The sequence below is a fragment of the Crotalus tigris genome, unplaced genomic scaffold (assembly GCF_016545835.1).
Source record: "Crotalus tigris isolate CLP2741 ecotype Arizona unplaced genomic scaffold, ASM1654583v1 scf7180000017589.2436309, whole genome shotgun sequence".
NCBI lineage: Eukaryota > Metazoa > Chordata > Lepidosauria > Squamata > Viperidae > Crotalus > Crotalus tigris.
Window position 1 is genome coordinate 2,096,425 of NW_024096495.1, and position 72,089 is coordinate 2,168,513.

The 72,089-nt window shown below is 36.2% G+C and overlaps 1 long non-coding RNA gene across 2 annotated transcripts; it reads right to left on the reverse strand.

The window, feature by feature from the left end:
• Positions 1-22,983: 22,983 nt before the first annotated feature.
• LOC120317017 lies at positions 22,984-38,521 on the reverse strand. Of its 2 annotated transcripts, none has more exons than XR_005559116.1 (4): positions 38,366-38,521; positions 35,732-36,095; positions 30,618-34,829; positions 22,984-26,323 (listed from the first exon to the last, which is right to left on the reverse strand). It is a non-coding gene; the product is annotated as an uncharacterized LOC120317017 (long non-coding RNA). The 2 variants fall into 2 exon arrangements; XR_005559119.1 differs by having other exon boundaries at positions 35,633-36,095.
• Positions 38,522-72,089: the final 33,568 nt, after the last annotated feature.

The window sequence follows — 72,089 nt, forward strand, 5'->3', positions numbered from 1 at the left end:
AGAAAGAGAAAGAGGAAGAAAGAAAGGGAGATGAAAGAAAGGGAGAGGGGGAGAGAGAGAGGAAAGAGAAAGGGAGGAAAGGGAGAAAGAGGAAAGGAAAGAGGAGAGAAAGGGAGAGGGGGAGAGAGGAAAGGAAAGAGGAAAGGAAAGAAAAAGGAAAGGAGAGAAAGGAAGAAAGGATAGAAAGGGAGAAAGAGGAAAGAAAGAAAGGGAGAGGGAGAGGAAAGGGGGAGAGAGGAAAGAGGAAAAGGGGAGAAAGAGAGGAAAGAGAAAGGGAGAAGAAAGAGGAAAGAGAAAGGGAGGTAGAGGAAAGGGAGAGAGGAAAGGGAGGGGAAAGAGAAAGAGGGAGGGGGAGAGAGGAAAGAAAGGAAAGAGGAAAGAAAGAAAGCGAGAAAGAGAAAAGAGAAAGGGAGATGAAAGAAAGGGAGAGGGGGGAGAGAGGAAAGAAATAGAAAGGGAGAAAGAGGAAAGGAAGAAAGGAAGAAAAGAGAAAGGGAAAGGAAAGAGAAAGGGGGAGGGGGAGAGAGAGGAAAGAGGAAAGGAAGGGAGAAAGAGAAAGGGAGATGAAAGAAGGTGAGGGAGAGGAAAGAAATAGAAAGGGAAACAGGAAAGAAAGGGAGAAAGGAAAAGAAGAAAGAGAAAAGAAAGGGAGAGGAAAGAAAGGGAGGGGAGAGAGGAAAAAGGAAAGAAAGGGAGAAAGAGAAAGGGAGATGAAAGAAAGGGAGAGGAGGAGAGGAAAGAAATAGAAAGGGGGAAAGAGGAAGAAAAGAAAGGGAAAGGAAAGAGGGAGAAAGAAAAGAAAGGGAGATGAAAGAAGGGGAGGGAGAGAGGGGGGAAAGAAATAGAAAGGGGGAAAGAGGGAGAAAGGAAAAAAGGGAGAGAGAGGAAAGAAAGGAAAGAGGAAAGAGGGAGAAAGGAAAGAGGAGAGAAAGGGAGAAAGAGAGGAAGGAAAGAAAGGGAGAGGGAGAGGAAAGGGGGAGAGAGTAAATAGAAAGAGGGAGAAAGAGTAAAGAGAAAAGGAGAAGAAAGAGGAAAGAGAAAGGGAGGGAGAGGAAAGAAAGGGAGAGAAGAAAGAGGGAGAGGAAAGAGAGAAAGGGGGGAAGCGCAAGTGCCCTCCCCTCTCTCTCTCACACACACACAGGGGGAAGAAGACTAGCAGACCAAGGGCAGAAAGAGGGAGGGGGAGAGGGGGAGAGAGAGAGAGATCCTTTTGACATCTAAAATGAAGATAAGACTGCATATATCCATATATATATGGATATATGCAGTCTTATCTTCATTTTAGATATCCAAAGGGTTTTGCGGCTCCCTGTGTTTTGTTTTCAGTGGGAAACGGGTCCAAGTGGCTCTTTGAGTATTTTGGGTTGCCTACCCCTGAGCTAAGCGTTTTGTTCTGGAGATGAGTGTCTTGGCTACAGAGTTGATCTGTGCTGGGTGGTGGTGGTGAGAGAGCGTGCAGATAGCGGTTTGTGTGTGTTTTCTTCTGGTAGATGGTGTGTCCTAGGGAGCCATTGGATTTCTTGTAGACTAAGACATCCAGGAAGGGAAGTTGGTTGTTAGCTTCTGTTTCCATGGTGAACTGTATTTTGGGGTGTAGGCTGTTGAGGTGTGTGAGGAAGTTGTCCAGTTTTTCTTTCCCATGTGGCCAGATTATGAAGGTGTCGTCTACGTATCTGAGCCAGAGTTTGGGTTTGTGATCCGATTTTTCTAGAGCTTGGGTTTCAAAGTGTTCCATGTAGAGGTTTGCAATGACAGGTGAGAGGGTGATCCCATGGGTGCTCCTTCTATTTGTTTGTATTTTTGTCCATTATAGATGAAGTATGTGTTGGATAGGCAGTGGTTGGTCAGATCTAAGATGTGTTTGGGGGGGGGTTATATTTGTTTTGAATAGCTGTCAAGGCTTCTTTGATAGGCACTTGGGTGAAGAGGGATATGACATCGAAGCTCACTAGTAGGTCGCTGGGCTGTAAGTTTTGTTTCTTTATGATCTCTATAAACTGGAATGAGTTTTTTACGTGTGAGGTGATGGATTCTGCATAGGGCTGTAGTTGTTTGGCGAGAAATTTGGCTAGGTTTTGTAGAGGTGAGCCTATGGAGCTGACTATAGGTCTGAGTGGGGTTCCTTCCTTGTGTATCTTGGGGAGACCATAGAGTTTGGGGCATCTGGATGATTTCTCTCTGGGAATGATTCTTTGCTGGATCTCTTCGCTAATGGGGGAGGCTTTTATTTTGGATCTGGTGGTTTTTTCCAGGTAGGTGGTGGGATCTGTATTTAGGGGTTTGTATGTGGAGTCTTGGAGTAGGTTGGTTAATTTGGTTTGGTAGTCAGATGTGTTCATAACCACCGTGGCGTTGCCCTACACCTCTGCACAGCAAGCCACCCAAAAGCAACTTACCCAAAGAGGAACAGACAGCACTACGTAACCTGAAAGAAGACACCAGCATAATAATCCTACCAGCAGACAAGGTCTTTGGTTGTTCGGGTTTTCTCCCGCGTAAAATTGGAAGTGTCTTGGCGACGTTTCGACGAAGTCCCATTCGTCATCTTCAGGCTGGTGTTTTCAGCTTTGTGCTTCGAGCAGCAATGTCTAGGGTCTGCACCTCGGGACGTTTCTCTCCTCCACTTCTCTGGCACACATCGTATTTCATGCCGGGGATTCCGTCTCGGTTCTCATTTTTTAGCGCTTTCAATCCTGTCACTCCTCCAACCCCCCCCACTGTGTCGCATCCTCCGTGCTTCTCCTTTGTGCCATTCGGTGCAACTCTCAATCCAGTTGCCTCTCTTTCAGTCTTCTGTAACGCCGCTCTCCGGGAGCGCGTGACCACCCCCATAACGGGGCGGCTGTAAGATCAATACTTACCAGATTGAGAGTTGCACGGATGGCACGAAGGAATGTCCTGAGGAACACAGGAAGAAGAACCAACTCAATAGCGCAGAGGACCCTTTAACTTTGGGAAACATGGGTGGTTGTGTGGATGTAAGTAAGAGCTATAAGAAAGAATCACTGAAGGCTGTAAGTGAAGTAAGGATTAGTCGGCTTGGACCTGTTACAAGGTCCATGCGTAGAGTTTAGGTGTGGCTATGCTTATAAGCAGGTTTCCTCACTAGCTAGCTTGTATCCTGACAATGATGGCAGATGCTAGCCATCGAAAGCTTGATTTTATTTATTAAAACCTTGGTGTTTTATTTCCTGGTAATCACTTCCTTTTTTACTGTAATGTATGTACTGTAATGTACATACTGTATATTACTGTAATGTAATCGCTTCCTTTTTTACTGTAATGTATGTACCCAGGAATCGCTATTCCTCAATTTTTAATGTAATTTTACTTAAAACCAAATAAATAAACATTAGCACCAGGGAATGCTATAAAATTTTAATAAAATGCCTAGCTTTCGTCGGCGGCTGCTGACATCATAAGGGCTTAAAATGCCAGTCAGTAGGAGAGTCTCTTTTATAGGTTGACTAGGGTCTGCACCCGGCTCTTAAACCTCATTACCAGGCCTGATGAAGTAGACTGTCTTCCGGTTGCCGGTTTCTTATTAGCAGTTATTCCTTTCTTGCATTTCCTGTCTATGTAAATGGCATCAGGTGTTTTTTCTTCGCTGGATTCGGGGTCTGGTGGGGTATTTCCCCCCTTTTTTGTTTCATTACACCTCCCACTTTGTTCAATTGTATATTTTCATCATCCCCTCCCCTGCCCCATTCAGACTGTTCCGATGTAAAATGCTGTCACCTTTCTTCTTTGCACCTCCCACCCCCACAACCATGGTCCCCGTGGGTACTATCCTGTCTGATTTTTATCACCCCCCCTTTTTGACATTTTTTACCCATATATTGTCATCCGGGGGGTTCTTTTGTATTGTCCGTTGGTACGGACAGGTTGGCATTACAAGGTGAGGTGGACGGACTATCTCCGCGAAACCCATTGGTGAGGTTATTTCCCCCCTTCTTGAACATGATCAGGTGGTTGTTGCTCCAAGTCGTCTCCTCCCATTGTCTCCGATCCTCACATGTTCCATCCCAGCTCCGGTTAAATCACTTCGGATATTCTCTGTGTGGCAATCAGAAGCACTAGCCCTCGTTGTTCTCCTTCCTCCATTCCTGGTGCTCCCCACCCATGCATCATCGCGGTAACCATCCCACACTTCCCATTGGTTCACCCAGGCCGGGGCTACCAAGTGAGGTGATCGAGTTGTCACCATCGGCCAGATTGGGGAGGCTACTCTCTCCCCTCCCAAGTGCAGCGGGGGGTTTAAAGTTTCAGCTGGTGGTGTCCATCGGTTTAATCTGAGTGCTGGTCTCCCATTAGGTGATGCCCATCCCTCCGGATGTCTTGGGGGTGTGTGTACAGGTTCTTAATGTGCGGGTTATCACCCCTGCATCTCCTGACGCTCCTTTGAGTTTTCGAGGGCGCTTGTCTGCTCTGGGAGGAGGAGGGACTCTCAATCGCTGTTCACATTTCATCAGGATGCTTACAAGTTGCTGGTGGTGAGGGGAGGAGGAAGCCTTCTCTGTAACCCTCTCTGTTGGTGCATTTGATATTTTTTCAGATCATCTCCAGCGGGGTGGAGGATTATCCATACTCCAAGCTCTTAACGTTAGATGTGCCGGGCAAAGATCAATATGCCGGTTGATTAAGTCCTTATTAGACAGCCATGCCTCCTTGAGTAGGTGGCCCCCTTTCGTATTGTCACTGGCCAGAACACATACTTTTTCAAAATCAAATCGATGGCCGGATTCTGCCATATGTGCCCAAATCTGAGAATATTGTTCGCCCCTTTTCACTGCTAATTTGTGTTCATGGACCCTAGTTCTTATCCTCTTAGAGGTCTCTCCAACATAGTTACTAGGGCAGTTCCTACAGTCAATTCTGTACACGACTGCCGATTTCTCCATGTTGGGGAGTGGGTCTTTGGGGCATATTATTGTGGCATGTAGCGTCTGGTTGGGTCTATGGGCTACCTTTACATTGTGTGGTGCTAGTAATCTAGCAGTTGCCTCAGAGACGTTACAGATATAGGGGAGGGTAACAAGCGTCGTCTGTGGTGTCAGTTCATCTATACATGGATTCCTTCGAGGTTCAGGTGGTATACTATGACGTCTAATGAACCTTGTTGGATATCCATTGTGCTTACATATACGAAAGAGATGGTTTCTTTTTTCTATTTTTGCTCTGATTGTACTACAGTGGGAATCCACCCATTTAAACAGGGTTCTAATACAGCTAACTTTATGTAATTATGAATAATGTAATTATACTAAAGGTAGCAATGCTCTCTTTACATTTAAAAGTTCTCAAGCTGAATTTTAATAACACTCACAATATATTATTTTTAACCATCCTTTCTCTGATTCAGAATCCTTGCTTTCATTCTAACTACTTCAATAACTGACATTTATTTTTAGCAAGAAAATGTTTTCCAGCTGAAGCCTCTTAAGATGAATATCAGCATTTAATGTGCTCATCAAATTGTGAAAGTCCAAGCAATTAAGCTACACATACTATTCAAAGTATCCAAGCAGGAGAGGTCAATATTCAGATCACTTTTCAGCTATATAGTCACCAAGACGTGATTTTCTTTAATTGGATTTCAAGCTCATTTTGACCTCACAATTTGAAGTGATGATCCAAGCCACTAATTAGCTGGTATAGTAGTTCTCTTAGTAATACTGTATCTTTTGAGAAATTCAAAGATCTGCAAAGATGTTCCCAACATCAGAACATAGTTCGTATCTTCATTCCAAAGTATAATTGGACATATAATTACTATTCTGTGACATTTTGTTTCTACAACCTGTCCTGAATGATCTCATTTGCTTATGAAGTTCCAGTGACTATATCTTTAGTGTTCAGTTCATTAAAGAATTTTCCATTTGAATAATTTCTTCTAAACCTGAGCCAGGATTCAATGTCTTACTGAGCCATCAGCAACAAATGAAGATTGCATTAATGTCTTCCAAGTATTCATGTATTGTCTCCTTATTCATGTAGCATCATATTTTAAGAGTAGAATGTTATTTTTAATGTTGGTATTTAATAGGTAGTCTTGATAATAGATATGAGTTTGATCTACTTAGATGTATAGTTTCACTAACTTGGCCAGCATTAGTATCACTGGACATTGTTACCTGAGATAAAGAAAAAGCTAGTATCATTATCCATTCCACCTAAAGCAGTATTTGAAGTAGAAAATTTCACTTATTTTAATTCTGAGACATCTTCTACCTTGGTATAATCAGACTAGTTTAATAGGCAGGATAACAAAATAGAATGACAGGCTGCTGCCTTATCCATAGCAACTATCATTTGCTGCTAGAGGCAGTTCTGTCATGCTGCCTAATGCCAGGTCAGCAAAGGCCCACCAAAAGCCCATAGATGGTAAACAAGACATTTTGGACCTATTGCTATTTTTTTTATATTCTCATTTTATGCAACCTTATTCCAGTGACAGAAGCAGCAAGAATTGAAATACGGGGGTGGGGAACTAATTTCTATGCAGAAAGAAATCCACCTTGTTCTCTTCCTCCTAGAACTGATCTATATGAGTAGCTTTTCCAACCATGAATATGGGCCACTAATCATTTTTTGAGGGTAAAACACACAACATGAAGTGTGGCCTCCACCTATGTTTCTATTAATGTGACATTTGACTTGTGACAGCTCAAGCAGTGTTGTCTAGTTTGCCTACTGTGCTTCACTTCATTATAGATAACACCATCATTTCACTGAAGTTCATTGATGGAATATGGAATAATGGTTTTGTATTAATCAGGGGTAAGTAATTCACTATAGCTATTTGACTTTCACCTTTTAGCTGAAGTGCATTTTTTCTTCCCATTTTTTTTCAGTCCAGCAGAGGAAACAAGCTATTCAGCAATCAGAGACTATGATATTCATGACCCAGAAATATCATCCTGCCATTTCTATAGGTAAAGAAAAAGCTGAAATCTGGAAACAGATTTCTAAAACTAATTTAATTTCCAGTCAGTTTATGCATGGAGTTCTATTAGTTTAAGACTTCAGTATAGAAAAGATGTAAATTGTTACTCTTACTCAGGGACCCAGAGATCTCTGTTCTAAAGCTGTAGTTAGTAACCTTAACCCCAGTTCCTGCCCATCTAGCAGTTTGAAAGCATGCAAATTCGACTGGATAAATAGTTACCACTTCAATCAGAATAGAGCTGGAACGGACCTTGGAAGTCTTCTAGTCCAGCTCCCTGCTCAAGCAGGAGACCTATACCATTTCAGACAGGTGGCTGTCCAGTCTTTTCTTAAAAACCTCCAGTGATGAAGCACTTGCAACTTCTGAAGGCAAGCTGTTCCACTGGTTAATTGTTCTCATTGTTAGGAAGTTCCTCATTAATTCCAGGTTACATCCCTTCTTTTTTTTTTCCAAATTTTATTTATAATACAGTTAAAAACAAACAAACATTGGATTTGACGTGACATTCCAGTATATACATTCTTATCAGATTATTCCACTTTTTACAATCAATTCTTCATCTCTACATATACATCTAAGTTTTATGTACAATACTTGTTCTAAAATAACATGTATTTCTATCTTAACATTCATCTTTAATCCTGACCGTCCTCTTCAAATTCCTCCAGCAGTAAAATTTATCCCAGGTTTCATAATAAATTGATCCATATTTGTCTTTTTTTAAATATTTTTTTTTTATTTTCCATTTATTCATACAAAATACAATTCACAAGATAAAATAAATTCATAACCATTGGTACCACCTGCCCATTCCCCCCAGGCCGCATCCACCCTCTCTGGTACCTTCCCTACTTCCCTCCTCTTTCTCTCCTCCCCTCCTACTCTCTTCCCCTCCCCTTCTCCTCTTAGCATCCTACTTCCTCCCTGCACCTTCCTCCCCTCTCATCCCTCTCAAACACATGAACGCAGCATAGGGGAAATGTCCAAGCAGCACGTCTCTCATAAACTACCATATCTATATAATCCTTACCCACCCACTCACCCACCCACCCACCCTCAACCTTCCCCCCTCACTTCCCAGAGCAGAGTACAGGGTTATTAATGAGAAAGTTAACAATAAAAAAAAGAAAAGAAAAAAGAAAAGGAAAGGAAAGGAAAGAAAAAATATCATACTTAGCCTTTAACTCCCCTTAAATTAAATCTTCATAAACAAATCTCTACAACATTTGCTATAAAATTTACTCATAAAATAAATGAAACTTTGTAGTCCCATACTTTTTCTTAATATAATCTATCCATCTTCTCTATACAATAATATATCTTTCTTGTGTATGATCCTTCAAATAAGCAGAAATTGTTGTCATTTCTGCAAAATTAGAAACTTTAAATATCCCTTTATATTGTCACTTGAGTATAGTTTTGTATAAAAATCTAAAAAACTCTTTTTAATCAAACTTTGCTGAAAAACCTCGGTACCTTTATATTTTACTTTCTCTATAATCCTAGCCTTCTGTTTCTTTCATAACTGAGAAGCCAACCACCTCCAAGGCTTATTCGCATTACAAAAAGTATTATGTCTCATGTAACACAGATTGGTAGCCACCTGATCTGCCATCAACATATTAAATTGTTCCCTAAGCATCTTTATAGAAACCTTTAAGTTATTATTAGTTGAGTTAAGAGCAAGCGCTTCTTCTTTTAGTTTAATCTCATCTTCTATTTCCCTACGTCTTTGTAACCTTTTATCCCTAAAAACTTTATTTAAATGAATCAAAATTCCCCTCATATACGCCTTACTGGCGTCCCAGACAACGGGCATCGATGTACCCTTATTCATATTTAAAGCAAAAAACTCCTTTAAATGCTCTTTACATTTTTGTACAAACTGTTCCTGAGTAAACAAATTCTCATTCAGTCTCCAGGGTCTTCTGTTTCCATCTTCCAAATGTAGCTCCATCCACTCTGGACTATGGTCTGACAAAGTCCTGGGAAAGATTTTTACCTTCCTCACCCTAGAAAGAAAATCACTAGTAATCAAAAAGAAGTCAATCCTTGAAAATGACTGATGTCTATCCGAATAAAAGGTGAAATCTCTATCACTTGTATTCCTTTCTCGCCAAATGTCAATAAGTTCCAACTCTTCTTTCAAGTCAAAAAAAGTTTTGGGTAATTTAGTTTGAATGAAATTTTTAGAAGAACTCTTTTTATCTATGGTTATATCCAAAACTCCATTCCAGTCACCCATCAAAATTACAGATTTATAATCCAACTGAGATATCTTCCCATGCAAAAGTTTATAAAATTGCTTCTGTTGTTGATTAGGGGCATATAATCCAACAATAAGAACTTTCTTGTCTTGTAGCAATAATTCCACAAAGACATATCTTCCTTCAGAATCAACCTCAATTAATTTAGCTGATAAATTTTTCTTTACATAAATTACAACACCCCCTTTTTTCCCTGGAGCTGGAGCTATAAAATGTGATCCCAGACGAGAATTTGTCAGATATTTTGAGTCCTTTAAAGTTATATGGGTCTCTTGCAAACATATCAAATCATTGTTATGTTGTTTCAAATAGTGGAAGACCTTTCTCCGTTTCTGTGATGAATTTAAGCCATTAACATTCCAGGTCAAGAACTTGGCCATCTCCACCGGCCTGAAGCCTCTGAAGCATAGCCTGAAGATCAACTGTTGAAGATCTTTTAGGTCTTGCTCCTCCCACAGGCTCTGTAGTAACTGTTCCTTCTACTTTATCACCACTCTTCTGCTGCTGCTCTTTTTCATTATGTTTGTGGGCAGCTCGTGTCATCCTTTGATCTTTTATCTCAAGATTCTGTACAGGCAACACCGCTTGTTCCATGACCATCAATGAGGAGGCTCCTACCATAACAGGCTCTTTAATTATCCTTGTTTGTGGAGGTGAAGATGGTATTGCCTTTAAAATAGAGTGATTAAAATCACTTTGAAACTGTAATTAATCTGTAACGTGTTCCATCATAATTCACTACTATTCCTCTTGGAATCTCCCATCTAAACTGAATTTGACGTCGTTTTAACTCATCAGACAGAAAGGTAAAATCTTTTCTACCTCTTAAGATTTTTGGAGGTATTTCTTTTAAAATTATCACATCTTGAGCTGCAATTTGAAACCTCTGTTTATAAAAAGCCTGTATAATTTCATTGCGAATAGATCTTCTGGAAAAGTAAATAACCACGTCTCTTGGTAGTTTTCTCTGTCTGGCAACCCGTGAATTAACTCTGAAGATTTTTTTCTATCTCATTCCCAACTACTTCTGGTCTCCATCCAAGGTTAAAAGCAATATCTTTAACAATAAGCATCTTTAAATCTTCCTGGGAATTTTCTTTCAGTCCCCTGATATGCAGTGCAAACTCCATTTCTCTGTATTGTGAGATAGTTTGTTCATCCTGTGTAATTTCTATCTTATTCTCCACTTCCTCCATTCTAAATTCCAGTCTTGCTGCATTTTCAGTAATCTCCTCCATTTTATCATCAATCCTTTCAATATGCAGAGCAAGACCTTGAAACACAAATAGTATATCATCTCTGACCTGCTTATTTTTTTTCTCCAATAGTTTTTCTCTAATAGCCATCTCTGCAATTATAAGATCTTTTACCTCCTCTTTAATATCCAAAGCATTCATTTTTAAAGCCTCTTGTAAGTCTTTATGAGAAATTGCAGGAGGAGGGGAGGGTGGGGTGATTTTGGTTTAGGCTGAGAAGCAGGTTGAATCATTGGGGAGGAGATAGAAGCTTTAGGGACAGAGACCAAACATTTTGAAGCCATTCTGTTAAATTCAAAGGAGCAAAATTCTTGCCTCTATAATATCACAGTTCTTTAAATAGTAATAAAAAGAAAAAAAGAAAAAGAAAAAAAGGGAACAAAATTCTTGCCTCTATATTTAAAACATGAACTGTATCCAACTTTTAACTTTGTTGCAAAATCAAACAAGAAAGACAGTCACCATTTTGCCTTTCACTTTCCCTTTCTTCAAAAGGGAAAGTAAACAATAAAAGGGGGAGAAGACGTTTGTAGGAGTTAAAGTCACAATCAATCTTAAATCCACTTTCTCCTGGTCTGCTCCGTCTGCATTTAAGTACTCACAAGCCTCCAAAAAAAAGCAGATGTGGGAGCAGCGCCTTGCTTCATCCCAGCACTTCGGGACAAAGACGTCCTGGAGTGCGGAGTTGGCTCAGGCTCCGAGGGAGCTCTACCCTCCGATTCCCAAAATTATAGGGATCCAGGGGAGCTCTTTCCTCTACCTGAGCAGCTCTTCTCTTCCCTTTCTCCCAGGGAGGAGATTCAAGCCGCGGGACAGCTGATTGTCAAAGTCCCGCCGTCTTTTACACAATCCAGGAACGGGCAGCTTTGTGAAAAGCTGCCATCGTCGCTGCTTGATCCACCGGAAGTTTCCACATTTGTCCAGGTTGTGCTCTATCTTGTCTAATGTCTTGCTGAAGTCGAAGTATACTATGTCCACAGCATTTTGCTGGTCTACTAATTTAGTCATTTTGTCAAAGAATGAATTAAGATTGGTTTGGCATGATCTGTTTTTAACATATCTAGGCTGGCCTCTAGTTATAATTTTATTTGTTTCTAGATGTTCTCAGATCTTTTATTATTATTATTATTATTATTATTATTATTACTATTATTATTATTATTATTATTATTGATCATCGCACAGTCAGCCAGATGTTCAGACTGGATTGGGCATTTTGTCTACCTATCGAGTCCTTACCCAGGACCTGGGATAGGCAGATGTGGATGTTTGATGGTATTACAGATATCGTCGCAGGATGGAAGCAGTTCCTAGTAAGGCCGCCTTTTGCAATTGACTAATAGCGAATTTGTCAATGCCAATGGTGTTCAAGTGGTGCTCCAGTTGTTTTGGGATTGCACCCAAGGCGCCTATGACTATTGGTACTACCCTTGCTTGCTTTTGCCACAGTCTTTCTATTTCTATTTGTAGGTCTTTGTATTTTGTTATCTTCTCCAGCTCTTTCTCTTCTATTCTGCTGTCTCCAGGCACTGCCACATCCACTATTCAGACTTTTTTGTCTTTTTTATCGACAATTGTTAAGTTTGGGGTGTTATGTTGCAGATGCTTGTCTGTTTGAATTCTGAAGTCCCAGAGCAGTTTAATTTTATCATTTTCTATGACTTTCTCTATTTTATGATGCCACCAGTTTTTGCTTACAGGCAAATGATATTTTTTGCAGATCTTCCAATGCACCATTGTTGCTACTTTGTCATGCCGCTGCTTATAGTCAGTCTGTGCAATCTTCTTGCAACAGCTTACCAGGTAGTCCACTGTTTCTTCAACTTCTTTGCCTAGGCGGCATTACTGTCTGTTGCTGTCTTCTCAATTTTGACTTTATATGCATTTGTCCTTAAGGCTTGGTCTTGTGCAGCCAGAATTAGTCCCTCAGTATAATAATAATAATAATAATAATAATAATAATAATAATAATAATAATAATAATAATAATAATAATAATCCCCCAGTGAGGCACTACCTTGACGTGGTTGTGGGGCTTGTGTACTCTGAGGAAGATGAGAGCTATGCCAGAGGTTCAACCATACTGGACAGGTCTCATCAGAGGAGTCAGACAAAGAGTGTCTCTCCCATAAAAAATATGGTGAGACGTAAATTTCAGAATGCCATACCGGCTCGGACGTCGCCCGGGTTAACAAGGTCCGCACTAGATATTGGAGTTCCTGGATATCTGGTGAAAAATGGGTTACAGGACTCAGGACTGTTGGCTGAGCAACCAGGGCTAGCAGCTGCAGAACTACTGGAAGAAAAGGTGTTTACCCGTCGCAGGTACACAGTGATGGAAAACAAAGAAATAATGATCTGTTACTACAGATCAAGTCCAACAAGACGAGGATATCTAAAACGAATGCACCAATTCTGGAAAGAACAACATCCAGAATCAGAAATAACAGAACAGAGACTAGCAGATCAACGCCGATTTATAACACGAAATAAAGTATTCACAGAAACAGAATTGGACGAACTGCAAAGGTTTACCCAGGGCAAAGAAATCAAAGCCTTACCAGAAGTAATTCAGAATGTAGAGGCAAACCAGGGGGAGTTGGCAGTGAAGGAATCCAGCAGAGATATACAACTGTTCTCATTTGGAAACCAGGCACCTCTTCCTCAGGAAGAACAAAACCCTCTAACTAAAGAAATAAAAGAATTGAAACAAAGAATAACTGAGCATCTAGAACAGCACAAAAACAACAGAATAAGGCTGCCTGCATTGAAGCTTGTTCCAAAGAAACAGCTAGCACAAGCATTAAAAGATGCAAATACTGCAATATCAAGTATAAGCACCAATTCACTGCAAGAAACAAACCAACTAATGTACAGCACAGCTGCAGTTATAACAGAATACCTGGGATGCAAAATCAACAAAGAAGAAAAACAAACAAACAGTGCACCAGAAAAATGGAAGGTTAGACTAGAAAATAAGATCAGCAAGTTAAGATCACATGCAAGCAAGCTAGAACAGATGAAAGAAAAGAAGCTGAAGAACAAGAAGACCAAAGAATACCTAATCAAGAAATACCACTTAGAAACAAGGAAGATCAAGGAAGCACTGGAAATAATAAAGCAACAAATAACAGCTATAGCCAGGAAAATCAGTAGATATGAAGCTCGAATTGCAAACTATAGGCAGAACCTCCAATTTCAATCCAATCAGAAACGTTTCTACCAATCCATCAATGGAGAAACTGCAAGGAATCAGTCAGTACCTGACAAGGAAGAAACAGTGCAGTTCTGGAAGCAGATATGGGATAACCCAAAGAAATACAACAAGGATGCGGCTTGGTTAAAAGAGGTGGATGCAAATAAAACAGAAGTTGAAATGAAAGAACTAGTAATAACAACAAAAATGGTAGAAAAAAGAGCAAAGAAAATCAAAAATTGGTCAGCACCAGGTGAAGATGAACTGCATGGGTTTTGGTTGAAACATCTAACTGTTATACACCCACTCATTGCCAAGCAATTCAACAATATACTACAAGGAGGAGAAATTGAAAAGTGGCTAACAACTGGGAAAACCTACCTAATAATGAAAAATCCAGCAAAAGGGGCAACACCAGGTAACTACAGGCCAATTACCTGCTTACCAACAACTTTCAAATTACTAACTGGTGTGGTAGCTGATGCAGTACAACAGCATCTAGTTGAAAACAATCTCTTTCCACCTGAGCAGAAAGGAAACCGCCCCAATAGCAGAGGAACAAAAGATCAACTCCTAATAGACAAAATGATCTTGGAAAACTGCAAGAGAAGGAAGACCAACCTGAATGTGGCATGGATTGACTACAAAAAGGCATTTGACTCTCTGCCACATGATTGGATAATCAAGTGCCTAGAAATAACAGGAGTAAGTAGAAACATCAGAAAATTTGTGCAAAGATCGATGGCACAATGGAAGACACAGTTGCAGATCAATGGTGAGAAGCTGGGAGAGGTTAATATCAAGAGAGGAATATTTCAAGGAGATTCATTATCACCATTACTATTTGTTATTGCACTGTTTCCTCTGTCAACAATACTGAATAACTCAGGACATGGTTATCAAACATCAAAAACATCTGCTAGACTATCCCACCTCCTTTACATGGATGATCTGAAGCTGTATGGAAAAACATCATCTGAAATAGAATCGCTGCTCAACACTGTCCGTATATATAGCCAAGATATTGTAATGGAGTTTGGCTTGGACAAATGTGCCACACTTACTATCAAACAAGGAAAAATAGTGAAAACTGAAGGAATCAAGATGCCCCACGAAAATAACATTAAGAGTCTGGATGAGGAAGAGTACTACAAATACTTGGGTATCCTTCAAGCTGACAACATCAAGCACACTGAAGTCAAGAAAAAGATTAGAGGTGAATACATCAAGAGAGTGAAGAAGATCTTAAAATCCAAACTCAATGGAGGAAATACCATAAAGGCAATCAACACCTGGGCAATCCCAGTCATTAGGTACACAGCTGGAATAGTGGACTGGACTCAAGCAGAACTAAAAGCAATGGATAGGCAGACCAGAAAAATAATGACAATGAATCATGCCCTTCATCCACGCAGTGACATTGATAGACTTTATCTACCAAGGCAAATAGGTGGGCGTGGAATGCTACAAGTACATCAGATGGTTGAAGAAGAAAAAATGGCTTTGGAAGAATATCTGAAGAACAATGATGAAGATGCACTGAAATTAGTATATCAGGAAGGCTTACTAACTACTGGAGAGACCAAACTGGCCTACAAGAAAGACCAAATGAAGAACAGAATAGAGGCATGGGAAGACAAAGCACTACATGGCCAATACATGAAAAAAATAGCTGGGAAAGCAGATAATAACAAAACCTGGCAATGGCTAAGAGCAGGAAAATTGAAGAAAGAAACCGAGGGACTAATTCTGGCTGCACAAGACCAAGCCTTAAGGACAAATGCATACAAAGTCAAAATTGAGAAGACAGCAACAGACAGTAAGTGCCGCCTATGCAAAGAAGCTGAAGAAACAGTGGACCACTTGGTAAGCTGTTGCAAGAAGATTGCACAGACTGATTACAAGCAGCGGCATGACAAAGTAGCAACAATGGTTTGGAAGCAAATATCATTTGCCTGTAAGCAAAAACTGGTGGGATCATAAAATAGAGAAAGTCATAGAAAATGATAAAATTAAACTGCTCTGGGACTCAGAATTCAAACAGACAAGCACCTGCAACATAACACCCCAGACTTAACAATTGTCGATAAGAAAGACAAAAAGTCTGGTAGTGGACGTGGCAGTGCATGGAGACAGCAATAGATGAGAAGAACTGGAGAAGATAACAAAATACAAAGACCTACAAATAGAAATAGAAAGACTGTGGCAAAAGCAAGCAAGGGTAGTACCAATAGTCATAGGCTCCTTGGGTGCAATCCCAAAACAACTGGAGCACCACTTGAACACCATTGGCATTGACAAATTCGCTATTAGTCAATTGCAAAAGGCGGCCTTATTAGGAACTGCTTCCATCCTGCGACGATACCTATAATACCATCAAACATCTACTTCTGCCTATCCCAGGTCCTGGGTAAGGACTCGATAGGTAGACAAAATGCCAAATCCAGTCTGAACATCTGGCTGACTGTGCGATGATTGATAATAATAATAATAATAATAATAATAATCTTTTCCAGAATCTTCCCAGGCATTGATGTTAGGCTGATTTGTCTGTAGTTTCCTGGGTCTGTCCCCCCCCCACTTTTTTTTTTGAAGATAGGTACTGCATCAGCTCTTCTCCAAATCCTCTGGTAATAGGCTTTTGAAAGATAAGGTAGAAGGGTTTTGAGGTAACATCTGCCAGCTCCTTCAGAACTCTGGGATGAAGTTCAATAGGAAGGAACAGCATTCTGTATGCCTTGGCAGATAGTCATGCTGGCCACATGCCCATGGAAGTGTTTTGGACAATGCTGGCTCCCTAAGAAATTGAGAGGAGCACCATTCCCTAGAGTTGGACAAGATTGAACAGGGGAAACCTTTACTTTTAGATAGACATTCTCTTAGAATGTGTTTTTAAAGTTAAATTAGTGTCATGCATTCTGTTTTTCCATATGAAATTAGGCAGAATTTCTACTTTTTTTCTATTAAGATTATGTGTGTACAGTTGTCATAATCTCCCATTTGCCTTTAATTGCTGCATGACAAGCAAAGTTTAGCTGGCAAGGCAGCTCTATACCATTTGTTGAATTTCTGCTTTTCTTGCGGCTCTTCAGGACACGGCTCTTGATACAGTATGCAGGACATTTGCAGGACATATGTAAAACAGTTTGAACTGCCATAGAATCAAACTTGATGAATATTAACCACAACAGTTTTCCTGGATTAAATTCAAATCTAAATACATTTCTTTATGTACAAGATGCACACTAACCACAAGATGCAGAATACAGTACAGATGCAGAATATAATACAATAGAATACCAATTCTAGTCATTTTTCTTGACATTTTTAAATTGTTTATGTTTGGAAGATTGCAAGAGAATTAAAGGGAAAGCAAAACTGAAATAGGGAACAGCAGTCATCTCAGGAATTGGACCTGGGCTGCATGAAAGATGATTGTGCTGCACTATTGTAAATAAGTGCACTCTGAAGACTTTAATTTTCTTTCTTTTTCCTTTCTATTAATTTTTTTATTGCTTTGCTTTATAGAAAGAAGGGAAAATGGGAAAAATAGAAAAAAAACAGAAAAAAATAGAAAACAGAAAAAAACAAGATATGAATTAGAAATCATTCAGCCCAATTTTAGATACATTATCTGATCATGCAGAATAATATTGATCAGGTTTTTTTCATTGCATCAATAAAAAGGCAACTCATTAACAGAAGACAAACAATATTGGCAATATTGTTAATTTGGATCAGCACTATGTTTCCATTATTGATCAGCAATACTTTTTCAATCCTCCATGCTTGAGTAATCCATAATTCTTGATCTAAAATTCCAAAACTCTAGCAGATAATTCAAGAGTACGTCCCCATCTTAATAAACAAACAACACTTCAAACTGTGTTCATCTTCGTAATAACAGAGTAACAGCTGTAAGGGTATTAAACCAAAATGAGTTAATAGTGGAAAATGCTACATCACATGAAAGCATCCCCTCAATAAATGTATACTTCTGATAATCCTATGAAAAGAATATCTGGGGTGTCCAATAAGCATGCAATACATTTCTAATTAATGTTAAGACCACGATAAACTTATGTAATCTGTTAAAGATACTTTTAAAAATATACATTTGCTAATATGGGAATTATTATTTCAATTTTTCTAAAGTTCTTGTAATGATTAATACTCATCTTTCTTATTGATAGAATTTAAATGTTTATTAAAAAATTCTAAATTAGAACAAAATAACAGACATTCCAATACTGATAACAGAGTTTTAGATACTGTTGGTGCAAATGAGCCAAATTGTGAAATCGAGAGATGTTACAACTGAATATATAACGATTTCACAGTTTCAGCAAATCTAAATTCTTCTTCCAATAACTAAAACGTTACATATTTCATTAGCCAGAAGATGATCTAAAATACAAATGAGTTGAAATTATATTTTACTCTAACACCTTTTAAATGTGCATTCAAACAATTAATTTATGAAATAAAATAGTTCTTTTCTAAACAAAATGAAGAAAAAGAAAAAGCGCACATATATATGTATATATGTATGTACGTCTTTGGTTATTTGGGTTTTCTCCCACATCAACTGGAAGTGTCTTGGCGACGTTTCGACGAAGTCCCATTCGTCATCTTCAGGCTGGTGTTTTTGGCTTTGTGCTTCTAGGAGCAATGTGTGATCATAGCTGTTTCTTCCTTTTAACTGCCAGTGGGGGTATGACCTGATTGGATGGCATCTTGGCTGTGTTCTGATTGGGTGAAAGTGTGTTCTGGTTGGTTAGGGGCTTGGCTGTGCTCTGATTGGCTGGGGGAGTGTTCTGTTTGGATGGGGGCTTTGTTGTTTAGGGTTAGTCTGAGTTGCAGGGAGAGGTGCATTGCTGTTGTTTGGCTTCGCGTTCGTAGTCGTGCCTCATCTTCATGGTGGGTGTCAGTTTGCTTCATGTATGGATTGGAGGAGTTTAAAGTGGCTAATGATGCAGCTGTGGTCTGGCTTCTGGTTTGTGGTCATGCTTCATCATCGGTGTGGGTTTGGGTTTGCTTTTTGCGTGGATGTATGGTGGTGACATCTGTGTGGTTTTTGTGAGTGTGGGTCTAGTGTAATCCTTTGTGTTAGGGACTCATTTGTCAATAAGGGCGGGTTTCCAAATGGCTGGTAGGCGAGAGGTATCATCTTGTTTATTCATGCTGTGTGGGCATTTTTCTATCTCGATGGCTTCTCTTATTATTCTGTTATTAAAGTGTTCAGTTTTCGCTATAGTTCTGGTCTTTTTAAAGTCAATTTTATGTCCTGTGGCTTTAAGGTTTTGGACCAGGGAAGAAGTTGGTTCCTCTTTTTTGATGGAGTTCTATGTTCTTCAATGTGTGCACTTATTCTTCTGTTGGTTTGTCCGATGTATGTGGTGGGACAAGCGGTGCATGGGATTTCATATACTCCTTGGTTTTCTAACTCAATTTTGTCTTTGGGGTTTCTTAGGATGGTAGATATTTTTTCTGTTTGTGCAGAATGCTGTCTTGATGTTGTGTCTGTGGAGGATCTTGCTGATTCTGTCTGTGATGCCTTTTATGTATGGGAGGAGGGCTTTGCCGTTTTCTTGTTCTCTGTCTTGGATTTTAGTGGGGGTTTCTTTTTGGATTAGGTTTGTAATCTTATTTCTTTGGAAACCATTGGATGTTAGTACATTAGTGAGAGTGTGTAGTTCAGTTTTTAGGTGTTGTTCATCAGCTAAGCATTTTGTTCTGGAGATATATATGTATATTATATGTATGTATGTATATGTGTGTGTGTTTGTGTATCACATGAATATACACTATAGGTTGTCCTCGTTTAGTAACTGCTATGTTTAGAAACCATTTGTGATTACGATGGTGATGAAAAAGTTACTTTGTAACCATTTCTCGCATTTATATCCTTCACAAATCTGTACAGCAAAGGAAAGCTGGCAGTCTCAGTTTCGCTTACCGACTGCTTCAGTGAATTGGCACTAAGTTGCAGGTCCCAATTCTGGTTGCTATATAAGGACTATCTATATATCAAAATCCTTCATACATCCAACAAGACTACCCCCTACTCCCAAATTTCAATTGGATATCCAGAATTCAATTAACAATCTATTATCATGTGTTTAATAACCTTTTATGAAACCTGTTTGTACAGGTTGGAAAACTGGAGGTAATGCCATCTAAATGCCTAACAAGCTGTCACTATTTTTCCGCTAAAGTTTAGCAAGAACATGCATGATTGCTTGCACAATCAGGAGGAACTTTGTGGCTGTTATTATTGATCAGTCACTCAATTATTTAGAAGTTTCCTTCATCTGAAATATATTTCACCGTGGAATTACCACTAACTGCTTGAATTCTTGCCAGCTCATGCTTGTGTCAACAGTTATATTATCTAGCCACAATAATTTCTGTTCACTGTTTATAAAAATTGTGTTCAGTTTTATCAAGCATTTTAGCTCCTTTATTAGTACCTCCACTGAGCAATCTAGTTTTACTTCTAATATTGAATTATTTGTTTTCTTGCAGTCCAGGGCAATCTTAGCATTTTTTTTTCAGTATCACAATTCAAAAATATCAACTTTTCTTTATTCAGCTTTTTATCTGATGGTCCAATTTTCACAGCTATATATTATAACTAGGAAAACATGGCCTTAATAAATATACTTTTGTTAGTATATTTTGTTAGTGTGATGTCTCATCACTTTAACATTTTCTCTGGTTCTGTCAGTCTTTTGCCCAGGTAGTAGATATTTCACAGTTCTAGTCATTATCCCTGTGAATTTCTCAGCTGAGAAAGATAAAGTCTGATGATATTTCTTCTCCACTAATTTTTCCCTAGATCGACATTCTTTTGATTTTTTTTAGTTCTTATTATTGAATAGCACACTAATTTTTGTATTCTTTTTTCATCCTTAGTAAAATGAAGAAAGAAAGCAAAGCATATTCTTTGCTTTCAGCTGCAAGAAGTGGTGTTATCAGCATATTTAATGTTGATAATTTTTTCAGAATATTTTTCATATATACGCTTTTTTGTTTTAGTGAAGTATTCCTCAAACCACATTCTGCATGCAAGTTAAATAAAAAGGTGATAGCATACAACCTTGGTATACTCTTTTTACATTTGTGACCTCTAACCAAACACATTATTTAATAGACAGATAAAATGGCCTAATATATCCATGTTTTTAAGGAAATCTAAATTGGGTAGCATACTAAATAAATAAATAAAAATAAGTAAAGATTACTCTTTGACATTTTTATCAGACATTTACTGATAACTATTCATTAATTATGATGGTATGAAGAAATTCATCTTTTGTTTCATGTTAAAACTGCAGAAAAAAGAATATGCATTAACAGTTTATTACTGTTGTCAATCATCTTGATTTTACTGTAAAATTTTAGTTTTACTGTAACATTGATTCTTTAATGAATATATAGAACAATGGGCAACCATGAACTCATAAATGGCACAACAAATGCTATTATGTTTATTCCTTAATCACCAAGGAAGGAATCTATTATTTCCTTCTATTTTCTATGAACATAGAATGAACATTTTCTAAATATATTTCTAATATACTTAATTCCTTAGAGATGCTTAGTTCTAATTTGAAAATGATATTGATAATAAAGCACTAATGTTTCAATGGATTGTTTAAAATTATAGATGTCAATCCATTATCTATCACTATACTTTTGTTTTATTGTTCCTGATTTTCATCTAATTCAATTGTTTCCACATTTTTACCTGATGCAAATTATTGTAGCAGCTTCAAACTTCCTTGTTTAGACATTACTCAACTTCTTTTGATATTACTTACTTACTTACTTACTTAGTTACTTACTTACTTACTTACTTATTTAATTTGTATAGCTGCTAATTTCAAACTAGTGCTCTCATAATCATAAAAACAATTAAAACATTTAAACAATACAAAAATAAGTTAAATACAAATAGCAGTCAAGAGACATAATCTGTTGGTGTCAGTAGTCCTTCATGCACCAGGGGTTCAAGGATAAAATACTCTATGTGGTTAGCACTCTATCTGTAAATCATTATGCGGCTTGTTTTGAAGCTAATTTGTGATTATCAGCTTAAAGCAATTTTGTTTAGTAAGACATTCCAGTTGTGATTCTTATCCTTTCTTGTTTTATAACCATGGATATCCTCACATTTTACTGTTTATTTGAATCATGTTTAAGCAATACACTCTATATAAAACTGAATGGAAATTTAAAATGTCTTATTGCATGAAAATACTGCATGCATATAAAGAAAGGCCAGTGTCTAATTAATCACCAGAGTAAATTTAGCATTACAATATCAAAGTTATGAAAGGGACGGGAGATGAATCAACAGACAGGATAAGGTAAGAAGAATGAAAATGCAGCTCCTTAGCTTTCAGGCTCTCAAATATGGCATTGATTCATGCTGCAGACAGATATGAAAAATGAATTAATATATGGCATACTAGCAGCATTCCAAGGCTAAAAGTAAACCCTTCCCTACTCACATTCAGTAGATATTTTCCCTTTATCCGAAACTGAAACTTTTGGGAGCTTAAAACAGAACAGTTTGGAAATAATACATTATAAATGGTTTTCAGAGCTGAATGGCACAGAGATTTTCATAACTACGAGGCATTCCAAAATAAAAATTAGTTAATAGTTAATCTCAGCTCCACATGTTTAAAGATGTCATGATGCCATAGATGAATCCGACTACAGTTTTGTAATTTGCCAGCAACATCAGTTGTCATTGTGCTAGGGTCAGTTTACAGCTTCTTGGAATCTTATCACCCTGTTTCTAAATATGGATATTGGAAATGATTCCTTATAATTGTTGAGTCTTATTTCTCCAAATTAGTATAAGTACAACTTTTTTTTATTTTCAGAAAGGCACACCTAATTTTAGATAACATTTATTTGTAACACTCTGAAATGGGGTCAGAGATGGGGGGATGATAGATAAGCAGTACTTAATAGAAGACAAAAGGAAAATGGCATACCTTTGCTAGTAAGAAATAAAAAGCAAGAAACAGAAGTTAGCTTTGATATGTGTAGGATGTGAGGTCTGTGACCTTTTTTCCTGTGTAGTTGAAAACTCCCCCCCCCCACTCTTTTTACTTTTGTTGATTTGGCCTCTGTTGCATCTGCTGTACTTATTTCCTCTTACATTATTTCAGTAGCTACTACAGCTGATTCAAAATGCTGTTAACCATAAGACGTTTATCACTTAGAGCCACAGCAATTAGTTCAATAAGGGATAAAAACTTATTTCTTATGAAATAAGAAAACAATGACAATTCAAAGAATTAAAGTTTTTTTTTTCAAATTTGGCAAGTCAACATGAATATTTGAAGGAGGAGAAGCAGATAAATAGTGACTCAAGCATTGTTACAGCTAAATGCAAATGATGTGACATAACATATTTCCATTAATGATCACAAATACACAATCCTAGCATTTGCCCAATGATGCCATAACATAAAGGACATCAGTTTGACATCACTGTGAATTGTTATAAATACTGTTTGCAAGATGGCTACAAAAGTTATAATAACAGTTTCAAAAGAACAATATTAATCTATTAAATATATATTACTAAAACTCCAGTTGCCATAACCTTTACCTGGGTGAAATGGTGCATCATAAGGCAACATTTTTTAAACCAAGATGCCTTAAATTGGCTAACTTATAGAATGGGTCCGAAATCTGGGACCTATAACTCCTGAGAAAATGAAATTTGGGAAAGTTTGATTGCTTAAGTGCTTCTGATAAGGAGAACATTTGTATCTTATGATTAAAATATGGCTGAATATCATAGATGGGGTTTCTATTCCATAATACGAGGAATACCAAAGGAAAATATATGCTTCTGTGGCCTCCAAACATGGCAATCTTTAATTTATTCATCTATTCACCCTGGGCAGCTCAAGAAGACATATAAAGAGTCTATTCTACTAGATCTTATTTTCTCTCCTACTCTGCTGACTGAAACTGTCTCTTCAGAAAAGAGGAGAACCACTGAAAAATATTGCTTCCTACTCTTAATCCTCAGAGAGGCCTCAGAAGGTCATTGGGATGAGGATGGTTCCAATATCTCTAGCCAAGTTAAGCATGGTCAGTGTTACCCATGCTATATATGGTAACTGAATTGAAATGGGTCCAGACAATTCATTTCTTTCAGGGTCCATTGGACCTGCAGCTTAATCAATTTGTGTTCCTGTAAATGAGCATTTAAAAAAAAGAAGGGGGGGGGCAAAGTGATGTTTTTCCAAATTACATTCCAAATGTAATGACAACTTTACAAAATAGGTCAGCATCTCAGTTAAAATACATGATTATCTAAGTATGCCAATGGAACAAATTGGTTCATATTTCTTCTGCCAGTGTAATTTCTCAGTATTTGCATAACAGAGATACATTATGTAAGATGATGGGATACTAAGGTCATTTGTTTATGGCAGGCCTAATGTACAGCTTAATGTACAATCCATATTTTAGGTGAAAAAATACACACTTCATTTTCATAGATGCCATGGTTTGGCCAGGTTAATATTTCATCCCCTTTGATAAATTGTTGCATAAGTCTTTGAAGGCATGAGACATGCCAAGAACAATAATGTAAAGTTAATTTATCTGTTCTTCATATAGGTACTGTATGCTAGAAGCATAGGCCATTCATAATGCTTCATTCTCAAATGATAACTCTCAAATGTACTTTCTAAAGTGAGAGGAGCCAGCATTAAAGAATTGCAAGCTTGAATCAAACTGTCAATTTGTTAATTCCATGGGTAAAAAGGATGGTAGCGTTTTCTGAAGTCGTAATGTTTCCAAGCCTAATTGAGTACATGTATTGAAAGCTTTGTATATTTTTACAAAAACCTAAGTGCATTAGTTGTGCAATTAAGAACCTAGAGAAGATAATAAAATTCATAATTCAAATTACTAAGAAGCCATGATCTCATGCTTTGGAAAGCACTAGCAAAATTGATCTTTTCATCTGCTCTGTCAATAGAAATTTTGAGTCACCATTACAGCATAGTCCAGATGCACAACAGTTCTTTGGGGAGGGACGGGGTCTCAGCACCTGGCAAGAGCTGTTGAATAAACTGGGGAGGAGGAAAGTTTCTTAAACAATGTTTGGAAAAGTGAGTCAATCACTTTCTCTTATGCATAAAAGGGATAGAGAAATCCCTCATGCATGGCACTTTGCATGCAAATAAGAACTTTTATTGTGCTCATCAGGATCTCCGAAACGTATACAGTAAAGTACAGAGTAAGTGTGCTAATGGGAGACAGAAACTCACTATTCCCTATTTTGAATAGATCACTTTAAATGGTGGTTTCAGACAAATTATACCTGCCATGAGGAGATTTTTTTTTTAAATCTTGTTCATCTGTCACCTAATGACACAATATTTTCATCCACAAATATTATTCTTATTCTTAAAAATATATTGGTAATAACAACTGACCAAAGGCCAAACATTATAATGATTGAAAATGGAGGAGGAGGATATAAAGGTAGGATATAAAAAACAACAACCCATAAATAAATAAATAAATAAAATTATCCTTTTCTAAACAAACAACTCAATTTTTCTATCTCTGCTAATTCTGTCATCTTCAACAGACATTCCTCCATTGTAGGTATTTTATTCTTTCCATTTTTGTGCATACAATAATTGTAGCAGTGACCTTATACAAAGCAGTCTTCCACAACTGTTTTCTATTTATCTATCAATTAGTTCCAACAAGAATATTTACTATTTCAATTACATGTTTAAAATTCTTTGTTTGATTGTATTTGAACCCAACGTTTTTTGGCTTTTTTGTATCCACCAGTCATGATCGAAACAGCCTTCCTAGTTTCCATATTTCCTATATACATTTGAAATAACTTTATAATTCTAGATAATTTTTCTGGAGGCATGTACCAACAGTTTATCATTTTATAAAAGTTTATTTTTAAATCACAACATCACATAAATTTCAGTGAGTTCAGCTACATATTTTCCCATTCTTCCACCAATATCCAACACTATCTTTCTAAGGAAGCTGTGTGATGCAGCATGCAAAGTTTGTTAAGTATCTTAACTCAACACCCTTCTCCTTATCCCAGAAGTTCCTTTAGAGCAGTGTTTCTCAACCTTGACAATTTTACGGCATGTGGACTTCAACTCCCAGAATTCCACAGCCAGCATTGCTGGCTGTGGAATTCTGGGAGTTGAAGTCCACGTGCCTTAAAATTGTCAAGGTTGAGAAACACTGCTTTAGAGTTTAGAAGCTAAGTAGGGTCTGCTAGCCCCTCTCCTTTGCCTTTCATCTCTGGCTGGTTTCTCTCTCTTGTACAAAAAAGCCCACCCACTTTCTGAAGGGAGCAAGTTCAATCATACAAGCATGAACCTTAAAGCTGAAGCTAAAGATTCTATTCCATTTCTCCCAAGCACAGATGTTTCATATATTTTGTGCAAATGATTCAGCTAGTTTTGACAGAACTGATATCATAACAGGTGCCTTTTGCTAACTGTTATGGAACACATCTATAAAGGGGAAGATGATGTGATGAACTGCAGTAGATTTCCAGGGAAGAGGAAGCATGTTCCAATGGAGTGGGGGAGATAAGAGACAACACAGTCTGGAGCTATGAGAAAGAGGAAGAAATTAAGGTTAGTTTATTTCTAGAATCTTCCAGAGTATATCCATTATGTTAAGGCAATATAGGTTTAGTCTGGCAAGGCTGATATCAGGACTAGCCCAAGAAAGACATAAAGCAATCCAGACAAAATTAAATTCATTATTTGCATATACCATATAAATCATGGGTGTCAAACTTGCCGTGTCACGTGACGTGTCACGTGACGTGTCACAACGTATCGTGACTTTTTTTGCATTGCTGGAGCTGGGATGGGTGCGGCCTCTGCATGATGCAACCAAACCGCAGGCCCTGATATAGACAGAATCTTGAGGGGTCCTTGTTATTCTCTGAGCTTGGTTGTTTTCTTGCAGATTTTTCATTACCCAAACTAGGTAACACACTGATGATATTACCTATTTAACGTAGTGAAATATCTGTAAGAAAACAACTAAGCTCAGGGAGCACCAAGAATCCCTTATTTCAACCCTGAGCTACAAATATTCTCCTTTATTAGTAGACAGAACCTTGCCAGAGATTACATTACCTCTTAATATGCAAAAACACCCACAAATTGTATTGTAAAAATAGCATTTGAACTACCTGATTTTTAAAATATAAAATGTAATGAAAGCTTAAAGATCTGTCATAGCTAGGACCTGCTTATTCTGTGCATGTTCACTTTATTTTGAAAGCTACCTGTAATTCAGGAAATGAACATTTTGTTCTGAAGTATTCCATGAACAGACTGTGTTTAAAAAGAAAAGCATTTAAAATTGATGAATTGTAGTTTATTTAGCTCAGTTTTCTTGGTATGTAATTAATCCAATGTTCTACCAGGTTTTTGTCTAAATGATAGAAGTAGGAACAATATTAATTAAGCCCTTTTATTGAAACTTAAATTTAGCCTTTGGAGCTGAAAGAACTCCAGAGCGGCATATTTTACAATACAATATTTCTATTAATATTTCTTCAAATATTTTTATCCAGCTGAGCAATTCTTCCATGCTAATATTTTCAAAAGATGCTGATGATCTTGAGTCTTTTTTGTGCTTGGAAATTATATAAAGCATGACTGTTTATTTTCTCCTTTTTTGAATTAAATAACCTGAAAATACTATCCACCTTTTTACTCATGTGACTTATTAATATAGGGCAGATATAATAGGGATGGAGATCACAATGCAAGCTCTGCCTTTTGAACTTCCATTCTGAAGATGTTATGAAATTTCATCACTTCCTTCTCTCGCCCCATGTGGACATATATAATAGGTATCTGTTATCCTCTTGATGTGCTAAATTACAAGTCTCATCAGTTCCAGCCAGTTAAAGAGTCCCCATTTGGAAGGCAACACATTTCTCATCCCTGATTATTTATTTATTTATATTTATTTGCAAACTTCTCTTCCATTCAATACATATAGAGAGAATAAAAGAGAAGTTTACTAATCAATGAAAGAGATCTGAAAATTAGGAAAACTCTGGTCATTTCCATACATTCCTTTGATCTTGGCATTTCCCCCCTTTCATCCATAATAATAAGAGCAAATTGGTCTGAGAGAAAAGTGCCCAAGTCCCAATCTTTTACATGCTTATTTGAGAATAAACCATCAAAGAGCTCAAGAGCTGGGAAAAAATATATGGCAAAGCAAATGCTTTCTAAGGTAAATAAATGTATTACCTGTGAAATGAAGGCAAGTAAGAAAATGTATTTCTATATAGATGTACATCTATAAGGAAAATTTTAATTTTTTCCTTATACAGTAGATGAATAAGCCTTCTGTGATTCAATGGCAGTCACCAGCATTGGTCTATCACTAGCTTTCAGACCAAGCTGAGAAAGAAAACTAACTGATTTATCTGACATTAGTCTCTTAGTCTCTAGGTTCAATTATAATAATTAAACACAATCTAACTGTACTCCATATCCAACATCTATGTTAATAAGAAAACTAAAATTTAATATATGTAATTGAGCAATGCAACTTCTGTTGAAATTGGTATTACTACACTGTTAAAATCTGTAGTGGTTGGCCACCTTCACTTTGTTTCTTAATTTGTAAAGAGACTGAACTATCCCCTGTTGTTGTACTTACTGATCACAGCCTCCTGCTTATATCTGTAGAATAAGTGCCAAACAGATATCTGTCTTAATGAGATAATCATGAGCTTTCTGAGGTGTAGAAATCATATCATAAATAATACTTTGATTTACTAACTACTTAATAAAAATTACCAAGGTTGAATTATAGCTCAAGCACTAGTTTATGTGAATTATTATTCTATGATTTATTTCATTTACACTTTGCTGCGTATTTAAAGGAAAAAATGTAAAGAATGAACAGTAAAATGTTACAAATATAGCTTTCTGAATTAAAATTTCTTACCAAGAGTTTATAGGTTAAGTTGATAATTAATTTTGCAACTGTTAATATGGTCATTTCAACCTTAGTATAAATTATAATAAGGAAACATATATTAGATAACATTTTAAATTTAGAATGGTATAATTAATTTTAAAGTCCAAATGTTTTTTTTTAGATAATTTGTTTTCCTTCAGATTAGTGTTTACAGCATAGGGAGATCAGATTGGTAATTATTAAAAAAAATGTTTGGAATCTCAGAATCATATTACTTGTATATATCAGTAATTCAACCCATAATGTTATGTAATCAAAATACATTAGTTTATACTGAAATACTGAGTTGTCAGACTGAGATTTGTGAGATGTTTTTATGAGATAGGCAATACAATTTGACTAAAGATAATATTTAGTCTAAAGTAATGAAGTGAGCTTCTATATTATAGGGGGTCTTGAACCCAGATTTTGAAATCCCTGCCTGCAGGAGAATTCAATTGCCAGCAAGTCTTCTGGGTTAGACAGAACTCTGGCAATTTCTATAAGCATAACCATTTTTTATTTTTAAGCAAAGCCTTAGCAATTAATTCTATTTCCACTGAAGAAAGCTTCTTGTAGTTGAAGAGTCTTGTCTAATTTAGCTGTGATAGCACTGACTTTGAGAGTATAGCAGGGTCTCATGGTTAATGAATCCTTATTCCCAGGCTGATAAGCCCTTGAGGTTTTATGTGCGCTAAAGGAAATTAATCATCACTATTTTTCTATAAGAACTCCTAGACAGACTCCCTAAAAAATAATGAAAAATAATGAAATGCATGCATACACACATACATATATACATACATACATACAGTTACAAGGCTATACAGTTCTTCATGTAAAGTTCTATCACAAAATGGCTTAGGAACAGAAATGACTTTCAAAGACAGTCTCATTTAATTCAGATACATGGTTTAATAACACCTCTTTGATTAAAAAAACCTTACTTAATGGCTCTAGTGCTGAAGCCTTGGTGAAATATATTACTAAAACTTCCTTTTTGATTTATGGGCTGATCTGGTTTCAATTTCTTAATGGAATCATCTTTATTTAAAAAAAAAATTCTCCCAAATAAATTATAAAATAAATGTATGAAAACAAAACTTGTGAATTAGTTCTGGTGCACAACTCCATTTGTAAGTAATACATGTTTTTAGTATAACTATAATACTCTTAAGTGGTTTAAAACTGGATGTTTATTCTTTCAATAGGCTATGCTCTCTATTTATATGTATCATTTTTCTTTTATTTGTAAGCTGCCTAATGTCACAATTGGCTTATGTAAATAATAAAACATTTGTTTACTTGATTTTACATTTTACTAACCAAAAACAATTCAAAGAAAGTCATTAAACTTAAAAATATTATAATTTCTATGGCTTTTGTGTAGGATTCATTATTACATACATTGAGTCAAAATGTAGTCTGTATACTTCATCATACAAGAAAATCTTGCATGTGAAAGAATAACTATGCATATAGTAAGTATATCTTACACTGTGGGGAAAAAATAATGCAGACGATTGCCAATAGGTCAACAAAGGTGAAAAAATGTTTGAAACTATAGCAGATGTTAATGTAATAGATGAATTTCCAAGATAATTATCTCACAAAGCAGGACTGAAACTAGAAGTACATAATAAAATTGTAATAACTTTGATTGCCTAGATGACAGGTTTTATTTGGTCATGCTCCCCAAAATAAAAATCAATAATTGCCATGGAATAAATATTTATTTCTCCATATGATTAAAAGTACAATGTGGCTTTATACCAAGAAGTATCTTCAATCTGCAATGTACATACTGTGTTTTCCCCAAAATAAGACTTGATCTTTTATTTTTTATTTTTTGCCTTCAAAAGAGGCACCAAGTCTTATTTTCAAGGGATGTCTTTTTCACTCACCTCACAGCAGCAACACTGACAGCCCCGTCCAGCCGGTCCACTTCTTCTGCAGCTGAAGGAGCAGCATTCTGCAGCTGACAATGAAGTTCTGGCCTGCATTTCACTGTCGGAGGTCTTTCTGGAAGGTCTCTACAGCCGAGAACCAAGCTATGGATTCAATCTGGACAGGAATGCATATACTTGTACTACCGTACTACTATCATAGCTTGGTTTTCGACTGCAGAGGTCTTCCAAAAAGACTTCTGACAGTGAAATGCAGGCCAGAGCTCCATTGTCAGCTGCAGAATGAAGCTGCTCTTTTGGCTGCAGAAGAAGTGGGTCAGCAAGGTGAGGCAAATGTCGAGTCATGGGAGGCCTGGCTGCAATGGTAAACTTCACCCCCCACCCCCACCCAAGCTTGATTTTTAGGTATGTGCCCACCTCCCAAAATCAAGGTAGGGCTTATTTTGGGGGTAGGTCCTACTTTTGAGAAACACGGTAGTACAAGTTTATGTATTCCTGTCCAGATCTTGTTGATTGTTTTAAAAAGTGCATAAATATTGGAAATAGCCAGGTAATTCCAGGGCTACAAATCTGACTGGAAAGTGAAACCTTTACAGGAAGAAAAAAAATAGCAAGTCTCCGAGAAAAAAACTATTGGTTGTAACTAGAGGGTGTTTCCTTATCGTGCATCTTAATTATCCTATCTTTTTGAGTCCATCTGTTTAATTTTTAACCCCTGTGACTAAGAAGTATTTTCTCTCTCTCTCTCTCTCTCTCTCTCTCTCTCTGTATATAAGAACGAGAGAACTATTTCCTGAGAGACAGGCCCAGATACTCTTTTTGGAGCTGTTCATAGTAGCTATTATTATACAGTGACAGCAACCATTAATTCAACCAACCTATTTACCTTATAGCTACTTATGGCCCTAGCAACCAATATATTTGATAATAAGGGAAGAAGCAAAAAAAAAAATCAAGAATAAATGAGGACGTATGAGAGTGAACAACAGAAACATAGTTGTTGTATGGAAACAGAGTCTTCAAATAATACCACTGTATGTGCAAGCCTTAATACATCATAGTGGTGATGTCACTGAATATCTAGTCTCCATGGAATCAGTACCTGAAACAGGCTCCTCCTTTTTTACAAAAGGATATAATGAACATGATTGTTACCTTTTACTTTGTTTTTTTATTCTTCTTTTATAATATCTATAACATTTTGTAATATTTTACTTCTTTTTGTATATATTCTCCTGTATCCAAAACAATGAATAAAAATGAATAAAAAATTACATGTGTGTGCATATATATATGTTTAGAATTGTATGGCTCTTATTGGAACATATACGCACCACATATGTATATTTTATATCAATAAGATTCACACAATTATTACAGCAGAATTATAATTGCATTTGAATACTCAGAAAAATAAAAGAATATTTATTAGACACCAACATTTAGTCTTTCAAAGGCAGGGCTTCTCTAAGATACCACGTATTGAAGAACTTAATGTACACATAGGTACAAATGGTGAAAAGGAGACAATAATAGAATTATGTAGTATTTAAAATATTTTAGAGTATGCAAGATCTCTATGATGATATGAGCATCTATCTGTCTGTCTGTCTATCTGTCTACCTACTTACATACCTACCTACCTACCTAGGCTTGAAAACAGATCAGGTAATGACACAAATTAAGTGTAATAAGATCATAACATTCAATTTTTCCAATAGTAAAATCACTTCATTCTACATTGCTGTATTTCCAAATTTACCACAAGATGTACCCAAATAATGAAAATGTAGTCTTTTAGACAACTGCAACTCTTGAGTAAGACAATTTAGGCTGAACAATTACGTGTTTATTGATTAGGTTTGCCTAGTTCATTTTGCATTGGTTCCTCTGAATAAGCCATAACAATGTGTGTCACACATAATGCTAAATTGGTTCAACTTTGCTTGGAAACATGATTAACTGGCTTCATAAGACAAAAATTAATCAAATCATATTAATGTTTAAATCATTGTATAGACTCAGCTTATTGGCTCACTTCTAGTTTTTTTTACTATGACCAGGCATTAAGTTTGCACTTCCAGATGTTCTCCTCAATTTGATCTATACAAAAAAAGCAATTAATGAATTTAGTAGTAATTCCTCTGCTGTTTAAAATGTTGAAACAAGAGTATATTTTAAAATTCAGTGAGTGGGAGAAGAAAAATAGATTCAAAGTTACAGAATCTGCCATTGCTAAATTAATATTCAAGGATATAATACCTGCTTAAAAGGAGAGAGAAAGAAGAGATGGAACATCCATAAATATAAGGAGGTTTATAGCTGCTTAACTCCTAAAACTGCAAAAAGAAGGAATCTGAATAATCCTGCAGCTGTGTATTGCACTTGTCATCTGTTGAAGAGTTGGGAGTGGGCTGAGAAAACCAAAAATATCCAGGACCTATTGTTCATCTTTAATCACCATAATCACCATTAATCATTGCTTCTCAGTGATGAGCACAGATTTTCTTCTCTTTTGGGCTCTTGGTAGAATTCTACGAAATGCATCATCATGGTTCTGAAAAGAACACTTCTTCAAGGGACCATAAATAGGACAGATAATCTCCTTTTGCTTTGTCTTTTAAACTACCTATACATTGATTTATCAATACTTTTAAAGAGCAAAAAAAAATGTTTCATAGTTTAAATATCACCCAGGGTCTTGGAGATTCTGTTTCAAATTTTATTCTGGGATGGGGAGAAGAATGATATTACAGCAATGTTCTTTTTTATTTAATTGGTTTGATGTGTGATTGCTATAATAGGTAATCTTGTCATTCTGGATGAAAGTGGAATATGAAATAATTATAATAATAACCAGTGGTGGAAATACCATCCTGGCAAATAATACCTTGCCAATTCCAATATTTAGGTTAGAATAGACTGGACTCAATTAGAGCTAAAAGCCCTGAATAGGAAGACCAGAAAAATAATGACAATAACATAAATCATGTTTTTCATCCATGCAGTGAAGTAGACACACTCTTTTTATACCAAAGAACGTAAGTGGTATGGAATGTTGCAAGTACACAACAAAGTTGAAAAAGTATAAAGAACATTGGAAGAATTTCCAAGGACAGTGAAGATGATACAGTAAAACTAGTACACTATGAAGATTTAATGAATACCAAAGAGACCAAGCTGGCCTATAAAGACCAAAAGAAGAATAGAAAAGAAACATGGCAAGGCAAAGTATTACATGACCAATATATTAAAAAAATATCAACTATTAGGCAAAATAGATAGCAAAAAGACCTGGCAATGACTAAGAGCAGGAAAGTAGAAGAAAGAGACAAAGGCTAATTCTGGCTGCAGAAGAACAGGCCTTACGAGAAAATGCATATAAAACCATTATTGAGAATACAACAAACAGCAAATGCCATCTCTGCAAACAAACTGAAGAAATGGGGTGTTGTCTTACCTGAACGCCTTTTCTCAGCATGATGATGGAGAATCCACTAGTGGGTTGTCTTAATCTTCCTGCTCCAATCAGACTAAGTCAGAGTTAAAGTTATGCCTCCCTTTGTCCCCATGCCCAGTTTGAGACTGAGTCAATGTACAGACGTTAGTCCACGCACCTGCGTTTCTCTCATTGGAATCAGGACCAACTGACTTTATCTGGGGTGGGGGTGGATTCTTCATCATCATGCTGAGAAAAGGTGTTCAGGTAAGATAACGCCCCTTCTTCAGCATGATTGGATGGAGAATCCACTAGTGGGACCTACCAAAGCCCTGTGTCCCTAAGGGAGGGCCGTTTCATTCCTTTTGACCTCAGCCTTAAGAGCTTTGGCTATGTCCCCTGGGATATCATTGTTGGGAAACAGAGACATCAGAAGCTCATCAACCTGATGGACCTCCAAAAAGGAGCGAGGGAGGGGGTCACACTGAACAAGTTGTTCTCTGTAGATCCCAGACTGGGAAGAGAACCCAGGTTATCCCACTGTTTCTGCACTGTGTTGAGGAAGAACGGGGGGCAAGGGACATGTGACGTGGCCATGGTGCAGGCCTTGAGGAGCAAGGAGTTGAAAAGGGAATGGTCAAGGAGCCCGTGCTGGGGTACCTTATCATCTGATAGGATCAGGCGAGAAGAATTGTAGTGGTCCGATCCCAACTCCGATGAGACGTCCTCTGTGAGGCCTGGCGAGTCAGGACGAGGTGGAGACTGTGGTGCTGCGGTTTGAGAGAGATGTTAAGGGCAGAAGTGGCCCTGAATTGGGCCAGGGCCTGAGCTATCATGTCCTGAACCTGCTCTAGTCCTGATGGTTGGGGCTCAGGAGGACAAGTCCTGCTGCAGTGGGTGTAAGGTGGCTGAAGGGCTAGATATGCCCTGGACAGCAGGTCCCTGCGCTCCTAAGTCCACTGCTGAGCTATTAGGGTCATCTGTCCCACTTCCCTAGGGGGAGACCAGGCCCCTGGGGCAGAATTGCAGTGGGCAGAGAGGGGCTCAATATGGACCTTCCAAAGGAATGTTGTCCATAGGCCCTGGGATAATTGATCCTGCCCTGGATGAGTCCTGCTCCCAAGATTGCTGAGGGGCAGAATTCCCTCTGCCATCTGCTTTAGGCCTCCTGGGGGACCTTGCCCTGGGCTTGGGTGCCCCTGAGGATGAGGGGTAGAAGTTATCTGCCATAATTCCTGGGAAAAAAACCTACATTGTAATCTTACAAAAAAACTTGCTGCTATTGTTATCAACTGGTCAATTACTGAGGTAACAAGCCTCTGGAGGATCGATTCAGTGGTGAAGTGCCCCCCCCTCGAGCGTTGTAATCAGCCACTGAAGACCCAAAAATTGATGAAACATTGCACCCAGGTGAGGGGGGTGAGGGGGTCAGATAAAGGCATGCGTCCTTGTAGGGATGAGCTTGCCCTCCCCAGGCCGAACTGTCGGTGGCGAAACAAGGCCAGAAATTCAAATAGAAACTGTAAACAAAATGACGGCCATAAGAAGTGTGCCAAATGCACGGCCAGTTTACCTCAGAGACTGTGAAACAGCTCAGGTGAGGCCTCTAGGGGCGAGCCCTGCTCCAGTTGGAAGCTCCTGGCTCCTACAATGATCAAGATAAAGATCTGACCTGTCTGGGTCCTCCGATGCAGCCTGCAATCCTCTGATGATCAGCTGGCTACTGGATTGCTCAGCAGCTCAAACGGCCTTGCAGGGAGCTTGCGGTAAAGCTAGGGAGGCCTCCAACACTCAGGTGCCTCTACCTATGCTGCGCAGCTCGGCCGTTCGCTTAGGGAGGTTTCCGACAATCCAGAATGCCTCCGACGATCAGCTTCTGCTTGGGGAGGCCTCCGACGATCAGCTGAAGCCTCCAACGATCGGCGACTGTTCTGGAAGGCCTCCAGTGATCAGCAGACTCCTGGGGAGGCCTCCGACGATTGGAGAGTGCTCCGACTCTCCGATGCCTTTGCCGACGCTGTTTTTAAATCAGCTGGCTGTTGGAAGCAAAAAAAACGGTTTGCGAAGGCCAGCTGAGCTTTGGTGCCCTGTCTCCCTGAGCCGATGAAACTGGGAAGCTTTGTTGACTCGCGAGGAGCCCAAGATAAGTCAGCTGGGAAGCAAGCCTGTAGGCTGCAGGGCAGTCTAGATCTCTGAAGAAATTGAGGAAATGGAGGTACAGCAAGTTGCAGGGAAGACCAGGTAAGACCTTCGCAGCAAATGGAGGGAGAAAAAGGGGAAAAATTAATTTCTGAGGTGTCTAGAATTTAAGATATTTGAAATATATCTGAGGAGCAAGAAACTAAGTCGAAAAAGGGGCATGGGGACAAAGGGAGGCGTAACTTTAACTCTGACTTAGTCTGATTGGAGCAGGAAGATTAAGACAACCCACTAGTGGATTCTCCATCCAATCATGCTGGAGAAAGTGAACCACAGTTGTTACATGATCTCATAGACTAGTTACAAACAACAGTATGACAAAAAAGCAAAACTGGAGTATTGCAACATCTGCAAGAAATACCACTAGTCTGCAAACAAGAACTACAAGAACAAGAACTATTTTGGAATTACAAAATAGACAAAGTAATAAAAAAATGAAGAAGTTAAAGTGCTCTGCAACTTTAGAATTCAAATAGACAAGTATCTGTCACACAACAACCCAGACTTAACAACTATTGATAACAACAACAAAAAAGTCTGGATAGCATTGCAATATCTGAAAACAGCAGAAGAGAAGAAAAAGGACTAGAGAAAATCTCAAAATATAAAGACCTGCACATAGAAATAGAACAACTGTAATAAAGGAAAGCAAAAAAGAAATAGTAATAAGTGATTTGGATGTAATTCCAAAATATCTAGAGAGCCACTTGAACACCATCAGCATTGACAAATTCACAGTCAGTTGCAAAAGGCAACTTTGCTTGAAAGTGCTTATATCTGGTGATAATACTTACAATATTATTAAAGAATATCTGCCTATCCTAGGTCCTTGGGAAGCACTTGATAGATTGACAAAAATGCTGCATCAAGCTAACTGTGCGACCAATGATAATAATAACATATTTTTCTCCCTCTCTCTCTATGCCAAACAAAATGAGTAACATTGGCTGCTCTGCCCAAATATGCAAATATTTCATAATAATAAGTAAATAATGTTCGTACAGATCAGAATACTTATGGTGATCCCAAATTTATATACTGTAAGATATCTAAAAGGATTTGGAATATTCATGTTTGTGATGAATCCTGTTGGAATATTAACACAGTTTGTATTCTGTGATTTCACTATAAAATTGAAAATTTCTTGGAATTATTTACAAATTGTTTCTTCCTTGTAAAGTTTAGCAAATCAAAATGGATTTATCAATCCAGTCATATAAATTCTGTGTAAAAAAAATAATCTCCCTTTGTCCTAGCAGGGCATTGATCTTAAGTGACAGGATGTTGGTGATGTTTTTAAACTTTGAAATGTTGATGGTAATAACAGTGCATTAGCATCCTTATAACAAATATGACTGAGAATACAATGAAATTCACTTAGTGGAAAGATTGGAAATTATGGTTATCCTGATAATACTCCACTACAATTCCAACAATATCATTCATTAAATATTCTAGTTGACAGGTAGGAATTAGAGCTGAGTAGTATTTGGCAGGCCATACCTTCCTTATCACCGAGAAAACAATTTATGTAGAGTTAATATGTCACGTTGGGGATTTATTTTAACATTTTTGTATAGTTGCATGAAATTGCTCAGAAAAGTAGTTTCTAAGATAGTTGGTAATAAAAAAATAGCATTCAAATTTAGGCAATAAATAAAATATAGAAAATAATTATCATAATAAAAATACCGACAAAACAATAATTACAATACAGCAATGCAGATATCAGAAAAAGTATGAAAGAACAAAAAAGTATTCACTTAGATTAAAATTCTATAAATGGAACAGAACTCCTGAAAATATTTACTTGGTTTAATGTATTTGCTTTGAGATATATGAAGAAGCATCAAGACATGTGCTGCTTTGAACCCTAGGTCTTTGAATTCACATGGAGAGGTTAAAATTAAGCATTAGTCGATTTTTAAAAAAGGATTGATATCAGCATGATATAGCTCCAATGCTAGTAAATAGTGTATAATTTCAAGCACTTTGCTTGATTTCTAAAGTTATTTTATTTGAGAAAACAATTTGTTTTTCCTATGGAAGAAATAGAAACAGGGATAGGGATAAAGTTAGATATTTATTTCAGAGCCTGCAGACCTACCCTTTCCTGAAAGATGTATTCACCACTACTTGGTTCCCGTCTTGTGTTGTCTCTCAGAGAGCCTTATCGAGCTAGGAGAGACATGCATGCAATACAGGTAGCTGCTCTTAAAGCCTTGAAGATCTTGTCCACTGCCTTTCCCCAGGACTAATAGACTCAAAGTCTTAACATTTAACCAAGCTAAACCGTGCCACAGACAATTCCAAAGGAACTTCATGGCCAGAATCCAACTCAGATTAGACCCAAGTGACTTTATCTGGCCCTGCAGATTATTCCTTGGACACTTTTGTAACTAGGAGAGAGAAGACAGAGTCACTAGGCAACTACATGCAAGTGCAAGAATGATGGAAAAATAGCTGCCCTACTTGCTACAAAGTAACCTTTAATAAAATATTTTACTCATATTTGGTCAGAATGCATTGGGCTCTTTCCTTGTTTTTAAAAGTGAAGACCATCCTGTAACAGACTTACCATTGGCCTGATTAGCCTCTAAGCAGAACATACCACCTTTGAGTATGCATCCATTTTTCAAGACAGCCACACAATGTATCGTTCAGAAATCATGTTTTATTCAACTGTTTTTTTCAAGGTAACATTCAGAGATGATAGAACAGTCAGCATCAATAATTTATACCACATGCCGTGGAATGTCATCTGCTTTTCTGATATAGGCTTGTTTTGTCATTATCAAAGTATTTCTTAAAAGCCAGTAATTCAAAGGCATTTAACAGGAAATACCTTTGAGTGCTTCAGGTGGAATATGTGTAAGAAACCAGTAGCCATTGATTTCCAACAGTCTGGACTGAATTTCTGAAAACAAGTTGCTTTTTCTCCAATTGCCTATCAAAATGCACTCTTTTCTTTTTCTGATGTTCTTCTAGCTAGATATAACTTTCTAGTCATCTACACAATCACTTTCCATTACTTCTTTTAAATATAAAACCCATATTTAACTATTTTTTTCCAACTGAGAATCTGTGAAATGAAAGATATGTATACAGTATATTGCAGTTTTAGAAGGCAAGACTCATTGAATATACAGATGCAAACTGAGAGTGAAATGAGATGTTTTACCAAGCAGACCTATGTTTACAGCTCACTTTGATTAAGTAAGAAGATTTAAACTTTAAAAAATACTGGCAGATTAGATAATTATTGATAACTTCAGTAGAAAGTGTTTATAAATATGGGGCAGTTTTCTTTAATTATAGATACATTTTGTAAACAGAGAAATTGGATCAAATGATGTCAATTTAATAGACTGGTCACATGACAAACGTTTTTGGAGAAGAGCCACCTCTTTGGCTGTGGCAGTCAAAGATTAGGAGTTTGGCAACATTTTTTGAGATAACAAATTTTATTAAAAGCCTAAGTTTATATGAGAAATAAAAACACCATGAGCATAAATGATGAGATTTACCAGGCTGCTTTAAGGGCTCTGAATGTCTGTGAAATTTAACTGGATCTATCTAAAGCTTTAGGGATTGGAAAGGCTATCTCACAGTATTTAAAAATATGGATTGCAGATATGAAGGCAGTTAATAAAGTACCTTCAAACCAGTTATAGCCCTGTAATTAAAGTGAACAGTCTGCCACAGGCAAGTGATTTAAGATATTATGAAAGCAAAATCTTGGTTAAAATATAACAATGCTATAGGAAAGAAGAGTGCAGAAAATCGTCTGCCTTAGGGCTCCAATAGCTTGACTGAGTTGATTGCTGTAGATTAGAACTTGGGGAAAGCAAATATTTGGGGCCAGCCTTACTTCAAATTTAAAATGTCATCTGAGAGATACTCCTTTTCTCAGCTTCCTAACGTAATCATATCTTACTTCATCAAGACTTTTTCTGCAGATCCCTTGTGCAAAATAGTCCATAAAGCAGTGAGCCTAATTTTCTTTTTTCTATACCATGGTTATCAAATAAATATTTAAATAAGTATTGATTATTAATAATTAGGTCCATTATCAGTGAGCCAAATGTTACCTTATACTGTCAATATATAATCTTTAGAATACTGTATATTCTCTTTTCTAGATCTGAGTAAGAGAAGGGTGACCCATCAAATGTGTTGAAGGGAAAATCTTCATCAGAGTCCAGTTCAAGCCAGGAATAAACAACATGGAGACTGCTTTAGAAAGAAGGTTGTAGTTTATTGAAGAGGAGAGCCAGACAGAAAGATGGCTCTGAAAAAAATGACCACATGGAACAGAATGGTGGGCTTTTATACCTTCTGGAGCTCTTGAGGTTGTTTCCTGTTCCTGTTTGAGACTTTTTATTTCCTGTGTCATGTACTTTGACCTGAGTTTGAGTGTGCCCTTTTAGTATTGGTGGGTTAATCCTATTATGTCCTGTTTTGGAATTTGGGTGGAGTATGTAGATTTAAGGGTTTTTGTCTTCCTAATCTCTTCAGCTTCTAGCTGGCGGCTCCAACCTTCCTGAATGGATTATTATATCTGCATTTCTAAAAGTTGGTTTCTGCTGAGTTGTCTGGCTGGGGGGGGGGAGAGAGAAGTTTCTATCTTTTAAAGAATCTTCTCCATTATTCCTTTGGGGAAATATATTCTGCCTTTTTAATATTCCCCCAAATATTTCTTTTTCTGGATTCTTCCCACAGTTGCTTGAACAATATGTCCTAGAATCGTGGAGCCTATGATCCATAGAACTAATAAAATTTAGATTGGGCACTGACACAGGCTTTGTGTCACAAGGCTTTAAAAATAAATTCAGATGCTGAGATTTGTCTATACCTACAAAAATCAGAATAATGCAAACCATGGTATTCCCTGTGACACTCTTGTGAAGCAAAGGTTCAACTCTAAAAAAGCAGAAGAACAAGACTTTGGATACTTTTGAGATGGGGGGGAGTGGCTATGAGTGCATCATCAGAACACTTGTAAGACCAGATTAGGTACAGATTGCAATGGGGAAAAAATATGTGGTCACTAAGAGTCAACAACAACTTGATGGCACATAATCAGTAAATCACATTGTTAAAACAGAGAACATGTCCACTCAATATGATGTTAAATGACATGAAATTTGTAATGCATCATAACAGTCTACAGAATCCAAACATTTACTCGTTTGGAACAGCAGCTATTTTGCATTCTCCATTTGACCAGTTGTTGAAAAATAAATAATTGAAATACAAAATCTTTTCAAGTGGTTGTTATTCTATAACTTATGAAAAGGATATATTCACAAATTTTTGGATTTCCTAGTTTCAGAAACACATTTGTCCTTCTTTTCTATCAAGGTCCAATGTATATTCTCAAGGTATTAAACAAAGGAGGCCTTTCTATGGAGGCAAACTGAAAATCAATCTAATGTAATAATCTAATAATTATTCTTAATAAAGAGTGACTTCCCTCAACCCTTGAAGTTCTCTATTCCTTTATCTCACCCACATTGATTTTTGATAAAAAAAATTGAAAAAGAAAGATTTTAACAAACTTAAATATTTTTTACCATTAACGAACTCTTCTATTAATATAGTAACATTTTATTTACTCAACATAGTTTCTTCCTTCCTGTATTTCTAGGTTTATTTTTACATAGGCTTTGATTCAATTCCTCTTCTGGAGGCTATTTTCTAATGGAAATAATCATTAATACAAGGATAAATCATTACTGTCAATATTGTAATAGAAAATCACTCTAGTAAAGCTTGCTGCAAAGGTTTTTCAGTGTCTTGTCTAACATTACACTTGGTAGTGAAGGATGGTTCTCCTTTAATTTTATTCAGTCAATTTATACTCTGCCACATTATTCAGCCTGTTTCATTAAATACAGTAAATACAGTGTTTCCAAATTGGCAGTAAAATAATGTTATTTCAAATGGGCTTTGCTATCTGTCACCATTAGAACTTAGGCTGTAATCCTTTAATTTAATTTAAAAAACCAGCATGTATTCTTATATATTCTCCAGTTAACAATTTCTATCTTACATTTCAATGACATGTGATAGATGAGAGGTCTGTGTTAGCTTGTATCAGCAAATCTGTCGGCGAAGAGTTGGCAAATATTTTAAAGCAAAAATAATTCATTCAGGCTCATTGAAATGATTGCCTAATGCAGTACTAAGACCAATGTTGTTCAGGCCACAAAACAATGGTAGAATGAATAAAAGTATTTTCCTAGATCACTTAAAAAGTGTCTAGCTTAGCAACAGAAATTTTGGGCTCAGTTGTGGTTGTGAGTCGAGGACTACCTGTATTTGTGATAAAAACTGAGGTGTCTAGAACATAGACACTAGATAAAGGTCAAGAGTTTAAATCTGTGTCTGTTGCATTGTGTGCTATTTTCTTACAATCATATCATCGGACTTTGGACATCATGAAAGGGAAAATTCCTTGTTTTGCAAGCTTCCTGAGTTTTATGATGATCGTAGTGAAGTCATAACCAGTTCTATCCCACTTTTCTCTTTGCTTCGATTTTTCTTCTTATCATCTCTATATTGCTGTCACTTGATCAGCATTTTACATCTACAATGACATGTATCTATGCAGATAATAATTGCATGTTTTTTCCTCCTTGCATTATCCTTCATTTAATCCATTTTACTTCACAGATTCCTGTTCACAAATATACACGATCCAAAAGATACATGGTATAGCACATTTTATAATCCCAAATCCATGGCTGGGTAATGCATTTATCAAGGTGAGTCAAAATGTCATAGAAGAATATGCATTCAGAACTCTTCCATCCTGGCTGATAATCCTGCATAATTTGAGGATTGATCATTGTGAGAGTTCAATTCCTTCCATGTTCATGGCATTTAGGAGGCATAGGGCCATAATTTATCTGAAACCATTCGAACCCTTGAGATCTGTTTGTCTCCAGGAATGTGATTCATAAAATGCAGTGTTTGACACAGGAATCTACTATCTTGGTGGCATTTGTTGATAGTTACATCTTTGTGCAAACAGAAAAAAGAGATGAAATGCATCACAAGTCAAACATTACAAACAGCTATAGTTTTCTAATGACTGACTGTTAATTCAGAGTCTTTTAAAATGTCAAATCCCTGACTGCATATTGTGGGATAGAACTAGGTCCAATGTAATGGTGGAGTAGAAAATTGATATATTAATTCTGCCTTACTTAACTCAGATATTTTATTGCAGCATCAGCTATCAATCTCCTCTCTGCATAAGAACTTCCAATCTCTAAGTATTATGGGGAAGATATGTAAGAAAACATACAACTCTTTCCATTGTTATTTGGTATTACTGCCCCTAGCTTATTAGAAAGGGAAATATACTTGCTCAGCTTTGTGTTTTGATCCTACTCTTGTTAGGCTTTCACAGGAGAAGTATGGAAGAGAAATAATAATCAAAATGCAGAGGAGACAGTATCATTTTAAAATTTGTTCATGGATTGCTTTGAATAGCCAAGTTCAATCTCTTTCCATTAAAGTTACATAATTGTTGACACAAATTCCTCAAGTCACAATTCAACAGTTCACTAAGAATGATAGCCATATACAGAAAGATTTCTAATTTAAACCTATGTAACTCTTCAAAATGAAGAATAAGTACATAGGATGCAAGAAAGATAGAAACAGCCAATTGAATCCACAAAGTTAAATCTCACCCACAAATAGTTATCTCCATGCTTTAAAGTACAAAATCAGATCTTATCTAGTGTCTAATGACTTCCACTTTTTCACTCCAAGCATGGAACACTTGGAAATACCTATTCAAGTTCACACAAAGTATAAAATAAATGCTGTAAGATTTGGATAATGTTAGTCAGAAGCCCTTTCTATTCAATTGTGTTCTTTAGAAGCTACATAGTATCTGCCTTTGCTTCATTTGCTATGTTGTATGTTGTAATAATAATAATAATAATAATAATACAGTTGCAAATCAACGGTGAGAAGCTGGGAGAGGTTAATATCAAGAGAGGAATATTTCAAGGAGATTCATTATCACCATTACTATTTGTTATTGCACTGTTTCCTCTGTCAACAATACTGAATAACTCAGGACATGGCTATCAAACATCAAAAACATCTGCCAGACTATCCCACCTCCTTTACATGGATGATCTGAAGCTGTATGGAAAAACATCATCTGAAATAGAATCGCTGCTCAACACTGTCCGTATATATAGCCAAGATATTGTAATGGAGTTTGGCTTGGACAAATGTGCCACACTTACTATCAAACAAGGAAAAATAGTGAAAACTGAAGGAATCAAGATGCCCCACGAAAATAACATTAAGAGTCTGGATGAGGAAGAGTACTACAAATACTTGGGTATCCTTCAAGCTGACAACATCAAGCACACTGAAGTCAAGAAAAAGATTAGAGGTGAATACATCAAGAGAGTGAAGAAGATCTTAAAGTCCAAACTCAATGGAGGAAATACCATAAAGGCAATCAACACCTGGGCAATCCCAGTCATTAGGTACACAGCTGGAATAGTGGACTGGACTCAAGCAGAACTAAAAGCAATGGATAGGCAGACCAGAAAAATAATGACAATGAATCATGCCCTTCATCCACGCAGTGACATTGATAGACTTTATCTACCAAGGCAAATAGGCGTGGAATGCTACAAGTACATCAGATGGTTGAAGAAGAAAAAATGGCTTTGGAAGAATATCTGAAGAACAATGATGAAGATGCACTGAAATTAGTATATCAGGAAGGCTTACTAACTACTGGAGAGACCAAACTGGCCTACAAGAAAGACCAAATGAAGAACAGAATAGAGGCATGGGAAGACAAAGCACTACATGGCCAATACATGAAAAAAATAGCTGGGAAGGCAGATAATAACAAAACCTGGCAATGGCTAAGAGCAGGAAAATTGAAGAAAGAGACCGAGGGACTAATTCTAGCTGCACAAGACCAAGCCTTAAGGACAAATGCATACAAAGTCAAAATTGAGAAGACAGCAACAGACAGTAAGTGCCGCCTATGCAAAGAAGCTGAAGAAACAGTGGACCACTTGGTAAGCTGTTGCAAGAAGATTGCACAGACTGATTACAAGCAGCGGCATGACAAAGTAGCAACAATGGTGCATTGGAAGATCTGCAAAAAATATCATTTGCCTGTAAGCAAAAACTGGTGGGATCATAAAATAGAGAAAGTCATAGAAAATGATAAAATTAAACTGCTCTGGGACTTCAGAATTCAAACAGACAAGCACCTGCAACATAACACCCCAGACTTAACAATTGTCGATAAGAAAGACAAAAAAGTCTGGATAGTGGACGTGGCAGTGCCTGGAGATAGCAGAATAGAAGAGAAAGAACTGGAGAAGATAACAAAATACAAAGACCTACAAATAGAAATAGAAAGACTGTGGCAAAAGCAAGCAAGGGTAGTACCAATAGTAATAGGCTCCTTGGGTGCAATCCCAAAACAACTGGAGCACCACTTGAACACCATTGGCATTGACAAATTCGCTATTAGTCAATTGCAAAAGGCGGCCTTACTAGGAACTGCTTCCATCCTGCGACGATATCTGTAATACCATCAAACATCCACATCTGCCTATCCCAGGTCCTGGGTAAGGACTCGATAGGTAGACAAAATGCCCAATCCAGTCTGAACATCTGGCTGACTGTGCGATGATCCATAATAATAATAATAAAGTCGGAAGGGACCTTGGAGGTAATCTAATCCAGCCCCCTGCTCAGGCAGGAAATCCTATACCATTTCAGACAAATGGCTGTCCAGTCTCTTTTTAAAAATTTCCAGTGTTGGAGCATTCACCACTTCTGGAGGCAGGTTGTTCCACTGGTTAATTGTTCTAACTGTCAGGAAGTTTCTCCTTAGTTCTAGGTTGCTTCTTTCCTTGATTAATTTCCATCCATTTCCATCTGTTATGTTGTATTAGGATTTTCATGACCCAAATAAATACAGTTTTCTTGTGAAAGAGTACATGATAATACAGAAGACCAATGAGATCTGAGGAATTAATTCACCTTCTACTACAGATTTTCACACATTATGAAATCTGTTTATCACAGAATGATCTGTATAACGTATCCTTGGCAACTCTTCCCATGTTAATATTTTTAGGTGATACATGAATATCTATATCTATAGGAGAAATGCCACTGTGTAATGATCTTTAGGAAAAAGCTGTGACTCTGGGTATTTTGGATTTCATAATGTATGTCCATATCTAATTTCTTAATTGCTAACTAATTCTGGCTGCGCAAGACTAAGCAATTTTGACTAAGTTAAAAGACATTGCCTCAGTTGTCAAATCTTACAAAATGTCTCTCACAAGAGACACTTTCTGGTTGCCTATTCATCATTTCAAGGACTGTATCTTGTTTTTAAATTATGAATAAATATTATGGTTTAGGACAGCGGTTCTCAACCTGTGGGTCGTGACCCCATTTGGGGGTCGAACGACCATTTCACGGGAGTCGCCAAACAACGCAGTCTGCCATTTTTTCCGCCATTTTCCCCCCTTTTCCTTAGCTGTGCTACTCCCTCTTATTCTATTGGCTTTCGAAAGCCAATAGAATAGACTCTCTTGAACAGAGTCTAATTCTATTGGCTTTCAAAAGCCAATAGGAATTGTTCAGGCTGTCTCTGGCATGCTGAGCCCGCCAAAAGCCCCCATCTGCAAACAGTGATGCAAGGCGAACATTCTGCAAAGCTTCCCTCCCTGCTGAGCAACTAAAAAGTAAGTAAAAGAGGGCCGGGGATGGGAGGTGGGAGGCCGATGGGCGCAGGGAGGATTGCTGGCGTGTGTGGGGCCTGGCGGGTGCTTTACCTTCCTTGGGCTGGGCCAGCTGGTGGCCCAGCCAGTGGTTGCCCTGTGCCGTTGCTGCCATGGCCGCCCGGGAGTACCTGGGCCTGCCTGCCACTGCCCCAAATGGGCGGCGGCCAAGGTAAGGCTAGTGGGGCAGCGGCAGGCACAGGGAGGGTTGCTGGCACGTGTGGGGCCCGGTGGGTGCCTTACCTGCCTTGGGCTGGGCCAGCTGGTGGCCCAGCTGGTGGTCGCCCTGTGCCGTTGCTGCCGTGGCCGCCCGGGAGTACCTGGTCCTTCCTGCCACTGCCCTGAATGGGCGGTGGCCAAGGTAAGGCTAGTGGGGCAGCGGTGGGCGCAGGGAGGGTTGCTGGCGTGCGTGGGGCCCGGCGGGTTCCTTACCTGCCTTGGGCTGGGCCAGCTGGTGGCCCAGCCAGTGGTCGCCCTGCGGTGTCACTGCCGCGGCCACCCGGGAGCACCTGGGCCTGCCTCCCGCCGCCCTTTGCCAGCTATGCCTCGGCCGGCACAGGGGGCGGCGCTCCCGAGCAGGGAAATACAGGTAGTCCTTGACTTACGACCGGGGTCACAGCTATAAAAAGGTTGAGAACCACTGGTTTAGGAGGAATATGATTAAACTTAAAAGTCTGTAATATTCAAAAGTAATGATATAAAGGAACAAACAATATAAGGCATTTTATGTTTGGTTTTATTATGAAACAGTAACTGTGTGTTAGAAACAGTTTGATAATCCACAAGGATTAACAAGTTAATTTGAGGATTTGGATCTGAGAAGAAGAAAAAAAAATAGTTATGAATACAAATCACAACAAGATTCAACTTTCCTTCTAATTATAGTTAAAAGACTCAGAAGGGGAAGAAAATAGTTAAGAAAGCAAAAAAGCAATGTGTAGTGAGATGGGTAACATATTAAATAAGTAAGTTAGTAAGTAAGTACGTAAGTAAGTAAGTAAATATGCTTGCAAAAATATGAGAGTGTTTTTGGAGATAGAATGTCCTCAAATAGCCAAAGAAATAAACAAAGGTTTATTTATATTTCATAAATTTCTGATTAAAAGATATGCTGCCAATAGTTTAGAATCAAATGGTTTAGGACAAAGCCATAGCTAAGGAAGTAAACAGACCTGGCTGATTTAGATAAGTGCATTTTCCAGGGTGATTTAATAATTGCATTTTTAGTTAATTGCTTAAACTGTTTTAAAATGTACTTTTCCCTGAAGAAAAGAAATGATGAAAAATGGCAAATTACTACTTTCACTACATTTAGCAAAAAATCAAATATGTTGATTTAAGTATCTCCTGAAGCCTTGATTTGTATCATAAGTTGAACTTGTCATATTAACATATAATTGAGAGGTGTCTGAGTCAATAAGTTGCAGCAGCTAAAGGAAGTTTTTATAAGATGTAGCTAGAATGCGAAAACAAGGACTGGTGGGATGAACACCAACCAGAAGCAGTAAATTAACAAATTATATTTCCTTCTTTTTCTAGGTTGTCCTATACTATCATAGAGGTCATCTTCAACAGAAGAAACTTGAATCAATCAAATCAAATCAATCATTCAATAAATCAATAAAATCTCTAGTATGGTCATAGACCAGTAAAGAAAACCCCTTAATTTGGAGTCAGCCCCAGAAACAAAAAATCTGAAATGAATAGCTGAAGACACTATTGATTTATAAGTATTTCAATTTCCTTCATTTATTTCATGAATGTTCTTTGCTTTATGTTGACCAGCCACTGGGCTAAGTAGAGTCATTGAGAAATAAATTAAAACAAAATGAAACTATAATAGTAATTTGCATTTGTAGTTAGTAATTTTCATATTATTAATTAATTAGTATTTCTCTTATGTCTTTTTTCTTTTGATTTTTTTGAAGGGATTTATCTGGTAATTGAGATATCTAAAATGTCATCCTTGGCAGAATGTAAGCCTTTAGATTTGACTCAGGATAGTAAGAGTATAAAAGAAACTCTTATTTGTCATATCTTAAATAAAATGATCTTGCCTATGATGGCTGGAAATTATGAAAATAGTAATTTACTGACCTAACTGCCATTTCTAACTAGAATGTGCCATGTTATAGCTATGATGATGATGTTTCTAATGTTAGCATTAAAAAGCAGAAAAAGTTACAAACTAAATGAAATTAGTTAATTATCAGCTATTTGTATATTTTATCTAGATATAGATTATTTTGTAGTTTGGTAATATTTCCTCTTGGAATAAGCAATATTAACCCATGCAAAATTTAGAAAAGTAATAATCATGAGCAAAAGAAATTAAAAGCATGAATAAGGATTTTTTTAAAGTTAAACCTCTCTATATTTGCAATCATTGCAAATCATAACTTGTTTTTATCACAGTCAGAGCCTTGGTGGTGCAGTGGTTAGGATGCTGTACCACAGGCTAACTCACTAGTCACTCCAGGAGTTGATTCTGACCAGCTCAAGGTTGACTCAGCCTTCCATCCTTCTGAGGTCGGTAAAATGAGGACCCAAATTTTGTGGGCAATATGCTGACTCTGTAAATCACTTAGAGAGGGCTGTAAAGCACTGTGAAGCAGTATGCAAGCCTGAATGTTATTGCTATTGCTATTCAGATGGTATATCAATTCCCACACTGCCTTTTGGAGAATTTCATTAACTCCACCAAAATATAAATTTCTCAATCATCCTTGTCTAAATTAATTCACTCATTCCATCCTATATTTCTTTTTTAATGTAATCCTTGTTCATTCTTCTTATATGACAAAACTTCCTCATGATTGCTTATCTTTTTATTAAATCCAAATTCATTTGGCAAACATTCATTTTTTACTTTATTTTTTTTTACTGTTCACGTCCAATTTTTGTGCAATCATTTACTTGCATGGTGTCCTAACATACCCGACTATCATTTACATACACAGTAATAAAATGTGCAGAAAACTGCTCTGATCACTGCATATTTTCACCTGACTTTACCTGAAAATGAGATTGTCACAAAAATGGCTCTTACTGCATGCTAAGCAATGCAGTACTGATTCAACAGCTATATTTTTTAAAGGGCAAATGAATCTTATTTTCATTATATTGATGCAAACTATAGTTGGTCAGTATCAATCTAATGTTGACGAACTTCTGGTCTAATAGGCCATGTCTAATTTTTGGCATCCTGGTGTTTTGCCAGCAACTGTGGCTTGAATCTTCAGAGGAGAATGTGTTCTGCTCTATATAACATACTTACTGGTAGTTCACAGGTCCCTGAACAGGAACTAACTGAACTTTTGTGGTTGTAACAGAAGCAATCTCCAGTACCAGTAATATTTATTCAATCAATGATTAGCAAAATAAAATATATTACATAACACAAATATAAAACCAAATGGATGAAATAAAATATTAATAAACAAGGATTCTCTACAATAAAAGTGTAACATAGTGTATTATGATGATATATGTTAAGGAACTCTGCAAGTAGAAGTCTAAGAAATTGTAAAGTCTGGAGTAAAAATGCAAATCATTTAAAAGAGGATAACCAACAGAGCTGCAGAATCTATATTTTAAAATTGAAGTAATAAATAAAACAGAAGTAGCTATTCCTGTGCTCAGTTATGCCTTATATTCATTGTGGCAACATGAAATTTGGTTACTGAACAAGGTCAAAACCCCAAAATACTGAGGGCTCCTGTTATATAAACAGAACAATAGACTTGCATACTAGGTATAAATTGCTCTAGTCCCCATCTCCCTTTTACAAAGAGTAGAATATTTAGATTCATGCTGTTTATAACCTGAGTAGCAGAAACACTTAAAAAGCTGCATCACATGGTGAAGTTTTATTTAGTATACTGGAAACATTGTTTTTTCAATACAAAAACATTTATTACTGAAAATGTGTGCTGAAAATTGTGGTTCATTTGTGCAGAGATTGTTTATTAAACCACCTATTGCAATAGGTAGGAGGAGAAACTTTATTTGAGAAAGACATTCTCCATAGCCTTAGGTTGTGAAATCTCCAGAGCATAGTATTTCTTATACTTGCCGTTCAATGGAAGATTAGTAATTGCTCACCTATGATATAAATCTCTTCATAAAGAGATTTTAAACCTGGTAAACCCAGAAGCATCATCACAATTTGAATTAAACTCGTAGAATCAGGAAACAATATTTTAGCCATAAAACTCTATGTGGGCTGCAATTTCATTTTTCTCCCACTTACATTTAATATGATTTCTGCTTTTGGAAAAAAAAAGGCATCCAATATACTTTAATAAACATAGCCAGTGAGGTGTCAAATGGAATAATTAATGTTATCCATAATGTTGCTCATCTGTTAATCATATATTTTTGAATAAATTAAAAATGCTAATTCTAGCACAAATCTTTGATGAGTTCTATGGATCTCATATACCATGTCAGTAGAGTCATTTCCATTGATGCATCTGTTGATATTTCCCGAAAAATCCAGAAAAGAAAAGAATCTTTGTTGTCTTTTTCTTCCAGAATTTTTCTGCTCCCTGTGGTTTTTTTTTTTTTTTGCCATTGAATGTTTTACATATGATTATTTAAAGATAAATCAGAACTTCTGTCTTTCAAAAGGCAGATTGTATGGACATAAAAATGCAATGGTCAGATAATTGCAGCTTAAGCCCATTCCAAGAAACTGAATTGAGGGAATACTTCAGACAGGCACCTCCCTAATTCACCCAAAGATATACTGATGAAGGAAAAGACCACATTCAATTTTGAAAGATTCTGTTATTATAGCTGTGATTTTAGACCATATGGCATTGGTTTCTTACAAGGAAGAGAGACTGATAGCCCCTATAAGTAGTAACCCAGTTATAACTGAGAAAGTTGATGCTATCCTGAATATTAACTTTGAGAAATTTTTCTCAAGTTTATAAGACGTATGAAATAGATAAATAGAAGTCAGTTGAGGATGAAGGAATAAACATAACAGGAAATGTTTTCTTTTCCTAGATAAAATGAGTGCAAGCCCTTGTATCTCGCCTACTTTTGGAGCTGTTCTTGAGACTTAGAAAAGGTCTTCTTGGACTTTTGACCATCTGTTATAAAAGATTTTTCATTCCATATAGCTCAATTCTCTAAAACCTTGTAGCGGTACCTCAACAGGCTCTCTTTGTCCCACAGTATCTACTACACAAACTGAGAGCATGGATTTTCAATTTTAGTTGTAGTGAAGGATCTCACCCAGCATGATTAAATTTTCTTTACCCTCTTTTCTGAGAGTGATATGGTCTCATTTCATATCTTACACTGTTTCTGTCATTTATTTACCAGGGAAGACACTAAACATCTATCCAAACTCTTGTACAAATCCAGCTGTTTTTAACAACTTATTTGAAATAAAATATGGATCCTATCATATAGGTATCCAAGATCTGTTTGCTTATTGCCATACTATTCAGACAGATACAGTTTCCAAATGACAATTTTTATCTGTAAAATGTAAAATTCTAGTTTTATTTGTTATACTATTCAGAGACAGTGTAATGATTAACATTAAAGGAAGATTTATACCAGTTTTCTAATGCTTTAAGGGCAAGTATGTACTTTTTTAAATAAACACATTCTATTTAAGGCATAGAATTTAGCTTTTGGTTCTTAGGATTTAAGGATTAGGAAACATGTCCTCAGAGCAAATGTGTAAATAAGCATGTAAAGTTTTAAAGGTGTGTATTTAGAAGGGTCCATCTGGGAGTAAAATGTGACTCCATACTTCTCCATTTAGGCTTTGAGTTTATTAAAAATAACAATTCAAAAGAGGGGGGGAGCCACTAGCAGTATCAAAGTGAATATTTTGGAGGAGGTTGGAACCAAAGAATTGGCAACAGTCACTTAATGTGCTCTAAGCATTTTGGAACGGAATCTTTCAAGGTTTTGGAATTATAATTGCCTTGGCTGCTGTTTCCTATGATTCTTTTTTCAGTGTTTTAAATAAGCAGATTTTAATTTAAGATTCCAAGGCTGTCTCCTGAAACAGAAGTTGACCTTGCTCTTATCTTCCTAATGTTTGGAAGTAGTAAAAAGACATTTTGGATATATGTCACTGTGTTAAAGAACCTTTTCACAGATTAAAAAAAAGAATTGTATTGCTATAATGTGGCAATAAATTAAACCCCATGAGTTTTTGCAAAGTGGAAGATAGCATTACCTTAACTTATCTTTATTATGAAACATAGAAATAACAGTAATCTTGTTAATAAAAACAAAGTAGCATATTATTATTATCTGTTCACAACAATATGGAGTCACAGCAGGCAATTTTTTTAGCTGGTGTTGGCCTTCATATGCATTAAGTTCTTCCCAAGATGTCATAATGTATTATCGTAGTATATAGGCAGAGCCAAACACTGTGGCCTTTTGCAGTTGACAGATGGAAATTTTATCAAGGTGCAGATTTTCTAAGTGCCATCTGAGATTTTTGAGTATGGCACTCAGTGTGCCAGTAATCACTGGAGCCACCACAGCTGGTTTTTCTAATTTTTAATTTTGATTTTCAGATTTAATAATAGTTTATGATCATGTCCAGTGCTTGGCTTCTATTCTATTACCCCCTGGTATAGCTTCATCAATTATGCACACTTTCTTCTTTTCAACCACAGTTATATCTGGTATGTTATGAACCAAGACTTTATCAGTATGTATTTAGAAATCCCACAATATTTTAATCTGCCTGTTTTCAATTATGTGTTCCCATCAATTTTTCTTTAGTGACACATGATAATTTTTACAGGTGTTCTGGTGAATCATTTGGCAACTGTGTTATATCATTGTTTTTTTAAAGTTTTATTATTTTTTTAACAGAGTTCAATAATAATTATTCAACAAAAACATGTTGTCTGAGTATCTTATTCACTAATACAAATTAAATTCCTAATCCCTAAATCTTTTCTCTAACCATTAATAAACTAGGTCCCAAGTTTGAAAATATTCTGTTTCTTCTTTTTCTTTCAACCTTAAAATAAGTCTGTCCAATTCCGCACAGTCTAATATTTTTTTGATTATTTCTTCTTCTGGTGGTATTTCTTCGTTCTTCCAATAATGTGCAAATATAATTCTTGTTGCTGTTACCACATGTAAAATCAAATATCAACAATATCTTGTTGCTGTTACCACATGTAGAATCAAGTTTTTCAGACATTATACCTAGTAAAAAAAATTCAGGTTTATAGTCTATGTGTTTCTCTAACATTTTTTCTAACCAAGTGTGGATTATTGTCCAATATCTCCTTGCTTTAATGCATGTCCACCACATATGATAATAAGTACCTGGTTGGTGTTTACATTTCCAACATTTCTCTGACATGTTTGCAAATCTTTTTGGTGCAAATGCCATCTGTACAACATTTTATATAAATTTCCTTTGTATGAAGCTGACATTGTCAATTTATAGTTTCTTTCTCACAAACTTTGCCACTTTTCTAAGTCTATATTATATCCAAAATTCTTTGCCCATACTATCATTGTCTCTTTTACTTGTTCATCTTCCATTTTCAAATTTAATAAGAAATTGTACATTTTTAATTAACTTTTCATCAGAAGTTAATAATGTCTGATCAAACATAGTCTGTTCTTTGTAAAATCTATACTGTTTAATATCTTTATCATATCTGACTTGCATTTGTAAATGTGACCACCATGTTAAATCGATCCCCTGATTTTCCATCTCTTGCCTGGATTTTAGAATATTTTATCGAGACTGACTAGATTTGGATGTACGAATGCTTCCATTGTTGAGAGCCATCCTGGAATTTTCAAATAAATTTTACATTTTATTTTTTTCCCCAAGTTAATAATAATGCATTTCTAATATAGTGGTTTTAGAAGTATTTTATTTTTTCCATACCCTAGAAAAGCATGCCAACCATGTCCCTCCAGATACAGCAATCTTTTATTTCTAAGAGTTATCCATTCTTTTATCCACGTTAACACTGATGCTTGATAATATAAAACCCAATCTGGCAAGCCAAAGTCTCAATTTCCCTTGGCTTCTTGTAACATTTTCAGTTTAATTCTAGCTTTCTTTTCTTGCCAGATAAATTTTTGAACTAGAGAGTTTAAATCTTCAAAGAATTTTTTTCTCCAGTTTTATAGGTATTGTTTAAAATAAAAATAATATTTTTGGTAATATAGTCATTTTCACGGTTGACAGTTGAAGATTCTTAACATTGACAATTGAAGATTCTTCCATTTTTTCAAATCAAGCCTTATTTGGTTTAACAATTTAATATAATTATCTTCTTTTATTGTTGAACATCTTGCTGTCAAATATATTCCCAAATATTTGACCTTTTTGACTATTTGCAATTCTATTTTTTCTGATAATTGCTTTTTTGTTTATCTGTAAAAATTTTAACTATCACTTTAATTTTTTCTTTATTTATCTTTAATCCTGCTATCTCTCCAAATTGTTCTATCTTTTCCAACTATTTAGGAATTGTCTCTAAAGTTTCCTCTAGAATGAATACCAATGCTTGCAGTTTGTAGGTTTCACCTTTTATTTTCCATCCTTTAATTTCTGGATCTTGCCTAATGTTTCTATTTAAAACTTCCAAAGTTAAGATAAATAGCAATGGGGATAATGGACATCCTTGTCTTGTGCCTTTTTGTATATCAAAATTCTCTGTGTAACCCCCATTTATAATTACTTTTGCTGATTTTTTCTGATAGATTGTCTGAATCGTATTTATAAAGTTTTGACCAAAGTCCATTGTTTTTACTTGTTGAATCATAAATTGCCAAGAAACATTATCAAATGCCTTTTGGGCATCTAAAAATACTAGTGCCAGTTGTTTCCCTGGATGAAGTTCAAATATTCCAATATATCTAGTATTACTCTCAAATTATTTTTTATTTGTCTCTTTGGTAAAAATCCATTTTGATCTGGATGTATAAATTCAGTCAAAAATCTTTTCAGTCTCTCAGCTATTATTGAAATGGAGATTTTATAGTCCACTTTCAGTAGTGATATCAGTCTATAGTTTTTGATCTGGGTCAGATCTGAGTCCTCTTTTGGTATTAAAGTAACATTAGCTTCTGTCCATGTATTTGGGAGTTTTGCCTCCAATAAATTTCATTACATACATTTTTCAATGGTGAACTTAATATATATTGTAAACATTTATAAAAACTCTGCCTGCAGTCCATCTGGTCCCGGTGTTTTTTCATTTTTTGGAGGGGTCTTTTTATTGCCTCTGTCAGTTCCATCATTGTTATTTTGTTAATTTAACATAGTCTTAAAGTTTTCTGGAATTTTTGGTAAATTATTTTCTTCCATATATTGAGTCATTTTCTCCCATGGAGTTTCTTCCTTGTCATACGGTTTCTCACAGTATTCTTTAATTATCTTTTTATTGCTTCATTTTTAAATTGTAAACAGCCTTTTTCATTTACTAAATTGTTTATCAATTTTTCTCCTTCTGTTTTTTAAGTTTATAAGCTAACCATCTTCCTGGTTTGTTTGCATTTTCAAAAAAGTTTTGCTTTGCCCTTTTAATTTGTTGTGCCATTTTTTCTGATTCTATTAAATTTAATTTATGTTTGATTATTTCCATTTGTCTTTTCAATATTTTCTTATGTGGGTTTATTTGTAGTTCAAGTTCTATTTTTTTTAATTCTTCTCTTAACAACTGACATTGTTGTCTCTTTTCTTTATTTTTTTTCGCCATGTATGTTATCGCTATGCCTTGAAAATATGCTTTGGCTGTATCCCATACATGTTGTAATGTTGTATCTTCTTTTTTATTTTCTTTGAAGAAAAATTCCATTTTTTTGTTGCTAAGTGTATAAATTTTTTCTCTTTTAATGTAGATTGATTCAAAGTCCATCTTAATTTTTTCTGCATTCCTTTCCACACCATTTTTAAGAGGTTATGATCTGCCCAAGTACCTAATTCTATTTCAATTTCCTGCATATTAACCCTTAATTAAGGCATCATCCAAATCATATCAATTCTGGACCAAGATTTATGACTATTAGAATAAAATGTGTATTGTGATTTTCCTGGGTTCATTTCTCTCCAGATATCTTGTATACCAATTTCCTCTATCATATTGAAAAAAGTCTTAGGTAATCTTTTTCTTCCTTGTTTCCCTGATTTATTGCTTTTATATCTAATGTCCTATCTACTATTGCATTGAAATCCCCAATTAAGATATATTTTGATATTCCATTTCTACTATTTTTCTGTGAAGGTTTTGATAAAATTCTTCTTGTTTATTATTTGGTGCAGATATTGCTATCAAAAGTATCTGTTTTTGATTTAAAAATATTTCTACCATTAATATTCTTCCTTCTACATCTGCATAAATCATTTTAGAATCTATTGTCTCTTTGACATATATAAATATTCCTCCTTTGTTGTTGTTGTTGAGCTGATGTATAATAAAGTTTTCCAAGTTTTGGATTTTCCAAAAAAATGTTATAATGTTTTTTATGTGTGTCTCTTGCAAATAAATTATATCAATGTTTAATTTCTGTAGTTGTTTGAAAATTCTTTTCCTTTTTGATGGGGAATTCAATCCATTTATATGAAAAATTCCATTTTCCTTCTCCATTTTGGTTTACTTATATTTAGGTCTTGTTGATCTCGTAATCCTCTGCTCTCTTACTATTCCCTCATCTTCTTGTTCATCTTCTCTTTTTCCTCTTCCACTGTGTAATTGTTTCCTCTATTGTTTGTTCTGTCTGTTTCTGGTTTTTTCCATCCTCTTGTTGATATTGTGTTCTTTCTCCCAGAAATGCTCTATATCTTGCATCAAAATTCTTTGCCTTCCACACTGAGTCCAAAAGATATTTTGTGTTATTCCAATTGATTAAAATCCCTTCTGGCATCAGCCATCTCAGGGGCTGCCACAAAGAAGAGGGAGTCAAGCTCTTCTCCAAAGCACCTGAAGGCAGGACAAGAAGCAACAGATGGAAACTAATCAAGGAGAGAAGCAACCTAGAACTAAGGAGAAACTTCCTGACAGTTAGAACAATTAACCAGTAGAACAACCTACTTCCAGAAGCTGTGAATGCTCCAACACTGGACGTTTTTAAAAAAAGACTGGACAGCCATTTGTCTGAAATGGTATAGGGTTTCCTGCCTGAGCAGGGGGTTGCACTAGATGACCTCCAGGGTCCCTTCCAACTTTTTTTACTACTACTACTACTACTACTACTACTACTACTACTACTACTATTGATCATTGCAGAAGTCAGCCAGATGTTCAGACTGGATTTGGCATTTTGTCTACCTATCGAGTCTTTACCCAGGACCTGGGATAGGCAGATGTGGATGTTTGATGGTATTACAGATATCGTCGCAGGATGGAAGCAGTTCCTAGTAAGGCCGCCTTTTGCAATTGACTAATAGCGAATTTGTCAATGCCAATGGTGTTCAAGTGGTGCTCCAGTTGTTTTGGGATTGCACCCAAGGAACCTATTACTATTGGTACTACCCTTGCTTGCTTTTGCCACAGTCTTTCTATTTCTATTTGTAGGTCTTTGTATTTTATTATCTTCTCCAGTTCTTTCTCGTCTATTCTGCTGTCTCCAGGCACTGCCACGTCCGCTATCCAGACTTTTTTGTCTTTCTTATCGACAATTGTTACGTCTGGGGTGTTATGTTGCAGGTGCTTGTCTGTTTGAATTCTGAAGTCCCAGAGCAGTTTAATTTTATCATTTTCTATGACTTTCTCTATTTTATGATCCCACCAGTTTTTGCTTACAGGCAAATGATATTTTTTCCAATGCACCATTGTTGCTACTTTGTCATGCCACTGCTTGTAGTCAGTCTGTGCAATCTTCTTGCAACAGCTTACCAGGTGGTCCACTGTTTCTTCAGCTTCTTTGCATAGGCAGCACTTATTGTCTGTTGCTGTCTTCTCAATTGTTATTATTATTATTATTAATAATAATAATAATAATAATAATATTTAAAATTTACTCCTTTTGCTTTGTAGTCAAGAAATGATGACTTTGTAGTCAAGAAATGTCTTCGGGTATCCCTTATTCTCTTGGGAATCTGTTTCAGCACTACTATTTCTTTATCTTTATATGGTAATGGATCATCTCTAACTCTTCTTAATATCTCATCCCTCATTGTTTTCTTCATAAATCTTACATGGACTTCTCTGGGCAATTTTTGTTTCCTTGCGTAACTTGAATTCATTCTAAATATTTCATCCACTTCTTGTTGCATCTCCGATCTTTCCATTTCTAGGGCCCCTGCTAATAGATTAATAATCACTTCTGGTATATTTTCCTCTTTATCATTGGGTATGTTCTGGAATTTCAAATAGTGTACCGCCTTCTCAATTCCCAAAGCAGCAACTGCTCCTTCTAGGTTTTGATTTGCTTGTTCTAATCTTTCATTCTCTGTCATTAGTGCTTCAATTTTTTTCCCAGTATCTTCTGATTGATCTTCCACCTTCTGAATTCTTTGTTCATTTTTAAGGATCATTTGTTGGTGAACCTCAAATTGTGTCTTTATGTCAAGCATTTGTTCGTTTAGCTTATCAAGATTGCTTTTTGTTTCTTGATGATACTTCTGCATCATTTCTTGCATTAGTTGTAAAGTCGTGTGCATCTCTTTTTGGAGATTGTTTGCCTTCTCTCATTGTAACATTGCTTCAATAGATCCCTGACTTGCTGGACTAGATGTTCCAGAACATCTATCACATCTTAGTGAGGTTTAGTGCACTCATTGTTCAATCAGGCAAATTTTGTAAATCCACAGGGAGAAGAGAAAGAAAAAAAGCCAACTGCTTTAGGCTATAATCCAACTTTAAAAATATTCAACTGTTTTAGGCTAAAATCCAACTTTAAAAAGGAGCCAACTACTTTAGGCTATAATCCAGATTTAAAAAGAAGCCAACTGCTTTAGGCTTTAATCCAGGTTTAAAAGGGAGCCAACTGCTTTAGGCTAATCCAAGTTTTTTTTTTTTTTTAAAAAAAGCCAACTACTTTAAGATGTAATCTAGCAAAATAAAAAACACCAACTGCGTAAGTCTAATCCAAATTTTTCTTTCAGTTCAAAGGTATTAGAGAAAAAAAGAAAAAGAAAAGAAAAAAACCCTGTCTCTAGATAGTTTCTATAATAGTTATGTCTAAAGTTGAAAGATGTAGTTAAAAAAATCTTTGTTTTTTCTTTTGTAGAAACACAGGATGTTCTTTGTTTACGACAGGTGTTGTTTCAAGATCATCACTTTCTGATTTTTTTCTGTATTATTGTAGTATCTTCCTTCACCACTAGATGTCCTCATTAGTTATACTATTTCTATCTAGTACAGGGGTGTCAAACTGCTGGCCCACAGGCCGATTTCATCATACCAGAGCCGCGCTCACCCCATTGCCAGCAATGGCGAAAAAGCTCTGATACGTCGCATGACGTCACATGACATCGTGAGTTTGACATGCCTGATCTAGTAGTAAAACTTTTATTTAAAATGCTCTTTCACAACAAAGTAAAAAAATCTTCGCAAATCAAAAAAATTAGCCAACAACAGATTATCATTTTTTCTTTTCAGTCTCAAATCTTTTCTGCATATTTTTTATATTCCTTAATTTTGTTTCCCCATTCCAGATTTCTCACTGCTTTTAACTCTCTTTCTCTCAAGTCTTCCTGTTTTTTTTTACTTTTAAAAGTTATCCAATTCAGGGAATTATATTTTAAAAATCCATAGGGAAGAGAAATAAAAAAGAATCTCACCCAGATCAAACACGTTGATAGTCAGCTATTCGGTGCTGCTGCTCCAGCTCTTTGCTTCTTCCCCGGCTGTCTATGGCTTGGGCTGTCTGCATATTTGCCAGCGGCCTTTCTCCCACCTGTTTAAAGAGTTTCCTCAGTCCGTTTGGGCCAACCACCATTGGCTCCGAACTCCCAAGGTTTCCCTTCCTCCTTGTTGCCTCTCCAGGGTGAGTTTCTGACCTCTTTGAGTCTCCAGACAAGGTGAAATCAGACTAGGAAACAGGAGCTCCAGTTTCTTTCATCCATGTCACCATGATGCCCAGGGTGAATCCTCCGTGTTATGTCATTGTTTGTGGGATCTTCTTGCACAAGCTGAATATATAGTTTATTGCTTCTTCTGCTTCTTTGTGCAATCTGCACTTTGAACCATTTCATTATATTTCCAGTTCTGACTGACTGCATTAGCTTGAATAGCTTACTTTCACCCAGCCAAAATCAAGCCTTCAGATTCTTTTTTAATGTTCCAGTTATAAGCTATTGCTGGGTTTTATCTTTCCCCTGCATCTTTTGTAGAAATTGATCATGTAATGCTTTTCCTTACCAGCATTCTGTTCATGTTTTTCTTAAATAATTTTGATACTCACTTGGGTATTGTTAATGCTAGAGAAGGCTGCATGAAGGAAGGGAAGCATAATCAACAGAAGCATCATTGTTTATTTTTATTTATTAGAGTTTTATTTATCTAACTTTATACTTACATTATAAGTAACTCAGAATAGTAACTCAGAATAGTAACTCCTAATTTCCTCACAACACCTGTGAGATGAGAGAGAGAGAGAGAGAGAGAGAGAGAGAGAGAGAGAGAGAGAGAGAGAGAGAGAGAGAGAGAGAGAGAGAGAGAGTTACTTAGCAATAAATTCACAGATTTTCTGGAGAAATATTTAAACTGAACAATGGGGACTGTGAGTTAATTGACACAAAACATTCCTGGTCCCTGGCAATCTAAAAATTATAGGGTTATCAGTGCATGTAACATAGATGTGTGTGTGAACAAGAATATCAATCTTGTTATCAAGCAAGATCAAGCTTTTAATAGCGAGTGCCATACAAAGTGCACTAATAAAACAGGTGGTAAGAAAATAGGGTAACTCAGGCACCACACATGTTATGTAGAAAGTAAACACAGGTTAGTCATAAAGGACTCAAATGTCTATACACCAGTGCAGAGAGCATGAGCAATAAACAGAGTGAATTAGAAATTCAGGTAAATGAAGGCAGATATGATATTGTTGCCCTTACAGAAACTTGGTGGGATGAAACTCACAAATGGAACACACAGCTAGAAGCATTTAAATTATTTAAAAGAAACAGACCAAATAACAGAGGAGGTGGAGTTGCTCTCTCTATAAGAAATAACTACATCTCTACAAAATAGAGCACAACAATGATGAAAACTGTCTTGAATGCATTTGGGTCAATATAAAAGGGGGGGGGAATGACATTACCATAGGTGTCATTAGGTGCTATAGGCCACTCAACCAAACAGAACTAATAGATGAACTCTTTGCTAGTCAGTTAACTAAGGTATGTAGGAAGCACATCAGAATAGTAATGGGGGACTTTAATTATCCTGACATCAAGTGGGAGACAAACTCTGCACCAAGTGGAAGATCAAAAAGATTCCTGACAAACCTAGAAGACAACTTTGTCTCCCAAAAAGTAGAAAAGGGAACTTAGGGGATCAGCCATATTGGACTTAATTCTCACTAGCAGAGTTGAAATGATAGAAGGTGTTGAAACACAGGAATCTTTGGGGGGGGAGTGATCATGCAATACTGGAATTGAACATTATGCAAGCACAAGCAATAGAACACAGTCAAACTAGAGTCTTGGACTTTAAGAGAGCTAATTTCAGCAAACATAGAGAGAGCTTGGGAAAGATTTAATGGATGAGAATCCTCAAGGGGAAAACAAAATTTCGTTTTTGAAAAGTGAGATTATAAAAGCCCAGTCTAGAAAAATACCAACAAAGAAGAAAAATAACAGCTCTCAAAAGAAACCAGCATGGCTGCATAATGAACTCTCTGGTAAACTGAAAGATAAAAAGGACAAGTATAAAAAGTGGAAAGAGGGGCACATAACTAAAGCAGAATATCAGCAACTAGTCTGAGCCTGCAAAGATGAGGTGAGGAAAGCTAAGGCTCAAAATGAACTAAGGCTTGTGACCAAAGTCAAAAATAACAAAAAAGCTTCTTTCAACATGTAAAAAACAAGAAAAAGTGAAGGAAATGATTGGTCTATTAGTGGGTGAAAGTGGTAAGAAGGTGACAAGCCACAGGGAGAAAGCAGAACTATTTAATTCATTTTTTTGCATCTGACTTTACACAAAGGTTAAAAAATATCCAACTTATCAAAAACAATACCATAAAAATAGATTAGAAACATAAGTTAAGATAGGCAAGAAAATGGTAAGTGAGCACCAATCCAGCCTAGACGAGTTCAAATCACCAGGACCAGATGGATTATGCCCCAAGGTTCTCAAGGAACTGGCAGATGTGATATCAGGACCACTGAACTATATTTTTCAAAGATCCTGGAGCACTGGGGAACAAACCAGAGGACTGGAAAAGAGTTGATGTAGTTCCCATCTTCAAAAAAGGGAAAAAAATAGATCCAGGAAATTACAGACCTATCAGACTGACCTCAATACCTGGGAAGATTCTGGAAAAGATAATCAAACAAGAATCAATGAACACCTAGAGGCAAACAAAGTCATTACTAAAAGCCAACATGGGTATGTCAAAAACAGATCATGCTAGAGCTAGACAAATCTTATTGCATTCTTTGACCAAGTGACAAAATTAGTGGACCAGAGGAATGCTGGGGATATAATTTACTTGGACTTCAGTAAGGCATTTGATAAAGTTGGTATAGGGTTTCCTGCCTGAGCAGGGGGTTGGACTAGATGACCTCCAAGGTCCCTTCCAAAATCATCATCATCATCATCATCATTATTATTATTATTATTATTATTATTATTATTATTATTATTATTATTATTATTATTATTATGGATTATGACACAGTCAGCCAGATGTTCAGATTGGATTTGGCATTTTGTCTATCTATCGAGTTCTTACCCAGGACCTGGGATAGGCAGATGTGGATGTTTGATGGTATTACAGATATCGTCGCAGGATGGAAGCAGTTCCTAGTAAGACTGCCTTTTGCAATTGACTAATAGCGAATTTGTCAGTGCCAATGGTGCTCAAGTGGTGCTCCAGTTGTTTTGGGATTGCACCCAAGGAGCGTATCACTATTGGTACTACCGTTGCTTGCATTTGCCACAGTCTTTCTATTTCTATTTGTAGGACTTTGTATTTTGTTATCTTCTCCAGTTCTTTCTCATCTATTCTGCTGTCTCCAGGCACTGCCACGTCCACTATCCAGACTTTTTTGTCTTTCTTATCGACAATTGTTAAGTCTGGGGTGTTATGTTGCAGGTGCTTGTCTGTTTGAATTCTGAAGTCCCAGAGCAGTTTAATTTTATCATTTTCTATGACTTTCTCTATTTTATGATCCCACCAGTTTTTGCTTACAGGCAAATGATATTTTTTGCAGATCTTCCAATGCACCATTGTTGCTACTTTGTCATGCCGCTGCTTGTAATCAGTCTGTGCAATCTTCTTGCAACAGCTTACCAAGTGGTCCACTGTTTCTTCAGCTTCTTTGCATAGGCAGCACTTACTGTCTGTTGCTGTCTTCTCAATTTTGACTTTATATGCAATTATTATTATTATTATCATCATCATCATCATCATCATTATTATTATTATTATGACTTGATCATTTAATAGCAGCAAGTCCCCTAAATTTGGTCATCTCTGTTAAGACTCTCATTGGTGTAGAGTTTTGCAGCTTCAGTAAAACAGTGGAGCTAGTAGAAATGAGAAGGTTAGTGACAATATGGTTCTCAAATTCTTTTGTTGTATCAGAGCAGATGACTAAATGCCAATACAAAATATCATTTGGGCTAAAGAAACAGAGATTTAGAAAAGTGCAGAAATAGAATTAGATAGAACTTTGAACATAGAATAACAGAGTTGGAAGGAACCTTGGAGGTTATCTAGTCCAACTCCCTGCACAAGCAGGAGAGTCTATAACATTTCATACAAGTGACTGTCCCATCTCTTCTTGCAGGTATCCAGTGATGGGGCCCCCACAACTTCTGAAGGCAAGGCATTCCACTGCTTGATTGTTCTCACCATTAGAAAATTTCTCCTACTGAAAATTAATAAAACCAGTGCTATTTGGTATTACTTTGTAAGTAACAAAGCTATTCTTTTCACACTCCCCTAGAGATGAATGAAATAATATGTCTGATATCAAACCACCACCACCACCACAACCACCACCACCACCACCACCACCACCATCATCACCATCCATCTCCTTAAAGACACATCATGTCTTGTAAAAAAAAAATGGGATCTATCACAGAGGTTTACTGCAATTAAATGAAAATAGTTTGAATTTTTTAAAAAACCTTTATTTAAAAAATGTTAAAATGAGTTGCAGAAGCTTTGCCAACATAGAGCAATACTGCCTTCAACCTCACAGATGGGAGAATGGGACATCACAGATGGGACTTTTTATTTATTGCATTAAAAATATTTGCTTCTCTGCACAAGCAATGTTCAAAGTACTTGTCACTAATTCTATGAATTTGTTCATCTAGAAAACCACCAAGGATCAGAATCACAATATTGGCAACTTGGTAACATATAAGAAGTATTTAAAATATCCAATTTTAAGAAAATATTGTCTCTGCATGTTAAATTCATGCAAGAATCCCTAAACAAGTGTGACATATATCCTTCTGATATTTAAGATTAGCTCATTTTCAGAAATACAGGCTTGTTTTGATGAATGCATAGTATGTGCAATATAGAAGAAGCAATGGCATTTTGAAATACTTAACTATGGCTATACTAAATTATATATCACTGAAGTATGAAGTAGTATCAGGATTTTGATTTCTTTTAATTTAAAATCTGGCTGCTAGGAATAATACCATTTGAAGTAATTTTTCTCTATCAATACAAAGTATCCTACCACAAAACTAAATTGTATTATTTAAAGGATTATTTTGCTTTAAATATGCATAAGGGGACTTCAATGTCAATGGTATGGGATGCAGGTAAAGCATTTATGCGTGGGATCTTGATAAAAATGAATAATTCTCATAAACGAAGGCAGACTCAAAAACGTAAAGAATTGGAGGATGAAATTAAGTTAAAAGAAAAGTCTTTGATTCTAAATCCTTCAGATGAAAATATTAAAGAATCTGTAAAGTTGTTAAGAGCACAATTTAATATGTTGCTGGCGGATCAAGCTGCAACTAACTTATTGTTTATGAAACAAAATACATTTTGTAATGCCAATAAACCAGGGAGATGGCTGGCCTATCAATTAAGAAAGAAGCAGAGACAGAGGATAATAGATAAAATAAATTATAAGGGCAAATTAGTCTTTCAGAAGGAATTGATTAAGAAATCTTTTTTAGATTATTATCAAAAATTATACAAATCTACTAATGTGCAAATCCTAGATATAAATAAATATTTAAGTGAGGCTAGTTTTCCCAAACTGACAGAGGATCAGAAACATGAAATTAATGGTTTAATTACTAAAGAGGAAATTGCGATAGCAATTAAACAATTGAAACTAGGGAAAGCACCGGGTACGGATGGGTTGACAGCTGTTTACTACAAAGTTTTAATGGAGGAGATGATCCAACCACTAGGCGATCTTTTCAACGATATCTTACAGGGCTCAGAGATTCCTCCTTCATGGCGTAGTGCTTTTATTTCTTTGATTCCAAAAGAGGATCAAGATCTTACTTTACCAAAGAATTATAGACCTATATCTCTTTTAAATGTGGACTATAAGATATTTGTAAAAATCTTAGTAAATAGGTTTATGAGGGTTGTGCATCATCCTGTGCATAAAGATCAATCTGGGTTTATAATTGGTAGGTATATGAAAAATAATGTTAGACAAATCATTAATTTATTAGAATACTTAGACAAGAATAACCAAGTCCCTGCAGGGCTGATATTTTTAGATGCTGAAAAAGCCTTTGATCAATTGAATTGGCATTTTATGTTAAGAGTAATTGAAAAGATGAATTTTGGTGAAAAGATATTACAAGCTCTTACGGTAATATATCAAAAACAAACGGCACAACTTATTGTTAATGGAGGTTTGTCAGAGGTATTTACAATAGAAAAAGGTACTAGGCAGGGATGTCCACTTTCACCGTTGTTGTTTGTCTTAACATTGGAAATATTGTTGATCAAAATTCGAGATTCGCAGGAAATTAAAGGAATAGAAGTTAATAAAAAAGAATATAAGTTAAGAGCCTTTGCAGACGACTTGGTGGTTACTTTGTCGCAACCTATTAGTTCTGCAGTAAAGTTATTACAGGTAATTCATCAATATGGTTTGGTTTCGGGTTTTAGGATTAATGTTAACAAGACTAAAATCCTACCTAAAAATATGACTATTCAGGAGAAGCAGACTTTGGCTAACTTGACAGGTTTTGAAATTGTTAATAAGGTAAAATATTTGGGGGTGATGCTATCTGTTTCTAATGCAAAATTATTTAAAAATAATTATGACAGGTTGTGGGTTAGTGTACAGAAAGACTTGAAGAATTGGGAGAAGCTGCAACTATCTCTCATGGGAAGAATTGCAGTGATAAAAATGAATATTCTACCCAAGTTTCTTTTTTTGTTTCAAATGTTACCGATTTTGAAGAATGAGACTAATCTAAGTGAATGGCAGAAGGGTGTTAATAAATTTATTTGGGCAGGGAAAAAGCCAAGGGTTAAGTTTAAAATTATGCAAGACTTCCGTGAGAGAGGTGGACTCAAGGTACCGAATTTGAAATTATATTATGATGCGGTGGTTTTAACACTAATTAGTGACTGGGTAAATTTGACAAATCTCGAGATACTCCATCTAGAGGGATGGGACTTACTTTATGGGTGGCATGCCTATTTAATATTCAATAAAAAAGTGGATTGGGCTTTTAAATCTCACATTATAAGAACTTCTTTACTTAGGATTTGGAGAAAATATTATAAAAGTGATTTTAAAGTACCATTATGGGCTATACCCTGGCATGCGATAGAAGGAATAAAAAGAGGTGTTAAAATGGACATGGTGTCTTATAGACAGCTACTCAGATGGGATGGACAAAATTGGCAATTAAAATTACGGGAGGAGTTAGCACAAGAAAATATTATTTATTCTTGGTTTCAATATAGGCAATTAGCAGACAGATGGAAGGTGGATTGCAAGGTGGGCTTTCTTAGAGAAGATGAAAATCTTATTAAGCAAGTGAAGGATCAAAGACAAGCCCATATTAAGAGAATTTATGGGGTGCTAGTTGAATTGGACTCAGAAACGGAATTAATTAAAGATTGTATGATTAGATGGGCCCAAAACCTTTGGTGAATCAGTCCCATTGGATACATGGGAAACCATTTGGGTAAGAAATGTCAAATTTACACAGGCACAGAATTTAAGGGAGAATTTTTATAAAATGTTTTATAGATGGCACCTTGACCCACAAAAAAATGTCTTTCATGTACCCGGACTTACAGCCTAAATGTTGGAGATGTGGTTGCTTGGATGCCACCTATTACCACATTTGGTGGTTGTGCAGAGAGATAAAAGCATTTTGGATTAAGATATGGTGGAATATTCAGAGAATTTTTAGAAGGAGGGTAAAATTTACTCCGCAGTTATTTTTGTTGGGTATAGTTACTGATTGTGATACAAAGGAGGTTATATTGATGTTAAATTTGATTACAGCCGCAAGGCTGTTAGTAGGACAATATTGGAAGAAGGAATCCTTGCCTACATTGCAGGAATGGTTTTTTAAAGTGTCCTATTTGGCGGAAATGGCAAAGATTTCGGCTTTCTTAAAGGAACAAACGCAAGAGAAATTTCTTGCTGTTTGGGATAAATGGATAGAATTTATACAATTTAAATTGGATATAAAAATATCATAATGCTTTTTCATAATTCTTATTTCTATATACATATACATATATTTCAGTCTTATTTTTTTCTTTTTTATATATAATTTTTTTAATTCTTTTTTAATTAAGCCTATATTCTGCTCTGGGAAGCTCGGGGGGGAAGGGGGGGTGTTTTGGGGGGGATGGGGAAGGGGATGTTATGTTTAGTTTTTTGTATATGTTGTTTTCTGTTTTTGTATTGTTATATTTTTTTCTGTTTTTTTGTAAAAACTTATAAAAATTTTCAATAAAAAAAAAACTAAATTGTATTACTGATATATGTTTATTATTATTTTAGTAGAAAAAGATAGAAAGGAAAACTTTTTTCAACTGTTAAGCAATGTATCGGTGAGACAAATATCAATTTAAATCCACCTAGTCATTTCTATATAAGTGGTGTACACCAGCAATATGGCATATACCTAAAGGATTTTTGACTGCAAGGAGAATTCAGATATAATGTCCAAATCTGGCATAACATTAAAGAGTTTCCTTCTAGCTACAGCAGTTATTTTAGTAAATAGGATACACAATAAGCCACCATGCAACAAAGTAATTGATTTTCATAGCTGGTAATGTGAAATAATACATTATAAGCATATTATTTAAAATGAAGAGTGCACACTAAGAGTCATTATTCTCTAGCCAGTTCAACAACAAAATATATCTAGAATTCAATGTTAATTACAGCATTTTGCTGACAATTACATCAAATCCTCCTCATTATCTTTCAAAGGCATCACCTTGCTTCCAAATGTTCTCTGAACAGGGTAACATTGATTCTATGAAATATTAATCACTTTGAGGACCATTATACTGTTTTTTGCAATGAAGTGTAATGATAATAAATGATATACAGCATTGATTTGTGTTTTACTTGTCTCATTTCCAAACTTAAGAAAACATCTTAAAGTTTTAAGTTTTTAACATTTCGATTTTTTTAAAGTTTATCAGAAAAAAGTTACTGGTACTCTGAACCTACGCTTTGGGGATATCCCAAATTCTAATTCTCTGGACTTATATTTTGCACAATCTAACAGTCTGATTTATAATGGGTTCATATTGTGCAGAGAGAACTAACTATAATGTATTGAAAGACAATCTATTGGAGAGAGGGGCAGAATAATAAACAAACAAATTGAATATAGAACTAAATTTATTTGAAAGGAAAACTATTCTCCCCTATACAAATACTCAGATAGTCCTTTTAGATTTATTGATAACATAAAATATTATAGAGTGAAGATTATTATCTTTAAGGTAAACAAATATGATGAATATATGAAAAGGATAATCAATGAAATTCTTGGCATTAACAGAATGTGATATCACCTAGGTATGATTAAAATGTTTTAGAAGTCACTCTTTTATCTAATTCATTTATTGTTGTATTGTTCTAGTAAAATTTTACTAGGAATATGTAGCACTTTGGAAATAAATTGAAAAAGTGGCCTTGGGATACATGGTGGTATGTCTGCTTGTAGACAGATATGATAGTCATCTCATTTACTGCCATCCTCAATAATGAAGGAAGCTATAGGGGTATTTCATGGCTCATGTGCATTTTCTTTGCTGGATTTGTAATGAGATTTTCTATTGACAAGGAAAGAAAATAAGGAAACATAATGAAAACCCCTTCTTTAGTATCTTTTCACTTTTATTTTACCTCAAGAACACACATATTTAAATTCTAAGCCTACTACCCAAGATACAGTAAAGGGAGAAATATTAATCTTCTGGAATGCCTTTAAGAATGATAACAAGAGAGATGGGAATAAAGGTTTAGAGTAAAAAGTAATAGACCTATGCTCAATGGGCCTCAAATAATAACTTGAATAAGACGGTATTTAGGAGTCAAATCTGAAACACTGCATACATTTAATTATCATTATTGTTGATGATAATGATTAAAATTCATTGTTCTATTTCCCATGTCACTATTATTTTAGGTTTTTTTAAAATAGATGTTTTATTGATATTGATATATTAACTTTTGTAGGTGTCTACTAATTTATTTGTATAGCAGGACAATAATTAAAATTGATTAAAATCTATTAAAAAAACTCTAATCTGCTACTTGTGTGCTGCTTTAAGGCAAATGCTCCAACACTGGAAGTTTTTAAGAAGAAACTGGACAGCATTTGTCCGAAATGGTATAGGGTTACCTGCCTGAGCGGGGGATTGGACTACATGACCTCCAAGTTCTCTTCCAACTTTTTTATTATTATTATTATTATTGATCATCGCACAGTCAGCCAGATGTTCAGACTGGATTTAGCATTTTGTCTACCTATCGAGTCCTTACCCAGGAACTGGGATAGGCAGATGTGGATGTTTGATGGTATTACAGATATCGTTGCAGGATGGAAGCAGTTCCTAGTAAGGCCTCCTTTTGCAATTGACTAATAGCAAATTTGTCAATGCCAATGGTGTTCAAGTGGTGCTCCAGTTGTTTTGGGATTGCACCCAAGGAGCGTATTACTATTGGTGCTACCCTTGCTTGCTTTTGCCACAGTCTTTCTATTTCTATTTGTAGGTCTTTGTATTTTGTTATCTACTCCAGTTCTTTCTCTTCTATTCTGCTGTCTCCAGGCACTGCCATGTCCTTGATTCTATTCCTCTGTTAATGCAGCCTAGAACTATGTTGGCTTTTTTGGCAGCTGCAGCACACTGTTAGCTCACACAGTATTTAAGTGATTGTCCACTAGGACTCCAAAATCCCTCTCCCAGTTACTACTACTACTGGGTGAGGTACTACCTATACCAGTGATGGGCAACCTTTTCGGCGTGGTGTGTCAAAATTCGGCAAAAAATCGAGCATAACTCGCGTGGTGTGTCACTTCAACAAAAAAAACATAATTTTGCGCAATTTATAGTTTAAACTACAAAAATGTATAATTGCAATATATAATTATTATAATTATTATAATTAACAAATTATTTAACATACCTGCTTAGTAACTTCTTTGTTCATCAATCTGTCGATTTCGTATGTTGCCCTTGATATTATTGAACTTGTTTGGGGTGCCGTGAACTGAGATAAGTGAGGGGGAGGGCGAATTCTTTAACTAACCTGCATATTAGTGACTTTTTTGTTGCTGAATTTCATTGGCTAAATCTTCAATTGAAGGTTGGTATTTTGTACACTTCAGGCCCAAGCAAGCGCTACTAACCTCATCTGTCAATCTGTTTCTTTTGTTG